Source organism: Pygocentrus nattereri, chromosome 14 (assembly GCF_015220715.1).
Source record: "Pygocentrus nattereri isolate fPygNat1 chromosome 14, fPygNat1.pri, whole genome shotgun sequence".
NCBI lineage: Eukaryota > Metazoa > Chordata > Actinopteri > Characiformes > Serrasalmidae > Pygocentrus > Pygocentrus nattereri.
Genome location: NC_051224.1, coordinates 12276396 through 12348197, shown reverse-complemented (window position 1 = coordinate 12348197; position 71802 = coordinate 12276396). Strand labels below are relative to the sequence as shown.

Here is a 71802-nt window from a genome sequence, read left to right as displayed (position 1 = left end):
CTACATTTCACATCAAAAAACTCTGAATGACAGTGGTGGAACAAATCTTCTAAATAGTCTGAAAGGTTGAAGCATCCCTGAGAGATGTTAAATAAATAATGCTCTCAGTCATATACATTCAGATATGGATCTCAATACAGACTGACCCCTGGTTCTCACCATCACTTTAAAGGAGTCGGTAAAGTCTCTCTACAAACCGCTTGGAACAACTGTGATGAAACCGTTAGACAAAACAGTGAAACTTTCCTAAAAGGTCCAAAAAGTTGAAGCATCCCCAATAGGCTTTAAATAAAAAATGCTCAGTCACACATCCAGGTATAAGGACCTCCTGCTAGAAAAATACAGTATTGACCAGCATAGCGGATCACCAGCAAAACAAGTATACTGTCACTGTCAACCTTTCTCCATTTTTGTTTTTCATTCTTTTGACAAAATTTGAAAAAGCCAGCTGCCCTTTCTTGGAATAAAAACTCACTTCCATTCAAGGAACGTTTTTCACTTCTCCTGTAAAGTTGCTTTTTAGAGATACAAGGTTTTGTTACGACAGGGTGTGTTTTGGATGCTGGTCAACTAACATGGCCAACTAAATCAGGACCAGACCAGCATAACCAGCGTAGATTAGCACTGAATGCGTGTCTGTACTGCTTGTTTGTTTGTTTGTTTGTTTTCAGCAGGGCTGAGGCCCCACGTTCACTCCAGTGGTTCACTTTAAACCGTGTTCTTTCCATTTCTCTGACTCTTGCTGAAAAGCTGGTCAACCTTTGCAGTATTTCTTCTCATTTAAGTAAGACTTAACTGTGCTTTCTAATACTCGCCGTCCGCTGAAGCCATTAAGCGAAAGCAGAGCCCCGTCCGCTCTCTAACGACGAGCAAACTGTGTTCCTTCATTAGCTGCGAAGAGAAGTACTAACCTTTGGGAAGGCGGGAGAGTTTGAAGGCGCGAGCTGCTGCTGCTGCTCGAGCGCGAGCGGCTCCTTGACATTTCTCGTGAGGCTCGGTGACATTTACCAAAGTCGTCAGGCTGACGAGCTAAAAAAGGTGACAAGGCTTGAGAAGGAAGAGCTAAGCAGTGCGTTCTGTTCGAGAACAACTCGTTTCATCCGCTCTTTCCCACAAAACTGAGCGGCGGAGCCTTTATTTATGCGACACGCTAGTCTGTTCTGTAACACGGGTTACTATTTCTGCCGTGCTGGAGGACAGTCTGTCCTGTTCGAGAGGAAGAGAGACATGGCAGGAAAGTGCCTTCATGGCTTTAGATAAAACAAGTTCAGGAATCACTGGAGACTGGAAGCGTATTTTACATCACACTTCTCCACCCTGGTTTCCTTGTCCTGCACATTCATGTGTTTCTCTGTCCTACGCAAGATTTACACCTATCAGCCATAACATTACGACCACCTCGTTTCTACGCTCGTCCATTTTTTCAGCTCCGCTTACCATATAGCAGCACTTTGTAGTTCTACAATTACAGACTGTTTCTCTGCATATTCTGTTAGGCCCTTTCACCTTGTTCTTCAATGGTCAGGACCCCCAGAGGACCACCACAGAGCAGGTATTATTTGGATGGATCATTCCCAGTCCGGCAGTGACACTGAGGTGTTTCAATGTTATGGCTGACTGGTGTGGTTTAATCATCGATATTGGGAGCAGTCAAAACACAAAAAGGTCTGGGCTGCATCAAAAACTGTATACAACTATGCTACAGCCTACTATACAGTGTGTACACTGATGTGCTATTAAGTATAGTAGTTCATGATTTTTGACCCAGGCTGTCTCAGAGGATGGTCTTGTCCCTAGCTTCTTGAATAACATGGCGGGAAAAAAAAGAGTGTGTGACAAATGCAAAAACATTACATTTGTTTATGCCTTTAACTTGTTACTGATCTGCATTTTACTTGCAAATTTGGAAAAAGGAATGATTGATAAAATAAGTTTGCTAGCCATGGTAGCCTCTTGTGGTCTCTTGCTCTATATATCTGTACATTGTGCCACCAAAATGTGGGCTTTGGAGGCAAAAAAAAAACATTGGGCCTAAGGCACTTCTTGTGAAAGGGCTTAAAATGTGCAAACCTGTGAACAGGGCAAGGGAACTCCAGGACCACGGTTAAACCACTGTCCTACACCAAGACCGACTAAACCAGGGTTTCTAACCTCCAGTCCCATAGTGCACCTGCACTTCACAGTTCTCTGTTTTGCTGTTTCTGACTCAGAAAGGATTAGGCTGAACAAGTGCAGGTGCAGCTAGATTGAAGCAAGGTGGGCTTGTGGGCAGGGCTAAACAAGCAGTTACCCAAGGGGCCAAACCCCTGGAGGCACCACTCTGCTGCCACTTTATGATGTGCATTGTCTATATTAAATTATAGCATCCATAGTCGGCCAGCTCAAGACAGGCATTGTACCTCAGGAGAAAGGAGCTTTTTCTCAGATGACACATATGAAGAACTATTTGCAATCAACGTTATAGAACCATCTGAATTGGACAGTTGTGATAACCAGCTTCTACTTCCCATTGCTATAATTTATAGCAGAAGCAAAAGCTAGATGATAAAACTGGTAGCAGTGTGGGACTCAATTTACCAACCCACCCAACCAGCTAGTATAATGCAAGCTATATGCCAAAACCTTATCCCCAATTGCCAGTTTGGTCCATAAAACATTTACATTAGGGTGCTCCTGACTGGACCACTCACACTGGCGTGCTCTTATGTCTACTGAAATCTAGTAAACTTATTTGTGGATTAATCAATAGTCTTTTCTCTTTTGATATATGGTAATGGCTTGGTATACTATCAGATAAAATGGCAGATGAAAACATTTTTCTTGGCTTTGGAAAATGTGTTGAGGGGCAGAATTTATTTTTATGTCTTTTGCCCAGGGCACCCAATTGGCACTGCTGCTACTGCCACAGCAGGAGGCTATAAATCCCATTCAAATACAAGGTGGCCTTCTGCACAGATCCGAGGACCAGACCCTCACAGCTTCTCTAGGGTTTGAGATTGTGCGATTTGTTTACGTTTGAAATGTTCAAAAATTACCTGTAGCCCCCACATGGCATAGAAAAGTAGAATAAGCAAATGGCAGACAGACATTTCTAAATACCTGCAGAAAACCTGAGCTCAGAAAAGAACTTAAAAAGCACAGGATTACTGTTCATTTCAACCACGTCGCATTTACTATGAATCATTTCAATGTAACCTTACCAACCCAGAATAGAAGATGCTAAACTGCACATGACCTATCCAGATAAGACAATGTTTTCAAGGGTGTAGAACTGGCCAGTAGCCAGGACCTGTCAAAGTCCAGGAGCACAGCAGGACAGACGGGAAACGTGAGGAAAGAGGGAAATCTGGCTGCTCATTCAGTCTCTGTGAGCTAAGAATACTACTGTACTTTCACCAGGGACTCCAGGCATTTCTGTACAATTCTGCCTCTTGGAAGACAGCCATTATTGCACCACACTTGGCTCTTTGAAAGGTTACGCTGGTAGGAGCTATGGAGGATGACAGAGCTGGAGCTAATTAGTTTAGAACGATGACTTTTCTGACTCTTACTTTCAGGGACTAGGATAACTACTCACCAGACCATCAGGATGGGTTTTGAGATGTGAGGTAGAGAATGCTTAGTAACCCTCACACACACACACACACACACACACACACACACACACACACAAAAAAACAAACATCCACACAAACACTCACACACACACACACAAGCAAGACCCATGGCCATGATTTTCTCTGTACAAGGGAGATAAGCCTCCTTTATTATGTCGCTGTAGACAACCATAAACAATGAGAAAAAAGAAGAAGTTGTAGCCCAAATAGATTAAAAAAGTGGGACTCAACAATTGAGCAGAGACAAAATTGTGCGGTTTAGCCTCTTTGCTTATGTTGGGCTGGGGGAAGGGACACTGGAGAACAATGTGCGGGTTGCTTCTTTAGTTTGTCTTTGTTTTTCCTCAAGCCTTTGGTCCAGCAGTGTTGCAGGAGGCGTCACTGGATGATGCCGCTTTAGAAGTCGGGCCTGTCCTTCTTCAGTTTGCTGTAGTCCATGTTCACTGCAAAGAACTGAGCACAGAAAAGGACACAATCCCAATCAATCAGAGTTGATTTTTAAGTGACAAACAGGCATGAAATGGAGACTGAGAAACAAAATCAGCAATTTATCAACAACCAACTACTTCAACAAGCTCTTTGGAAAATTCAATAAGTTCGAACCATGTTTAGTGTCTAACCTGGCGCTGTATCAAATTCGCATTAAGGAGACTGCTTGATTAGATTTGTGACTAGTAACGGAGCTTGCATAAAATGAGCTTATGTAAGGCTTAATGAATTAAACTCATTAAGATTGGAGATTAGATTCTGATACGGTCATTCGCTCCTGCCAGAACTCTTAATTTGATCCCCTTAGGCAACACGGCAACAGTGAAAGGCTTAGATAACTACCAACACTTGGGTACTTTTCAGTAATGCTGGGAATACCCCACACAATTTGCCCCTCATCTTTGCCGTCACACACCAGTTTTTATAACGGTAATGAAATCCGTGGCTTAGTTACAAAAACTCAACAGCAAAACCTTGAGGCGTGAGCAAATATTTAAAGCAAGCTTTTAATTGTTCTTGTATCCCCTGCTCAGTGCAGACTGTGCAGCTCATGAGATGTACACATATGTCTACAGATTTGTTTGTTCCACTATTTTCACACACTATAGCAAGGCTTAAAATACAACACCATTACATCCACAAGTCTTAACAGCCTGGCATTATTAACCCACGATCTGCCAAACACATTTTAGCACTGTAATCATTTGTGTTCCTACCTTGTACTGATCGTTGGGCCCCAGTTTGTTCCAGGGCTCGGGGTTGTTCGTTTTGTCCCAGCTGTGAATGAGCGAGTGAATGAGTGAATGAAAAATGAAGGCATGCATGAACAAACAAAGAGGTGCAATGGAGTATCTGAATGCCTTTAACTGCAAGGGGAAACCAATTAAAGTTAAGATCTCCATCTCAACACATTTAGGGAGGCCTGTCAACCTGTTCAATAGCATGTACTAATGAAAGCTCTATACAGTTGCATTTTTAAGTTTCACTTCAGTCCATTTAATTACATGTTTAGTCCCTTAACAATAAGAATAGGATTGCAAGCCTGCACTGTGTATCAGACTTCTCTTACAAAGTAAGAGTAAACATTAAGGTTACTTTCTTAAAATGTAAACTCCCGAGTTAAAAGGCATCATCTTTCAATGTATCTACAAAGAAAGGCTGGATGATTGTGTTGTTGAATCTTACCAGACATCAGGGTTACGGAGGCCCAATCTCGCCAGGTAAGTTAATGACATTGTGCACCCACCTCCAATGAAGATAAAGAGGGGGATCAGCTAAGGAGAGGAAGACAGATGAGTAAAATCGTTCATAAAAGTTGATGTAATTGAGAAGCTGATATCTTCTCTGCACACTTTGAAAAGAAAAAGGTGGCTGAATAACTTAACCAGGCAATGGTCAAGTGCATTGTTGGTGTCAGGCCACATGGAACACTTGGAGACAAATATAAAACGGGCCCTAATGCCTCCCAAGTGTTAATGGTTAATGAGTAAATATTGGCTCATGCAAAAGTAAAAATAATCATGTGATTTACTGTGTGATAAAAATATAAAATCCAGTGATAAAAATATAAACAAGCAAAAAACTGCAAAACCAAAAGCTTTCAAACACCATGCCAAGGCTTCTGAAACCTGTGTAATACCACTTTGAAGAAATAAGCCCTCATAAATGAGCTTTTACTGCTCTGTATTTAAACACTGGTACTACAGGTACATAATATGCATATTTTCAGGCTCTATGCAATTTGATATCAATTGTTTTAAGGAATTCAAATAAATTTTACCTACTTGGCTAAAATGTGCCAAAACAGCATTGATTCTACACAGCCCTAATGATACATACACACACTACAGTTTTGCCTCAGAAAATTCATTCACTAATGCTTTTTTCCTTAAATGAGAAAAGGTCTTAAGAAAAAAGTCATGACATGTTCTTAAACCACGTAATTGTCCACACCTTTGTGCTTGAGTGTGTATAGATTCTGTTAGCCAAGAACAAATCCAAAATAAGAAAATCTTGGTGAAAGTCAGAATCTTTTTTTTTCTTTAAACTAAAATAAATGTATTAAGAACAGCTGGTGAATGAGGCTCTTTATATATATATATATATATATATATATATATATATATATATATTTTTTTTTTTTTTTTTTTTTTTTTTTTTTTTTTTTTACATCAAATATTTCCACTTTGTAAAAGCAGCCTAAAACGCTTATTTGGGTCACTTCCAGAAGACATTACTCCAGACACCCATTTCATTGATCCTAAAGCACACATATTTACTCAGTTTCTTGTATTCAAGTGGCATCTTATTGGATGTATACTTCCCAGAATATTTATACCCCAGAAAAAAATAACAACTCTACTCAAGCAGATTTGTAAGAAAGTATGTCTACTTTTCACTCAGCCTAAGCCTCTGATGTTTTGAATTCTTTAAAACTCAAAGTAAGAAAACTTTAAAAGACTGGTTTGGTTCAGGTAAATACAAATTCTACTTAAACAATTACACAGCAGCATGTCCTTGTGTGAAACTCCAACCTCAAAAAACAGCAGCAGAAATAATCCAAAAACACACAGGATTCAACCAACTGCCTAGTTTAGATCAGAAACAGTGATTTCCATGAAAGATTGCAAAAGAGAGACCACTGGAAGAGACTGAGGGACATACCAGCAGCACAGCTTCACATTTCAATGTCATTTCTCCCAATACCGTATTGAAATCTTCACCCCCCCCCCCCCCCCCCCCCAAACAATGGCCAAATTTAAAGGGAAACTGATCAATTTTTCAAAGTCTTTTCTATAAAATGAAATTGCTGAGACATAAACAAAGCCACTCAGAGCAATTCAACATGAAATACCTTGTTCTAGAGGAACTTGCCGAGGCAGAATTGTTTACAGTGGCGATGACAGGAAACAGACATCTGAAGAGTTTAATGCCACTTATTACATGTAATGGTTAGTTATACACTGCGTGGTGTCTGACGCAGTGTTTTATGATCATTTTGAGATCAAAAGACGTGTGCAAGTTCACTGGTGGATCTGGATGGTAAATACAGTAGATTTTTGTTTGGTTGGTATAGTGTAGTGGGTAACACCTCTGCCTTCCACACTGTAGACTGGGGTTCAATCCCCCACCAGGGCAAACACCCTACACTATACCAATAAGAATCCTTGGACAAGACTCCTAACACCACCTTGGCCTTCCTGTGTAAAATGATCCAACTAAGTTGCTCTGGATAAGAGCGTCTACCAAGTGCCTGTAATGCAATATATTCGTCTTGTAGACACCGTGCGCACTGTCTCCTGTCACCACCACTGTGGAGTTCGCAAGTTTCTCTACAATGAAACATTTTATTGTAGAGAAATTCAGACATTTTGGAAAATCGGTGGAGCTCCCCTTTAACAGCGGAAACATCAGCCGCACAAATTTAGCAGATAAGTAAACCTGTTGCAGACAGGACGGTAAATGCAGACACTTCTATTCTGCGGTGTTAAATAGGAAGAGAAAACTGAGCACAGCTGCACTTGACACTTTGTCCTCGGCTCACACAGCGCGTCCTTCAGGTCCTGAAGTCGTCACGTGACCGGGGGCCTTTTGGGTGGGCCGCCAAGTAGCTAAAGTGGTCCAACGCACGTTAACAGTTGTGTTTTGCTTGCTTTTTGAACGGGGTACCCTTTCATACAAACATGTCGAAAACACCTAAAATCAATTCTAACAGTAACTGCTGTAACACCACGCAGTCACATCACAGCGAGTACTGACCTTTCGTTAGCTTCTGAGGTCGCGTGTGAAAGCGACCTGTTTTTGACGCTTCACACGTCACGTTTGAACGGTTACACCCGTCATGATAAAACACATGAACATTAAATAAAACGGCACGTTTGGGCAAACAATTATTCTCTAACTGTGGTTGGTTTTAAAACATGCGAGGACTGCTCGCCTAACGGCCATACATAAAAAAATAGACAAAGAGACACACGGCCGCTAACCGCTAACGTTAGCTTCCTGCATTCCTTAGCAACGCAGCTAGCTGACAAACTTGAGTTTTCACCGTGAAAAAGCTGAGATTATTCACGAATTCGGTCTTACTTACCGCGGGGTGGTTTCTAAGTTGCCGTCCAACCGTACTCAGCATCGTTGCGGATCGAGATGATTTAAATCTCCCAAATTGTACCCAGCTAACTGGATTAAGTCGCGGCCTCGCCAAGAATCGGACTGGGTATTATAGCAGCAGCGCTTCACCGTCACCAGATAAGGAGAGAAAACAACACAGACACTCAGTCACACCGCCTGTCTCCACAGAGTACCCCCCCTTTGACGGTTTATCGATTCAGCAGCTTTTAGTTGGTATCATTTGCTTTGGGATGTGTTTAATCAACTTTTCAGACATATTATTTAAAGTTAACGTTGATATGTCCGTCATGTAAAAGTTGCCTGAAACGTTTGTTTGGGTTACTTCCAAAAGGCAGTGCTCTGGACAGCCATCTCGGTGAGCGCACATTGACTCGGTTCGTCGTAGATTTGTGGGATTTAGCTTTTAAAATTATGATTTTATTTTCGTTATTATTCTTTTTTTTATCTTGTTTATTCGAATGTATTTCACTTTGTGTTATTTTAGAATATTTTGCTCCTGTTAAGTTACCCATTTATTAGCGACGTGTGTTGTTATTGTTATTAATAATTGCACTAGTAAAATAATTTTCAAATAATACTGTCAGTTCTACTCAAGCATGTTTGTAAGGAAAACAGTCTACTTTTTACACAGTCACATTTTGATCAGCATCTGCACTGCTTTGTGATTGGTCACACCTCTGACTTTATTTTATTTTATATCAAGAGTGCATTAAAATGAAAGCAACAGCACCTGCAACCTTCAGTCCCTGTGAAGACAGAGGCCGGAACTTCTAATAAGGTCCACTGTGGTTATATAAGTTACTCAGTACTTAAACCAGTCTGTAAACCAGGACATCTCGCTCTAGAGGCTGCTGCAGCCCTGCTGTAAGAGGCGAGAAAGCGTGCTCACAACAGGTGTAAGTGAGCAGAGATTTTCCAGTTTTGTCCCGAGTGTCGCTTTCAGACTGAAATCAAACTGGAATATAACGTCAAGTTCAGGCAGAAATCAGAATAACATTTAATTGCACTTGTGCACACCTGCTCCAGCAGCTCAGCTACAGATGATGAACTGAAAACAGGTTCTTTTTGCATCTTAGTTTCTTATAAGTTTCTGTTTTGAGATCCTAAATATGTTGTTCAAGTAATGGCACTTACTGATCTTTCAAGCTCTATATTGTCTCATAAAATGTGATGTTTGCTGACCTTGATATCCTTGATCATAAGACTTTTACACTCAAAGTACAGTTTGCTGAAAACATACATACTTAAAAAAAGATAGTTTATCAGGGTTCTTTAGTAAAGGCAAGCTAGTTACAAGCCTGGCATCGCAACAATAGCAGAACACCTTTTGTTGCGATATAGAAGCATAAAGGTTAAGAACATCAATCCGAACAACTATTTCACCACCAAGGAACAGTTTAAGCATGAAAAGGTTCTATACAGAGCCATTACCTGTATGAAAGGAGTGTGTGGGGTAACGTTCCATTGTTACTGCCACAGATTTCAGCAGTATTATTCAATATCATGCACATTTTAGTATGCACTGCACACAAAGTACAACACAAGCTTTGAAATTGTGTTTTACAACCTGAGCTTGTATCATTTAAGCCTGAGTGAGGAGAAAATGGGGAAGAGAGAGAGAGAGCGAGAGACTGTGAGTTTGAGTGAAGCTGCCCCGAGGGCAGGCTGTTTAAACGCTGAGTTTGGAAATGTAGGGTTTTGCTGCTCTGCCAGTTCTCTTCGGCTCACTCCTTTAATCAGATTGCCTTTCCTGACACCCACTCGTGTTTGTTTCCCTACAATTTCATTTTCTGCTCTCAATTGAGCATTAACCTTTCTCTGCAGAGAGTCCTGGTTGAGCAAACGGAGGCAAACGACGACACTCTGGAGCCATGTCATGAATACGACAGGTGGGCAGAGAAGACTCCCTCCAGGGCCATCTGACCTGCTCTAAACTCCACTCTCTTCTGAAAAAGACCATTTATACAAAGCTGGGATCTCTACAGAAAAGTGCCTGTGCTAATCAGGCTGCATTTCTTATTTTTGCCTGTTACACCACACGTGGTTGGAAAGATATTAGCTGGCTTCTCATACAATTAGTTTTACACTAAACAGCAATGCCAATGCTGATTCACCACTGAAAATCCCTCTCAATCCCGGATTAGGCCTGGACTGGCACTGTGGAATCTTCCCGTCTTGACTGAATTGAGCACAACGTATTTTACACTTCTTTGCAACACACATGTCTCCTGCTTATTTAGCACTACATTCACGTGAGTGAAACGTTATAGACTGAATATGATCAGCGAAGCTAGTCACCCCGACAGCCCCTAAACTGATTATTTGATGACATACACCTTGTGTTTTGTGCTAAAGTCAGAGACCATCCTTCGTTAATTTAATTTGCAGGTGAAATGGCAGTTTTAGCATCAGAAAAAAGGAGGGGAACATATTTAACAGTTACACTGCCTCACCGAAATCAGTATCATTCTTTCAGTAGTTACTGTGTTCACTAGTTGCCTTCTTTACAGCTCTCATTCTCTTCAGGATACTTTCAGTCTCCCAAAGAAATCTGCAGATATATTTTCCCCTCTTTATAAGTTCAGTCTTGTAATTTGCACTTTCTACTTCTCACAATCCAAATACATTTAGTGTTGCTGAGGTCTGGGCTTGGGTGTGGGCAGTCCATTTTTCTGAAAACACCAGCAGTTTCCTTTTTTCAGTAAGGGCTTCTTGACAGCTACACATCCTTTCGGACTCATAGGGTTGAGCTGTCTTCTCACAGAAACACCTGTTCTGTGGATTTTGTTCTGATCTGTTAGAAGAGTGGACCTTGGTTTTCTCCTCTCTCTCAAAGATTAAAGTTTCAAGACTGGTTATCTGATGGGGTCAGTGTTGGTGGTCTACCAGGTCTTGTGTTGTTGTCAGAAGTCCCAAGTTCTCTGTATATTGTAATTGTTTATCTCCAGTTCTGGAAACTGCCATGTTTTCACTCATTCTTGTTTGACTTTCCTCTTCATACATACACTATACATTATAGACTATTATACACTCACTGGCCAATTTATTAGGTTCAATTGCTTGTTAACACAAATAGCTAATCAGCCAATCACATGGCTGTAACTCAATGCATTTAGGCATGTAGAGGTGGTCAAGACAACTTGCTGAAGTGCAAACCGAGCATCAGAATGGGGAAGAAAGGTGATTTAAGAGACTTTGAACGTGGCATGGTTGTTGGTGCCAGACAGGCTGGTCTGAGTATTTCAGAAACTGCTGATCTGCTGGGATTTTCACACACAACCATTTCTAGGGTTTACAGAGAACGGTCAGAAAAAGAGAAAATATCCAGTGGGCAGTAGTTGTGTGGACGAAAATGCCTTGTTGATGTGAGAGGTCAGAGGAGAATGGGCAGACTGGTTTGAGATGATAGAAAGGCAACAGTAACTCAAATAACCAACCAACATCTCTGAGGAAGGTTTCCAACACCTTGTTGAAAGTATGCCATGAAGAATTAAGGCAGGTCTGAAGGCAAAAGGGGGTCCAACCTTTTACTAGTACTAGTACTGTACCTAATAAAGTGGCCGGTGAGTGTATAACTCATCTCAGAATCTTTTGAAAAGCAAATAACTTGGTCTTAATTGCTGTTAGATAAATGGAAATTAAATGCCAAGTGGTTAGTGGTTTCTGACTTTTGCACAGGATTGCATGCATGTTAAAGTATTAATAAGTTTATAAGCAGTATAGAGTTGACCACAGACCAACCTCAAGTCTTTTTATCTTGGCTTTTCCAAGGTGAGCTTAATTGAGAGTAGTTTTGTTAATTGTTGCAATAGTAAATGCTGGGATGTCATATTTTGGAATAGATTATTTAACATCAATAAATACATTTAAATTGGATTTGGTATCAGTTTATTTGGAGCGGTCCTTTGTAGATGATCAACAAACTCTTAACAGATTATCAGTAACACATTAACAACATATCCAACGTATCAGTGAAGTAGCCATAGTGAAGCACCTGAATACACTGAAGCAAATCTCTTGATGTTCTGTTGATGCATTACTTATATTAAGTAGTTAAAATGTTACTTCCATTACACAAAACCTAACCTTACTCAACATTTAACCCTAAGCCTGGCCCTAATGCCAACCCTGACCTTAACCTCAACCCAAAACCTACTCCTAACCTTCATGTTTTTGACATGTTATTGAGAGTCCACCGAGTGTTTCTTCTAAAAGGACCACTCAAAATAAAGTGTCACCTTAGATTTTTGGACAGTTTTATTCTAGTGCACATGTTTATGACATAATGAAATATAACGAATAGACAGTTTTAGACACAATCTTTTGGTTATGTAATGCTGCAGGTATGTGGGAAAAAGATGTACGTATTGAGTTAATTTACGTCCAAGCTCTAATTTTAATGTCATCTTGTGGGGTGTTTCTCTCTCTGGACAGATGGACAGCATGGTGTTACTGGCAGAGTTGAACACAATGTTTGGCGGCCGTTCATTTACAACAGCTGGTCAACAGAAACCCCCACCAGCCTGGCGGAGTCCCTTTTAGTTTAACATCCATTATAGCATTATAAAAAAGGAAAAAGACACATACCAAAACTAATTATTCAAAAGAGTTTTTTTTTTCTCTAAAATGTATGTAGTGGAAAATGACATTTTCCCAGACAGTAAACAAGACACACAACATGAATGCAAATACATGAAAACTCATCTTATATCTCTTACATGAAAGATTCATGGTGCACATTGGAATGATTTTCATGAGGAATATAATCCGGCTGTCCGAGTGTGGCTTGTGTGAACTCGCACAACATACTCACACACTGGACAGACTGCAGGTTTTGAATGGAGTGTGTGCAAACACACAAATACCCAGCCATGCACACTCATGAATGTGAATCAGCATTTTACAGATGTCAAAGCAAAGGCCTTCTTAAACATTCGCTGAGGACACTTGACATGAGCCACAAATGAGGTATCTGACAGAATCCAGAGCAGAATTAAGACCAAAACTGGGATATGTCTGGGTTTAATTTGATATGACTGGTTAATTGTAGGTAATGCACATACATAAATGTGCAATGCATTCTAATATTGGTCATTTTCCTCAGGCTCTGGGGTTCCCTGGGTGGTGTGGTTCAAAGCAGTACAAACCAGCAAGAATACAGTCATATGCAAAAGTTTGACACCCCTGCTCAAATGACACTCTGTTGTTGTTTTTTTTGTTGTTGTTTTAAAGTGAAAATAAAGTTAGCACATATTCTACAGGGAACAAACTTAAATATTGTATCTTCAGCAAATTTTAATGCACAATTTATTTTTATTTGCAGTTTAATATCTTGGATTATATTTATTTCTTTCATCAAATTAATGGTTACTGTGCATTAAGATCTGCAGAACTAAATAAACAAATCAACAAAACGTAATTCAATCAGGCTGCCCAAACCTTTATAATGACTGTTCGTGCAGTTTTCTGACTACTTAACCGCAAGATTTCTCAGTCCCTTTACTTTCAGGTATTTAAAACAAGTTATGGCCACTGTGTTTTGTTGTGGTTGGTATGGTGTAGTGGGTAACATCTCTGCCTTCCACGCTGTAGGCTGGGGTTCAACCCCCGACTGGCCAAACACCCCACACTATACCAATAAGAATCCTTAGGCAAGACTCATTAACACTACCTTTGCCCACCTGTGTAAAAATGATCAAATTGTAAGTCGCTCTGGAGAAGAGTGTCTGGCAAATGTCATAAATGTAAATCCATGAGTGGACAACTGTACTGCCATTAGTGGCCCTCTGTTAAATAAGAGTGATATACAGTATTCAATAGTAATTTATCCATAAAAGAAGTAATAGAAATGTCTAAGATTAGCCACTGATAAAAGTAATGTACCAATAGAAATAGATCATTTCTTCAGTTTACTGTCCATGAGTTCAACAAACTCATGCATTCTCTTTGTGCTCTAGTGTGTTGTCTTCTTGGGTGCCTTTCCAAACTTAGCATCCAGCCCCAAACCTGAAAAACAGACATCACAAGTCATGACATCAATTTACAGATTTCTGCTTGTATTACAGCTTGGCCAAAAAAAGTCTGCACAATATCCCCCAACCCAAACGTTGATGATCAGCTAAGAGATGTTTGGTGCTGGCTTCTTAAGTTTTTCACTGGAACCACAGAGGTTAACGTAGCTAACAAGTAATGGAACCATATACTTGCTAGGGGTGGGTAATACAGCAAAAAATATATTACAATCCCCCTCTCCAAGCCACTTGTCCTACTGGGTTACAGGGGGTGCTTGAACTTATCCCTGCACTCACTGGACTCAGAAAAGACCCTGGTTGCCCAGCTTGGGAACCTAACCCTTCTTGTCGTGAGGTTACAGCATTACCCACTGTGCCACCATGTCACCCTTGTGAAATATGTGACTCAGTAAAACAGGGCTAACTGCTCTCTTTAAAATGACCACACAGACAGTCATTGTTCGACAAGTACCAATGATATCCACAACATACTAAGAAAAGCTTAGTGTGATGGAGTTTATCACAGTAATGCTAACCATTATCATAGACATACTGCCTACTTCTAACAGCCACCAGGTTAGGAAGGTGCAAACTGCATGCCAGTACACACATAAGTAGCAAAGTAGTCTCAAACAGACTTGTGTGGTTTCTGACATACTTACCTATAGAAATGACAAAAGATAGCTATACAACATACTAATGCCCACTTTTGTAGATAAAAAAAAGTGTAAGAAACAACATAAGCAAGTTATTTGAAATTACTTAACAACATTATGCAGTTTGAAGCAAATGTGTGACGAGTAGGGCAGGCGTTTTACACACTGCTATCCTGACGGCTATCAGCTTGCCTTACTTGTTAGCTACATTAGCCTTCTAGCACAAAACTAAAGAAGACAACTTCAAACACGTCTTGGTTGGACACACTGGGGGATATAGTATATATCAGATTTTGTCATTTAAATTTTCGTTTTAAACGATGATCTGCAATCAGCTCCTTCATCCGTTTTCACTCACATTAATTAGTATCATGCAGGCAAAGACTGATCCTAGATTAGCAGCCTTAAAATATGACCCTTCATAAAGCTACTGCACACAATGAAATACAGAACAGACTATACACCTCCGCGTGATAGGATTATGAACAAACCTAAGCCCTTAAACCTGGAGCTTGACAAGAGTGAGAGTGAACAGAAGAGCACAAGAGAGAGCGAGACAGCTCATTACTGAGAAAGAAACAGAGGCACAAATAGGGCCTAATTTAAAAAGCCACTGAAAGATAAAGGAAAGGTGGGAAACCCAGCACTGCCCAAGAAAAAAGAAAAAGAAAAGTTTTTCTTTCTCTCAGAAATGAACCATACAAAAAGAATGAAAGAAAAAAGGTCCATTCACCTAAGAAGACGAGGATGGTTCCAAGCCACTGCATGGGACTGAGAACATTTCCGAATAGCAGCACTGAGCCCAGGATGGTGAAGAACTTCCGCGTCGTTGTGACGATAGAACAGGTCAGAGGGCCAAAATACACAACCGTCATAAAGATGAACGTCTGACAGAGGACAAAGGAAAAGACACAGTTACTGTGATGAAACATTAATACAACATTAGTGGCAACTGCAGTCATATCTCACAAATGAATATGTTAAAATGTGTTGACAGTGCGCCTGATGGCTGTATGAGACAGAGAGAAATAAAAAAGAGGGAAAAAATAATAGAAAGAAATAAAAGGAATAAAAGGCATGGAAAGAGAGAGAAAACATTTTTTAAAAGGCAAAGAAAATACATAGACAGAGAAAGAACAGTCATAAAAGAAGACAAAGAGGAGGGAGAAAAGAAAAGCGAGAGAGACAAAGTAAGTCAGAGAAAAGACAAAGACAGAAATAAGACAGGGAAAAAGAAGACAAAGGGAGAGGGGGCAAACGAGAAATTGAGGGCAGAGAGACAGACAGCATAGAGTTAGAGAAAGAAACAAAAGGAGTCAAATACAGACCAAGCAGAGAGAGAGAGAGAGAGAGAGAGAGAGAGAGAGAGAGAGAGAGAGAGAGAGAGAGAGAGAGAGAGAGAGAGAGAGAGAGAGAGAGAGAGAGAGGGAGAGACAGAGATAGAGTTAAGTACCTGTCCTAGAGCGCTGGTGAAACCAAAGAGCAGGATGTTGTAGATGATGCTGGGGTAGCGATCAGCAAAACTCAAAAACTCCCACACTTCACCTGTCCACAACACAGCTGGAGGAACAGACACAGAGACTATTTACAGGTCTGAGTCTCCACAGCCTACAAATCTGACAGAAACAAGCTTCTCTTATTGTGCTTGGAGGTTTTCATCCGTCAATGAAATCCTGCACCTCTGGGCAGACTCATTAACATTCTATAATCACAGTATCTTCAAATTTCCAGTATCTGATGACATTTGCTTTCCATTTGCATTAATAAAATTAATGAATCACTACACTGCTAAAAGAACGTCAAGTGCTGCTTCTCAAATACAATAAGAAGAAATCAGTTTTCAAATTGCAGTTAACTTATTTTTAGCCAGATTTTTAGTATATATTACTGTTATAAAACTAAAAATAAATGTTGCCCAGTGTCATCAGTACCTGTACAAACAACTCATCGGCACTACAGCTGTCAACAGCTGAAATGTCATGACTGGTATTAAGATGAAAAACGGGTCTTGCAAACAAATTTAGCACTTTTTCAGGATATTGTGTTTTTAGGAGTTGAACAAGCTGCTTCATGTACTTGTGCTCAATCTCTATTATCTTGTACGCTGAAAACTCATTGCGCCCACATGGCTCCAAGTCTCTTTTTAAAAACTTTAATAAACAGGGGCAGTTACACTGAGATTTCCATCTCTTTTTTTTACCCCAGGAGTGTGTGATGAGATTAAAGTGTGAAGAGCTGAAAGATTAAAAAAACGGCATGTGTCTGAACAGATGCTTCTCAGGCCCATCCAAGACAGTCTGACCAGCTGGTCGACACCAGCAGGACTGCTCCCTTTGACACTGCCCTCAACACTACACACCCTCAGCTACTACATGCAGCTACATATAAGCTGGAGCTATGGCTCCCCCTCCTGGGGAGCATAAGCAACAGCAGGCCTGAAGCCAACCCAACATCTGAGGAACAGAGCTGCATGTCAGAGCGCAGGTGCACGTCTTTGATTCTCACACTAAAAATGCAAAGCTACTGCACTTGAAACAAAACAGACTGGTGTGGCGATTCCTCCAAAAATGGTGGGATAGAAACCTATTGGTTTTGGCTTGACCACAGCTCAGTTCTTTGTTGTGGACATGAGCACGGGTGGAGTGTTTGCACATGTCAAAATGAACCGCTTAAAGGAAAAAAAACACAGACAGATGAGCAGGAGCTCCCCTCATGAAACACAAAATCATGAAGGCTTTACTAACGTCTCACCTCCCAGAATTTGACAGGTTCTGTCAATGAGTCTGACTTTGTGCTTTTAGATCCGCAGTCCATGCAGTTTAAGGAGAGTGGGGTTTTTTTTTTTAATGCTAGTGTTTTGAACTCAAAGCATCGCCCCAGTACTTTGAGAAGTGGTGGGTCACATGTCTACGCGCCCCAAGGTTCTGGTTTGAACTGAAATGTAATCACCTGCATTATCTGCATTCTGATTCTGCATTCTACAGCTTTTTCCATTTTCTTATGTAGCTAAGGATTATTTATGTAATTTATTAACATTTGGAAAATAGCTGAATTAATCGAGTAAATCGAACTACCATTTTTTCTTCAATTCCTCTTCACCACAATCAAGTTCCATCTAGCCCAGTCCCATTTGGCGCTATGGTCCTTGTTTGTTCATGCCTGTGCTGACCTCGCGGCCGTAGGGTTTCTCTTTTCTCACTGTGAGATCAGAGAGGTGCTCACAATTATCCTCTAGGCTTCATCTAATTTTTTATTTATTTATTTTTTATTCACGCAAGGACAACTCAGAGTGGATGGGTTTATTTATAGTTGCCTGACCAATAAGATACTGAGGATTAAGTTAAAATGCACTTTTTTCTCAATTTTACTCTTTACTGAGCTGTATTATACATGTAATCTACATTGTACCAATTGTTTATGTAGATGGTACAACAGATAAAAAGAATTTACACACAGAGAGAGAGAGAGAGAGAGAGAGAGAGAGAGAGAGAGAGAGAGAGAGAGAGAGAGAGAGAGTCTGGGGGATATCCTATTAAATTTAGCACCCCTATAGTCTCGTCCTCTACGTTCACACATTATTGACATCAGGAAATTGTGCAGAATGACTGCAGTATGTAGGGCACCTTTTGGAAAAGACTCAATTCTTCTTTCATGTGCAAGAAAAAAAGCCATTTTGCCCCCAAATCTTCTTATAGTTTACTGCAATCTGTCAGAATGACAGCATGTACTACATGAATGTTATAGAATATAATCTCAGAATTACAACGTTTTGTCAAATGAACCGCTGTTTATAGCTTTTGAACTATATATTGAAAATATTTCTAAGAAAATGATGGAAAATTATAGAGCAACAGTAAAATGACCCAGATGATAAAAATCCATGTCAATGTTTCTTTATAATCTATATTCCCAATTAGGTTAGTACGGCAAAACTGAACAAATCTAACACACTTGCACTGTAGGGACATACCCAAGCCCAACACCAGCGTGGACCACAGGTTCACATTCAGCATCATGTGATTTGCTCCTGTTTGGAACCGCCCCCTCATATGATCCTGAGCCACACCCGTCAAACCGTCCAGGGTCAGAGACAGAATCTACGCACACGGAGAACAGAACACGTTTAGTGATGCTCCGAAATGAAAATTCTCTGCCAAAACAGAAAACAAAATTCAGGAAACGCTGGGCCAAAAAATTAAACCAAAAAAGCAGACAATAAAAACAAACAAAAAAACAAATTAAACTTACTAAAATTCTTACAGTATGTAGGTTACAGTATGTGCCACAAAATCATTGAAGCAACGAAGTCCATTATCTTTTAGGCTATTTTTAAACTTAAAATCAAATCTACATGGTCACTGCTGTTGTTTTCATTACAAAATACAGATTGTAATTGTTCTGCTAGCAAGGATTTTTCTTTCTGCTTTCTGATGTTTTGCTGTATTCTGCATAGGGGGCACAACGTTGCTTTTTTAAACAGAATGGGGGTGCTGTGCCCCATCTTGGTGAACAATGATTACAAATCACTTATCAAACATCCCATAATTAAACTGGTAATTACAGTGTTGATCTGCTGCCGCTCAAATTGTTTGAAAATGTCTGTGAAGAATGGCACAAGAAAGCGAGGCTGAAGGTAGTTTTGTATTTGGCAGCTCCGTATTCAAATGTTCTGTTCCACCATAAATAGTGCGGTGGTTTTGTGTCCGCAGGCCCCAGAATATAGCTGCCTCACCGTTTAAAGCAGAACGATAAATAAAATAAGAAGCTGCCACATGCAAGGCCAACTTCATCTCAGTGGAAAGGGAAAGGGTTTTTCACTAGCAATTAAATGATTTGTAAAGTCAGATTTCAACACTTCATTGTACCCATATTTAATGTTAGTGTTTATTTATTTTCTACTTTTTGACCATTTTTGGTGGCTGAATTTTTCTGTGCATACCCACACGTCACACAGCAAAAGGTAAGTAAGTCACAGATAAGTCATGTTAGCTGCAGTCATGATCACTCCTTATTACAGAAACAGTCCACTATATAATGTGGGTTGTCATAAAATGCTAAATCTTTCAGTCTTTTCACTGTAATTCTCCAGTCAGCTCTCTATATAGCACACATTATGTAGCTAACAGGGAATGAGTTTTTTGGGTTTTTTTTTTAAACACACTGTCTTCATATAGTAGCAGGGCTATAATATTTATCATATTTTAGCTGACAATTAATTCTCACATAATTATGAATGACTAATTGCCTTTTCTTGTTGATTGTTTGCAACTATTTAAAAAAGCCTGGATCTGCCAGGATACATACTAAAAACGTTAGAATTTGCCACATAGCTAAATAAGCAAACGTTACCCAGCGCTACCCTCTACACGGCAGAGCACCAAGTCAGAAGTTAGACTGCTCTTGTTTTTATAAGCCCCAAGATGTCTCAATTAATTTATTGCTTTCTTTTATTTAAATTGATTTGCCACTTCACATTCCCTCTGTTGCAGCATAATATAACTGAAACCTAACATTGGTGGAAAATGACAGCAGTCAGCTTAAAGTATTGAGGTCAAAAGAATCCACTTAGGACAGGATCCAGTTCTGCAGCAGGACAAAATTTTTTCAAAGGTTTTCCGGGTTAAAAAGTACACATTTTAATATAAAAATGACCTTGAAAGTCAGGTTGCATGATCACTTCTCGAAAAATGCTTGTACTTGTTACTAAACAAAAGTACTATTTTCATATATGTGTACTTCCGCTGGAACCATTACTACTGTACTACAGTCATGCCCTTTTTCCAGTGTAAAAAATGGCGAATGGAAGCAGTGCAGTAACTAACCAGCAGCATTTCTCCAAAGCCAAAAAAATGCTCATCTGAGGCAGTGGAGCCCTTATTGGGTTTGTAGAGGAAAAGTGCGACACCAGTGACAATCAGAAGCACACACAGATACTTGGCCATGGGGTACTTCTTCCTCAGAATGGTCACCCCCAGGATCATCACTGTGGAAACAAAGACACAGTTCTGAAGTTGTAAACTGAAAGAAAAGGTGAGTACTAAACAGGAGACATTTATGCAAAATGTGTATGTAAAGTACTATTCAAAGTTTTTCTGCACAATGATTTAGACTGCGCTTGAGGAGACATTAAAACAAGCTCCATGTAAAAGCAAATGTACAAATGAAAATCAGTGAAGATTTCAGACTTCAATACATCCAAAGATGCATGTGTAGACCGCAGAGCGGCTTTCTTACCTGGGATAGGTTTACAGGACTTCCCCAACACCTATAAAGAAGAACATGACAGATTCACATTCCACAGTCCTATCATTAAAATATCATTAGCGTTATGTTAGTTTTATGTTCTTTGTTATTAAACATTATAAAGTTATTACTAAGGCTGCATTCACATTTCAATGGCACAAATCTGATTTTTCCAATCTTACTTTTAAAAATTTTGTTTCTTAAAATAATAATTAAATCCAAAAAAAAAAAAAAGATTAAACTTCACTTCTCATGAGAGTATCACGGTCATTATTCAGTGCAGTCAAAGCATCAGTAGTGGCTAACAATAGCAGCTAATTATCATAAAATGTGTGCAGGTGGACCCTTTTCGAGCAGCGGCCTGTTTGTTAGGGTTGAGTGGTGTTCACTTTTTTCATCAAACTCCAAATATCAAGGTATCCAGTATTTTCCAGAGGTAGGGGTGTAAGTCGCTGTGTGTGACTTAAGGGTATTTTTAGTCATTTTTTGGACCATCTCACTTGGTTTATTTAGTCATGTAACAGTAGCAGTAAGGAGTGTAATGGTGAACTGAGACTAAGAGAAAAAGTAAACCAAAAAAGGTTGTCCACAATAATGGAGCTAGACTGAGAGAGAAAAAGAGAGAGAGAGAGAGAACTGACCTGCGTGGGGTAGTTGACATACTGTAAAGCAGAGTTGCTGGACACCATGGCCCCCAGATAGGACAGTGCACACACGCCATAGAGCCAGCTCTGCGTGTGGTCCGGCCTGGAACCCTCAAAAATCTGGATCACTGTTGAGCAGAGGAGAGTGAGAAAGGGAAACGTGAGAATGAGCACAAAAACAGGAAAATGTAGCAAGTGCAGCATGGTGACATGAGAGGCAGACTCACAGATTCGGGCAAAGATAGCATTGATTATGCACTGGATGAAGACGAGAGTAGTGGCATAACGAAACTTCTCCTTTTTCTCCCCCTGGCTGTAATCACCCCGTGTGCTGAAACACAATTGTGCGATGGTTAGACTGATACATATCTAGGACTGGTTTTCCCAACTGTAACCATAAGCAATAAGTTTGGCTTGTTATGCTCTCACAAACACAGAAAAGGGTCAATACCCCCTTTAGGCCAGGCTTAAGAGTTATTGCAAGAATCAGTACTACTCATCTTTAACCTTAGGCAGGGAAACAGCAGACTGAGCTGGGCTTACTCAAAGTGGGATTTATGTCTGCTTATAACATTTGTGTGGCAAAAACAGACAAAATTAAATTTACACCACCATTTTCCAACTTCTCTCCCATAGAATTAAACAGGCTGTTTTTCTTAGTGCGCTTTAAAGACGGATGTATGTAAATGATCTCTGGTCTGGTTGGCTGCCTGTTTTATGTCTCATTTAGGATGTAGCCTGCATCGAAACACTCATTATGTTTGTGTAAATGGGCGGGTGGGGGGGGGGGGCTAGACTGTTGTACGCTAAATAGACAAATACAAGTAAATTTGCCAGAGGTTTTCCGTGACAACGCAAAAATAATGAATTAAAAACAGGCAGCTTAGTTCCCCATATATGGACCAAACAGATTGGCAGTTAGTGGTGAAACTTTATGTTTATTCACTGCATCAAACTCTAAAAACAAACAAGTCTAACAGTAGCTTTCCAGACACCCTCCACAGCATAAGACGCGAAAGATGGACAGCTCCAAAACTGGAGCACAGACATCCACAGCCCACTTGTACAAAGGGCATAGGTAGGCTTTGGAAATAAGATACGACCATGGGAGCAATGCAGATAGATCCATCACATGAGCAGCGCCCCCTTTAGCACATTACAACCACTAGTGATGTCTTTAAAGTGGCTCATCACAGATGTGCTGGAACTTCACCGTACTTTCTGTTGGTTTCAGTTACGTGTCATTTGTCTAAAAGACGGTACCAGAACGTAAGAGAGGCGTGTTAGTTAGTCGTTTAAGGAAGCTCCATTTTAAATTAAGTTACTATAAATTTCTCTTTGGGAGAAACATAACTAAACTATTGAGACGACCATGAAACTAAACGTTCCACTAATTTAACCTACAGTTAAAGCATTATGTTGAAGAAGTTCGCTTTCTTTTGTTGAAATACGTTTTTCGATACAATTTAGTCCATATGGTAGAGCCCCCCGTCACTGTCCCATATTGCTCAACATCTTTTTTGGGAGTTGCGGTCTTCATTCAGAATGACTGCTCATTTCATTAACCATGCCAAATATCACCCAATAATAACAACACCACCACAAACAACAACTTAACTGACCCGAACACTCGACTTACTCACTAGCTAGGTAACAGCTTGACTGCAATTCCTACCATGTTTAAAAACAGTGATGAACCACATGACTATTTTATATATTAAGTAATAACCATTACTGAAGAAAGCGACGTTAACCGAAACGATTTTACCACATCACAGTAACTTAAATAGTGCCAAACCCTCTCAGAAAACAAAGTTAGTGCAGTTAGCCAGCGCCGCTAAGCTGCTTTTTAGCTAACAAGATGCTAGCTTAGCCACTCACATAGTCTCCTGCAGTATTCCGTAGTAAAAGTAACAGACGAAGACGCCGCAGAAGCAGACGGCGAAGCGCACTTTCTCATTCTGCCAGAGCGACCCCTTCACCGCGCCCTTTCCCGCAACCATAGTGTCGTCTAGTAAAGCCGGGAACACCGGGATAGCCACAGCCGCTGATCCGCTCGGGGAAAGCCGTAAGCCCGCGTCTCGCTCCACTCTACCGGCCGTGAGGACGGCGGAAATGGCGCCGCGGTGAGATGAGCTGTTAGCGGGGATGTGGACGGGGCTTTCCCTCTGCCCTCACCGCCTGGACTGATCCCTGACTGGACTGATCCTAACCCTGTGTTAGCGGAACAACTGCATCCAGTACATTAACGGTATCATGTGTCTTGCAGCATCCTGAAACCGCTGCCTGCTGGGATGCTAAAAACAAGAGCGGAGGCTCGGTAAACTTCATTCAGGAGAACATAGTCCGCCGCCTGCAGGTTACCGATCTACCAGAGCTTCATCTGAGGAAAAACCAGCGACCGAGCGAGGAATGTTTTCATCTTTATCTGATGAGAGACGAGGGGAGATGTAGGACCAAAGGTAGTCTGGAGATCCTTCACAGCGTGCCTGCGTGTGGGAGTTTTACAGTAGTTCAGCCACAAAGCGCACAAACATGTAATTATGCTGAAGCTGTGGCATTATTTCAGTTCCAGCACTGCGCCGCTGTAATTCAGCAGTAATGTGGGGTTCTGGTCGTGTTATTTCAGTGCATGTGAAGCTCAGAAACGGCCCGTGTGACTCACTAATTCATTATTCACTCGTTCCAGTAATCAGGCCTACCTAAACAAGTTGTTGCTTCATCTCTTTTTATAGCAGCAGATGACTTTTTGCAATGTTGGGTTTGTCGACTCAGTTAGGCGTTAGGCTGAGGCAGCTACCCAAACACTTAGCGGGCCTTTCCGAATAAAACGCGCGTGGAAGTTTGACGTCTTGGTATGTGGAGGACTGCGATTGGTCCAAATGAGACGAAGCAGGACTGACTCTGACCAACGAGAACGCCGGGATCCGTTCGAAAGCGTGGCCTCGAGTTCCAAAGCAAAACTACACGTGTCAGGCAAAAAACTGCCCCTTCCCTAATAACTGTTTATAACAGGCTGTGCAGATTCACAACCTACTTCTTCTATTCAGTATCAGACACAGATAACTGGACCCAGCATTCATCAACATGTCAACTGTGTCATTCAGCATATGTCAACGCGACTTAGAATAAGTATAAGTGACCATACAGTTTTTAAACCGTTTTATGTCATCCAACAACATAAACAGAGCATAAACAAGAGTTTGACCATTTGCAGCAGTATCATCTAGGCAAAAAGACGTTGGACACTGTTGATCGATAAAATAATAATAAAAAACAAAACAAAGGAAGACTTCACAAATAACCTTTTCAGAGAACAAACAAATAGAAATGTTCAAAGAAAACATTCACAGCCATAAACAGGATGCTGTGATAACATATTTACAATTCTTCCTACCAGGGAACAGAGCCTGCATTTTTTTAAACTGATATTTAATCTAACCAAACCTGGATAAAAATATACATTTATCAAATATTCAGTTTTCTATATGTTTTAGGCACATAATGGGATTCACTCTTGTACTCTGTCTAAAATGTCAGTACAATTGAGGAATATAGCCTTTATCTACTGCTTGTTACTGTAGTGGTCCGCAGCTTTAGCAACAGGGGCTCTTTACTTTCTCTCAAAAGGTTTTTACAAATCAGAGTGAAGATTTCAAATGAGCCATCATACATTTCAAAACTGGTTAAAAAAGAAAGCACAACTAATGACACACACACACACACACACACACACACACACACACACACACACACACACACACACATACACACAGTGAGTAAAAAACACAAACCTGAACTTCAACTGGCTGTATTTAGTGCTATGCTACAAATGCTACACACTAACTGTACAAACGAACAGGGGTTCAGACACTGTCTGTCATATCTAGTAAATATAGATGCAAAATGCAAAAAATATTCACTCTGAATATCAAAAATAAAGCAAAATGCAGCTGTATAGGCATTACATCTATGAGCTTGAACTACCAGAAATCAGTGCTTTTGGATGTAACAATCGCTACGTTTAGTTTGCAGTAGGAAAATGTTCAGTTTTTACTCATGTGAATATTACAAAGAAACCTTTTCATTCCAAATATGTACTTCAGAGTAGCTAATGAGTTTTACAAAAACAGTTCAGGATAAAACAAATGACATCTCAGTCGAGTACACAACTGTGTTATCTTCAATATAATTTAGAAGTCTGTCAACAAAAAGTTCATTGGTCAACTTTTGTCATCTGACCAATTAATCAAATAAAGAAACACAGACTTCGGTCCAAAAAGTCAAGATATGAAACTGTTGTAGTCAAAAGCTATGGATAATAATGATAATAGGTTGTGGATTCTGTGGTGGTAAATGAATAAATGAAATCTTTCATACAAAACCAATTTAGTTGATGAACAAACCCTTACTGGGGTCTAGTCAGTTTGTTAACGTACATTAGAAGTCAGTTTGTTCTGTCATAGCAACATGTCAATTCGTTTATAGTTGAGGTGTTGATAAACATAGGCTTTGGTCTGGAGAACCTAGTATGGCAACAGCAGTTTCTGTATGTTCTCTAAATGTAGGTTTAAAGTCCAGTAAGCCTCTTTAAAAGAGTCACTTCTCAAAGCTGGCATTATTATGCAGTTTTTTTGATAGACATGTGGCACATTCCCATGTCATAAAGGAATAATTCACCTCATGTATATTCATCCATTTGCTAATCTAAAATAGGTTAGCTATCCTATTGTGGGGATCATGTATAGCCAGGCTAAGATGTTCAACTATTCAGAATGAAAAGTCTTGTGTGTTTGTCCTGAGAGTGACAGTGCTTTCTTGTAGTCCTTTGGTGATGGATTGTCGTCCTTCTTCCATCTTTTTGTCCTGATTTCCTCCTTAGCTAAAATGTAAATGCTCATTTTGTGGGTGCCACAACTACTAGTAAACTGGCAAATAGAAAAAAAAAGCTTCAGTCCATCGCTCTTTTGTGCATCAGTTCTGTCATTTCTCCCACCACTTTAAATGGTAGAGGTGTTAGAGTCTGGGAGGTATGTGTTGTTGCCCACTGTATGTGTTATTGTCTGACAGGGGGCAGGGCTTTGGCCTGAGCAGCCAATTACAGGTGAGACTGACAAGCCACGAAACAGCAAGTCCATGGAAGGAAGGAGGGGTTTAAGTAGGCTGACTGGGCAGAAGGCGGAGCCTCCATGAGGAGTAAAGTTAACTTTGTTGGGGTCTGGACAGGATGGCTGAACAGGGCGATCGCTGTGACATGGAGAACTAAAAGGGAGGAGAAAAAGACAACAAAGGACAGATTAGGAGTGTTTTGTGAGAGCAAGCGGCACACCACACGTTAAAAATTAACATGGAAATTTTATGTGCCATAATTCACTTTAACATGACCATGGTAATATTTTTACCTTCCATTTAAAGTGACGTTACAAAACTAGATGTTATTCATCTTACTATACAGAATACAGGGTTTTAAAGCGTTATCATGGTTTTGTTCATGAATGTTCTCTCACTACAATATCCAGCATGAATTACACAAATACATCATAGAACCAATGGGAATCCCTGCGGTGTTCAACTAATCCTGACAGCTAGCCACACTGATCTATGGGTTAATAAATACAAGACTAGCATCAGCGTAATTCTAACCTCAGTCATCAACCAAAATCAAAGAAAATAGCAACTGTCTTTATTCTGTCTTTATTCTGTCCCCCTGAGTCTGTCAACTGAGTAATCCATTCTCTCTATTGTAATGATGATTTGAAGAAAGGTACTAAAGTTATACAGCTGCAATAAAAAACACTTGGCTTCCCATCATTAATGTTGACTTCCCGCCATCATCTGCATTCATTTTCTTAAAAGAAGAATAAAACAGCCCACCCACAAAAGTCCAGCTCAAAGCAGGTGTAGTTTAGTTTGCTGCAGCATGCAGGTTGGCAGGTTTCTAACAGATGTAGTGATGGTTATATTTTACTTTGGCTGCTGTTTCCCTTTAACACAGGCTGACTAAATGGTGGATTCTTAATAAGTTTTGCTCCTGGTGGAGTTCTAGTGCAGCTCTAATAGCATCCACCTAATTCACTCATTCAGATGCTCCTCAACGATTAATTTACTGAATCATGGGGGTTACAGTAGGAGTGTGTAAATAATTACAATTAAAAATGCTTAGTATAAGACACTATTAACAAAGCCCATTAAAGCTTTTCACATACAATATGTTAGAGGAAGAGGACATCACTGCAAAGTAGTTTTGGATATTTTGGAAAAATGTGGTTTGAAAACTGATCTCGTTATAAAATATTTAAACACATATAAACTTAAATTTCTGCTTATTTAAACACTACTGCTTGCTTCCATACATCTGGCCTGGAGTCTACATCCTATATGGGATCTCTCTTTATACTTTGCTTGCATGTATCTGTATATGTTTATATATTGTGAACATCACACTTACAAGGCCTCTTCACATACGCGCACTCTCTCGCAGCCCTCTGGGGGCTCTCTCTGAAAGGCGTAGGTCTTATTGGGGCGGGGGGAAGAGGAAGGTGCGTCAGCCACGTACAGGGGAGGAGAGGGAGAGGGATCCAGTCGCCCACAGACTACCATATCTAAAACACAATAAGAGTGAAAGAGTGTTTATGTTAATACAAAACCTACAGGTTTCTGTACAGGTAAGGGACAGGATCTCCAGCCAATCCAAATCATACATAAACAATGGATGCTTTATGGATGCACTGATGTGAGCAATACATGTCATAACAATACATTTCATTCCATATTCTAACACATTTCTGTGTGAAAAACAGTATCAAGGAGGGTCTTTGAGCTAGCTGAGCGTTTTTTCTAGATGAGAGGTGGGGGTGGAGAGAGGGTGAGAGAGATAAAACATGCTATTACTTCTAGATCCTCTCCTGCTTGCTGGTGCACAATGACAGCCAAAAATAATAGGTAATTTTAGAGAAAAGCAAAAAGTAATTAAACTTAGATCAAAAGATACACTGATGTGAGAATTGCAATCCAATGCCAATATTTCATATTTTACATGTACATATTTGCTGATGCATAAACATTGATGAATTTTAACAATTAGGACAAGATCCACTTGTATCTACTAGTTAGGACTAGCTCCAGTCACACAATACTACCAGAGCTAAAAGGGTTAAGGCTAGTACAGGCTTCCTCTGAGTCACTGCCAGCTCTTTTATATCAGCTAGCATCACATGGAGTGATCGTGAATGAGAGGAAGGGCTAAGGATGACTGTAGCGTCACTGGAAACGGAACACCATGATCTCCTTAAGCAAGGACCAACTATTAGACAGTTGCGTCACTCAGAGCCCCTGATTTTAAACCTACAAAGTGCACCTATATAGTAGATGTATCTGATAAAATGGCCAACGAGTTTGAGATTTTCAGGTAGTGTTTCCATTATTTTATATACTCCCTATATATTTGCTTTTATATCACAAGTGATATAAAAAATAGGAAATATAAAAAAAACTAGAAATTCATGACCTCTGTAACAAAGAAAGCAAAACGTTTTATCAGTATGACGGACATGGTATGGTTTCACTGTGCCTAAGAACAAATGCTAATGCTGCATCTACCATTTATTATATGCATGACCTGAAGGTCAGGCTCCCATAGAGACTCACCAGAATCTGCTATGGGACAGGGGGATTGTGAAGGGGAGAGGAGTCCAGGTGAAGGGTCACTCTGAGAGCCACTGCTGCACCTCTGAGCTGGAACAGGTGCTCTATGACCATCTGGGACATCCAGAATCTACAATCAACACAAAAAGGACAGTACATGCTTGATCGCTGCTTCCTAATAAACCTACTTTATACTCCATGTATAAGAGAATTAAAAACAACAAGGTCTTTTTCCCTATAATCAATCATTCAGTGTCCAAACACTAAGCAACAAAAGTTTCATATGCTATGTTTTTAATTTCTTTTTTCCACTTATAATTGTGGGTTTATGTACCAAAAACAGGCATGATTAATTTTTTATTACACCATTTGCAACTTCTCTTTATTCTTTACAATTAAGCCAGCTGTCCTTGCCTTCAGGACTGTGCCTTTAAGACTGATATGCTAAGGACCTGCACTTTGATTGGCTGTCCTATATTGCGCCTCATTCCAATGGCAGCCTAGGATAACACACTCATTTATGATTTCAACATGAATAGGCAGAGTTGAACTGTATGTGTGCATATATGAAGGGTTTAATTCCAAAATGCTCCATTTCTTAATTCCGTTTATGTTCTACATCAAACTTAGAAACATGAGGAAAGTGTTTTTCCATGTTTAAGCCCTTTAAGCAATGGTCTGTAAACATGCTCATTTTGACACCTACAGCCAAAACAGGGTAACCCAGCAATCGATTAAATAATGCTTCAATTGCAAAAATTGTTAATCATTATTGCGATGCTCAATATGGAAATTAACTTTCCAGCCAATATCAATGTGTCTTCATACATATTTATGTACGTATCCTACAGTCCTAACTAATACATTTGATGGTTGATGCTTAAACAGATGCATACACACACACACACACACACTGACCTTGTGCTGTTCCTCTGGTAATTCAGATACAAAGACCCCCTCCAGCTCCAGGTTAAGTCCCTCTACACTGCGTCGTAATCTGGGAGCCAGCCTGCTGAGTGGCAGCAGAGGTACAGTCTGCATACAGAAAACACACAGTAAGAGAAAGAAAATATGTATGAAAATGATAGACAGATGGAAAATTTAGTTAAATTACCCAACATTAATTCTGTACTAGTTACTAATAACAAATGTAAGGTACTCAGTACACAAATAAAATAAGATGTACTGTTCTCTCAAACAAAAAAATTCTAATTCTAATGTTAACAGTATGTCACATTTTATATGCATTTATTTAACTTTTACACTTTTATTTAATTTCCAGGCAAAAACAATCAACAACAACCAAATACTCCAAGTTATTCATTTTATAGCATGAGGACAACAGAAGCATAGTATAATTTGTTTTATTATTTTAATATTATTTTATGTGCCACTATTTGCCTTTATGACAGCTTCCATTCTTTTCAGAAGACTCTCTTTTAGTTTATCAAACAAATCTGCAATGAAATTGTGTGTGTGTGTGTGTGTGTGTGTGTGTATACAATTTTAATCCCAGTGGCTCAGTGAAGCCCCCTGCATAGACAAGCCAGACTCTATTTAAATCTTTGTTGCTAGTTGAATGTTGAACAGTTACTTTTCTGAACATCATACCATGGAGCACACGCAACTACGCACACCCACACACATTCCCTGTGAACACATCATGCTCTGGAAATAAGCATACACCAGCAAACATGCTTGCACATACACATTAATTTCTCTTCATATACAGAGTTGTGCACATGTCGAAGGGTGTGCATAGCGAATGTGTGAGTTGTTGTGTATTTTTACCTGTGTGGCTCCAGGTGCGTGTATGTGGATGGTCGGTGGGGGCTGATGAGGCCGATCATAGCCAGCAGTAGGAGGTGCATGTCTGGAGCGCTTCTGTAGTGAGTGCCTTAGCTTAGCCACCTGAAACAGAAAATGATGAGATACAATAATTACCACACCTGTTCTAGTTCAACCTGCTATGTTCTCAAGACTTTTCAAGAAGACTACAATAGACTTTCTAAGCAGATATATGTGATAAAAAAATTGAGAACCAAACCTTCAAAAAATTATTTTTAATTTTCATTCTAGTAAATACGCTAAAGTATTCATCAGTCACTGATGAAATCACTATTCTGCTCTGTACTGTGACGCATTCACACAGCTCCATCTACCTTATACCACTTTAGTTATATACTTGTGCTATTTTCACTTTATTCTATTCTTGCTAGCCTATTTTCTGGGATATCCCCCCTCTCATATGTGCAGAACCCCCTTTCCTTTGTTTTCATTCCCCTGCCTGTCAGTGTGCAATCTTATGTAAGAATTTAATTGCATTTAAATGCTCTGTATACTATTTAAATTGGACAATAAATTAGATTTTCCTGAACTTGCTAGATGATGTGATGTGATGTAGAAGCACTGACCTCTCTCAGATGCTCGGCACTCCCCCACGATGCAGAGCGTTTGTGCCCCACTCCACCTCTTCTACCACGGGTCTCTTCAGTCCAAGAACTGGGGGTCTATGGGAAGAGAGCACACATTCAAGGACAGTGCTGATTTTAGGTTCATTTATGCTGCTTCCTCTCCTTATATACAGACAAACAGTAAATGCTTAGCTTTTGGGTTTCCCATTCAAACACAGCTTTGGATTTCACTTTTTAAATAGGTTGACATGTTTGACGACAGCGCAGCTGTCCAGGACAACTCGCCGAACAAGCTACTGTGCAACATGTCTAATCTTGCCAGAACTGTTGATCATTGTGTATCTGCTGCACCAGTTCATGAGGCTTCAACCAGGAAGCTCCACATCATTTTTCTAAAACAGGTATAACTCATTTACCGACAAAGTCACTAACCTCTTTTTACCCCAGTTTTGGATGGAACTGAAAGAGGTTTCCTCACCCTAGTGACTGCATTTGAATACTCTATGAAAAACATGCCACACACACCTGCTGTGAACACCTGTGACACACTCACACAAACAGATGTACTAACACTAGCATGAAGGAAAAATACTGCACTAGTGTAACAGTATATAGCGTAATCAACTGCACCCTCTGTCCCATTTACGCCACAAATGTCAAGAAAACCACTAAAAACCAACTAAAGTTGGGAGATACAACAAAAATATTACCATAATTAGATATTTTCACAATACACAATATGTAACACAATATTTAGTTTTTCAAAGGTTTGCAAACAAGTTGAAATGGGCAAAATGCTCTAGCAAAACTGTGGTGCCATAATTAAAAAAGGCTGTGAAAAACCATGAGCACATTTTTTTTTATTCAACATTCATAATAATACACTGTATTACAGATTCCAAAGTTTACAGACACCTGCTCATCCTATATTTCTTATGTAGTTAAGGGTATTAATAGGGAGTATGTCCCCCCACTTTGCTGCAGTAACAGTCTTGAATCGTCCGAGAAGGCTTTACACTAGATGCTGGAACATTGCTGTAAGCATTTAATCGCATTCAGCCAGAAGATTATTACTGAGGTCAAGTACTGAAGTTGGATAAATAGTTTTGAATCACAAACACCACTCCAACTCATCCCAAAGATAGTTTCCCAGAGAATGCAGTTCTACTGCTCCACAGCCCAATGCTGGAGAACTTCATACCTCTCTAGTCCACACTTGACATTGGGAAAGGTGATCAAAGGCTCATGTGTGCTCCAGAACATCCCATTTTATTGCCAATGCTTTTTTATGGATATTATGCAAGCCACAAATGCCTGTATCAGCAGTCTGTGCACCCTACATGAGCTATATTGAATAATTAGATAGGCTGGATACTTCTGGACATTTACGAGGTAACTGGAGGATGAAATAAACAACTGGTGAATAATAAGATATGATACTGGCATAATGGGTTGATAATCAACTACTCGTTACAGTGACTGTTTACATCTTTACATTTGTATCATTAATAATTGCATATTATTAGTGATAATAGAAATGAACGAGACAATCATGACTTGATTCAGCTTTTTCCCCATCAGAATTATTTGCGGCCAAACTGCTTCTGCATTTAGTAATACTGATTACATGTGTTTTATTCTTGTGTATGAACTGATGAAGAGTTGAAATGAACAGCCAGAAAATAAAGCTTGAAAATGGGGTATTTTCATGTATTTTGTCAATACCATTTGGGAAAGCCTTTGTTTATTTGTGTGTGTGTGTGATTTTTTTTTTTTTTTGACATTATGACCCTTTTTGGCCCCAGCCCTATCAAAATAAACAGTCTAAGCTTAGAAGAACAGATTAATTTTACATCTCTACAAATTGAACATATTTTACTTTTAATTAAGCTGTCACTTCATATTGATTATGTAAACATTCTGGATACCATTAACTTCTGTGACATCAGGTCATGTGCAAATGTGGGTCGTACTGGGTTGAGTAATTGATTCATTTTGCGCTACCGTATGATTTGTTATCAGTTTTACTACATATTATAATTGATCCCAATTTGACTTTTTTCCACATGCAGTTGATACCCATGGTATCCAGAAAAGCATTAGTTAATTCACCACACATACAATCATCATATTGCCTATCCATGAGTGCTAACCATCACAGATCCACTTTTAACTGTGTGGTGATACATTATTATCATCATTAATCCCACTGCCACACACTAGCAAGCATGCATATCCAAACAGACACTCGGGCATACCGCCATGACAGCCCCCTGTGCCTTCGGTTTGTAGCCACAGACCCCGGATGACACACTGGGAGGAAGTGGCTGAGGGTCTGTCACAAAAAAAAACTCAGCCTTTAGCGCAGCAACCGTTTAGCTGCACCGACACGAGCGTGACTCTGCTACAGCTGCATCACACTTCCTCTGCATGTGCAAGTAAGTAAGTGAATATGAAGATGATAGTTACAGCTTCTTCTTCTGAGCCAAAAAAGTTCCCAGCAGGTAATGAGATTCAGTGAGACGCTTCTTCTCGAACAGTTTACTTGTCACAGTTTCCTTTTTAAGGGTTCCACATCTTTGGCCTCAATCCAGACACTTCCTCACCATGGGGTCTTCACTGTAAGACACAGTACAGATCTTCTCTTTCTCCCTTTGGTATCACAGCGTCTTGTAGCAGGAACATCTTACACTGAGGTCAAGACATGTGGTCATCAGTGTGCTATAAATTTAAAGTGCAAGAAATGGGTCACCCCCCTCCAAGGCAGCTTCGTGAGACAGCAAGGCTTCTAACGGTCCTCATAAGTGGGTCTGGAGAGAATCTGGAGGTGGGACATGCAGGGAAATGTCATGTCCCCAACACAGTGCCAATGCAGCACTCACTTTAAATTTAAACTCAACCCCCTTTCTACATCCAGCCAAACGCCTGAGCCAGGACTTAATGAAATAAGGAGACTATGATCATTGGATCAGTGTCTATAAACAGACCAGCAGTATCTGGGGCCGGATGCAGATCTAGATGACTGGGGTAAAGTTTCAGAGGTCCCAATAGAAGCATGAAGGGGTTTGGGGAGGTATAGGGGTTTGAGTGCTAGTGGGTGAAACAATAGAAGCAGCTCTTAAGCTTTTCTGCTGGTCCAGTTGTTGTGTTTTGGATGGTGTCTGTGCTGGGAATTGTGTCAAGGAGAAAAAAGCAGTTCAAAACATGTTCATTCATCAGTGGTGTAAGAAACTATGGGAATATGAAACAACACTGAAAAACTGTTTATGTGTATGTATGCACAAGAGACTTGAGGCCAAGCGAAGACCATGGAGGTCATGACAAACAAAACCTTCTTTTTCTGGTTGGTCAGTCATCAGTAGCCTGCTGAGCAGCACTGCAAGCTTGAACAAACCCCTGTTCACAGGGGGGTAGCATGTGTTTCAACAGCATACAAGAGGCCTGAGAGTGAACAGGCATGTTTAAAATGATGTGAAAGCAGAATGAAGAGCGGCACATCTAGGATAAGTAGCACATTCCAGAAAGCAGCAGGCTGAGCGAAGTGGATAAACATATTATAAAAAATACATGTTGATAAATTGTATATGCATCTCAATGCGGAATTTGAATTGCAGTGAGAATTTCAGTGTAGTTTAATATTAGAATTTGTAAAGGTATTTTTAAAAAAACTTAAAATTAAAAAATTATTTGCAATCTACGCCACCACTGAGCAACTTCCTGTACCACCCAATGTCTAAAAGCTCCACACAGCATCTCTCAATGCACATTTTATCAAATAAAATCTAGAAGAACAGCATACAAAGCCTATGTAGGTGACTCGTGACTTGAAATGAGAAAGGTAACCAATCTAAAGCCAGACAAATGATAATTGTCTTTCACCTCAACTGGAGTTACTAATCTAGTCCCATTGTAATTTGTTTGTCCCATTGTTACTTTGTTTGTGATTTTTGTGGAGTGTTGTTTGATGTTGAAAGTTTTATGCGATCAAATTTGTATGTATAGTGTCTTAAATATCCCTGAGTTTGATGTTTGTTGGAGAATTTCTGCTATAGAGATGTTTACTATTTGTTGTGCAGCACAATACTTCTCTTCCGATGTGTGGTAGCCTTTAGCCGACTGTAGAAATCTTTCTATTTCTTTCTTTGGCCTAAACATTAAATGCAGCTCAACATTGCCTACCTTTGGTGGTAGACTTTAGCCACCTGCAGTAGTCTTTATAGAGAAAAGTTCATCTGCTTAACAATAAATTACGATTTGATTTTTTTACACTTTCATGACTATTTGAAAAATCTGACAGAGGCATATTTTGAACCATCAAAACCTTGCTGTGAGTAATTGGCTACATTTCCCCGCCTTTACTATTTAGCAAGGAATAGACACGTTTTACCTAGTGTTCTGCAGTAGCAATGGATTTAAGTTCAAGTCTTTACTGGGGATGTGCACCGGTATCGAGCACTTAACTGTTTGAGGTGCCAGTATTTAAATACTGAAATCACTATATGGGTATTCAGTGTGTAAAATGATGTGGATTGAAGTTTAACATATTTTACCATCATTCAGGATTCCTGCATGTTTAAGTGACTTTGTCTTTGACAGACAGCTCTCAAGTCCCACTTCATTTTCTTGGCCCTCAAATCACTGCTTAGCGACTATATCTGGCATTCGCTCAATCAAGTCTTCAGTTCAGCAAGCATGCCAGGTTTTGAACATAAAGTGCAGATACGATGATAAAAATGTCCTTGTACCAGAGGGACGGACTGAAAGAGGCAGTTTTCTACGCATTCCCAAAGACAACACAGAAAACACCTCTGGATTAATCTGTGTGGTTAATCTCACCATCAGCTGGACTTGTCAAAGACACGGTCTGCTCAAAAAGTCAGTCGTTTCATTTACTGGTTGGTGGATGTGTTAGTTTGGATGAGCAATAATCAATCTGTAAGTAAATGCAAAAAGTCTTAGGCCTAGCAGACCAGCAGAGCTTGCTGTACATTTTGGATACTACTAGTACGTTTCTGTTACAGCCTGTCTTGTGGTAGCAGGTTTAATTATTTAACATATGAGTTTGTTGTGGTCGTTAGCTTGTTGAGTCACATTTTACTGGCTGCCAGCTGCTATGAGAATCAAGATTAAGCAGAACTACACATTGCTCCTGTATAATTATACACAGTCAGAATTATGCATTGTTCCTGTGAAAGTAATTGTATTTATTTAAAAAAAAAAAAAAGAAGCTTCAATCACCGTTAACTACCAAGATAGCGTGATATTTGTATTTGACAGCAGTGTTATTTACATTACAAGTTTGAATGGTGATCGCAAAATAATTACAATAACATTTTTTTATACCAGCAAGTTATACCAATTAGTGTCAGCTTATCAGGTCATCTTAAGAGCTTCTGTTACTCATCAGACACAAAGCCTGCTGATTTCTCTCAGCTATTTTTAAATAATAAACTTAAAAAAAATGTAACCTCCAGTACTGCAAAAGCAAGCCTACAGACCTATGCTAATTTTGGTTGAAGTCTGTTTGTAAACTTTTACAGATGCTTGCAAATCAAATTTGTCAGAATGCACACCCCTGTTGATTCGGGAATGAGGGACCGAAGGCCATAGTTATTTGAAAAATACATCAAAAGTATACCACTGCTTTAAAAAGTTCATTTTGCTCATTATTAATAGCGTTTTATTGCCCATGCCCAACTTCAACCATCAAAAATTATGCAAAGACTGTCCTCCATAAAAGCATCATAAAAACACAACTTATACCAGTGACCACCGCATACAATGCCCCAAAAACCCCCAAAAAGGGTTCTTAAACCTCTCTGTCAGCTTCACACAGCAGAAATCTGCCAGTCATTTCTGGGTTGCCCACCAAGCCCATGTGGAACCCATTTAGAAAGAACAACATGGCCGTTCTTCCTAGCCGAGCTTTCACAAAAATCCTTCCACAATCAACCCTGGGCTGCTCAGAGGAAAGTGCTCTGCTTTACAACCAGTCTACTTGCTTCATAAAATCAAACAGACTGTCCTCTGGCGATGCCATGAACATTCCTTGTAAAGCAGCACTTGGTGAGATTTGATACAGTGTCTCCAGGGGCCTGGTTTACTCTTTGTTAAATTTCACTGACATGACAAATGATTTGAACATTTCTCTCTTTCTCCAACCAATCATATAATCTCTGGCTGATCTGTTAGCCTAAGACCAGGCTCGCTGAGTATTAATCTCACAAGATTAATTCAACATATTGCTTTAACACTTTTTCCATGTATAGCAAAGGAACCGAAACTCAAAAAAGAACTGTCTGATCTGTGTGGTTTTCTGTTTGAGTAACAGAGTCTGAGTAATTGGGTGCATTACCTGTGTGGCTTTGTCATTGACACAGGTTATGTTCTGACTTTCCGGCTGTTTGGGCCAGTGGCCCTGCAGGTACGGCCCCACCAGCGTGTCCAGAGAAAGAGTCCGTCGCAGGGTCGGCTTCGGAGGACGAGCCTTTGTCTTGCATTCAACTGGAGGAAAAATGGGGGCACACTGATAAAAAACTGCTTAGAAAAGGATGCTAAAAAGAGTCCTATGGTTAATGTAGTAAAGAGAGATATCCTTATGAAAATGAAATAAATAGTCATATGTCATCAAAATGCTACAAATATTCATTTATGGTAGAAATCCGCAACATATTTTTCCACCCCTTCAACGTTCAGCCTTAGTGGCAATGTCTGCTTCTCACAATCCAAATAATCCCTGTAACACATTTAGACTCATCTGTCTATAAAACCTTCCTCCCCATCTCAGACATCCAGTTTCAGTGCTCTAGTGCCAAGTTTCTTCTTTTTTCCATTTCCTTTTCTCAGTAACAGCTTCTTGACAGCTACACATCTGTTCAGACGTATAGTATTGAGTTGTCTTCTCATAGTGGAAGGATGGACAGAAACACCTGTGGATTTTTTCAGATATGAAGCAAAAGTGAAGCTTAATTTTCTCTCAAAGATGAAAGCTTTAAATACTGTTTATCTGATGACAGTTTTGGTGGTCTACCAGGTCTTGCGAGGTTGTTAGATCTCCCATTTTCTCTCTATCTTTTAATAATTTTTTGAACATATTTTTTGACATACTCCTTTCTTATGCAAGTGGATACTTATATTTAACCTGCTCAGAAATTTCTCATTTCACCATTTTAGATATGAGAAAGTATATGAGAAAGGAATTTGCAAGGCAGCTGTGATGGGTAGCTGCTTGTGTGAACATCAGTGGCTCCTTCGAGAACAGCTTTTGTTGGAAGAACATGGAAGTGGCAGTATAGGATGCACAAAGCTAAAGAGTAGAACTTAAATTCTGATAGATTTGATATAATACTTAGTGTTGGAGGATTACTATGTGTTTTGCTTTTTCTTATTCTGCTAAATTAATAAATTGAACTTGTAGCCATTTTGACTGGAAGTGAAATAAACAAGAATTGATTGTTGTAGAGTTATGCACGCTTCATTGTGCTAAATACTCACCTCTTACTTTCAAAGTTGCTGTTTGATACATGTTATTTAAATAGGCAAATTGTTTTCTTCATTTACAAATTTCAAATGCCAGTTATGCCTGTGAAAGAGCAAATAAATGCCATTTATATGTTCATTTTGGCTTATAAAAAGTACTGGAAATGTGCATGTTTTATTGTGTTTAATTAGCCCATGTAGCCTAAATATTTCAAATAAGAGTGCTCATAGTAAGTATCTGATCCTAGATCAAACCTCCTACTCTAAGAGGCTTAATGAAGACAAGCTCAGACCTTAGATCAGTGTTCTCACCCTGAGATGCTTGAGAAATGTGTGCCCTGGTCTGGTTACTAGTGTACAGTGACTGTAAAAGCTAATAAAAAAAGTCTTGAATAACGATTTGTTTCCAGTAGCCACCTGATAGTCTGGCTGTTACAAATTTAGAATTTGGGGTCCAGTAAACATTAAAAATTCAAACCACATTTTTGAACCACACAGTGGCTCCAATATTTCACACAGATGTTGTTTAGGCTTAATGGTATGACACAGAACAACCCAGCTCATGCCCACCCATTTGATATTTAGGCTTTACAACAGCGGCTCTCTTACCAGCCCTTGTGGTTACACTGTGCCTTTATTCATTGTGCTGTTGAAGACATACTGCTAAGAGCTAAAAGCTCAATTGTCACCAGCAGATGTTAAAACTCAAGCGTGTGGTGTTGAGTAGGTTGCAAAACACTGCAAACCCCCCCCCCATGTACTGTTCTGCACAGCACAGCTCAACTTATCCCCATCCCAACCCCCCCAGCTCCATTCCCCACGAGCACAGTGAGCTGGCTACTAAAATAAACACGCGCTGGCACATGGACTTGAGTTACACAGCTTGGGTAAGACCAGAGCAGAAACATAACAGTCAGACGTGCTAATATACACGGCCTCTCATCTAATGGAAAACCAGATGGACCAACAAATTTACTGAAGCTTTATCAATAAACATAATGGTTTTGTGTAACCCTGTCACTTTCTAATCTTGACACAACTGTTGACCCAAAAAAGCTTGACCTAAATAGCCAAATGTGAGTGTTTAGTCCTTACAAGAAAGGCTATAACTCCTTTTAGGGTCAATGTCCCGGACATTATGCCCTCAGTCTAACATGAAAAGCAGCCTATTTTCAATAAAGAAGTTGGTCTTGTAACATTAGCTTGTCAAGAGAAAATGTTCCACAATCTGTTTTGAGACTTTAAGACCCCTTTTATGCAAAAAAAAGAACCTGGGTGTCGTTTTCAGTAACTTGAGGCCCACGTGATGACCCTTCAAACCTAAGGCCTAAAATACTTTTGGAGAAATTAAGCTGCATGCTGTTAGGACGCTCTTTAAAAAGATGGTTCTTCAAAAGTTCTTTGGTAAATACAATGGTTCTATATAGAACTACGAACACTTAGAGAACCCTTTGCATGGTGAATATTTTCTTCAGATTGATGGAGAATATCATGCCAAAATAGGGTTCTTCTATTATTATAAGCCTGACATTGTATCTATAGAACTCTTTTTTTTTGTTGTTAGATAGAACCATTTTCATAAAGGTTTTACATAGAACTATGTACAACACACTCACCATCAACCTGAAGAATGGTTTCACCATGCAAAGAACCATTTAAGCTCACAAAGGGTTCTTTTGAGTGTCATGGTTCGACATAAAAACCACTGTCTTTACCAAAGAACCCTCGCAAAACCTTTGTTTATGTGTGGTCATGACCAAAGCAAAACAACTCTAATGTGAAGGTGAATTTAGCTATAATACAAGAATGGTATAGGAAGCAAAAATACCCCAACATTCCTGCTTGCATTCATAACCAGCAGTTCTTGGCCCTGAGAACTCCATAATAGCACCCAACCCCCAAAGAGCCAACTCTTCAACTCCTGGCTGAGGAGTTCTTGTCTAGGTCCAAGAAACTGGTTAGTATTGTTACATACAAAGCCAAAATCTGCTTAATTCTACACCTAACTGAGCTGGCATGGTGAGGAAACTTCATAATAATCTGAAATTTTGCAGAGATGTATGCACAAATCAGTCTTTATTAAAATGCTGCCACATCAGCCACTTGCTTAAAATGCTGTGTCAACTAAGTGTAATATGAGCACAGTTTTAAGAGAGTAAATTAACATGACTCTTTTTTTTCTGACAGTTGTTACAGGGGTATTCCCAGCCACTAACTTCGAAGCCTTCTGGAGATCTCTAGTACTGCAAGTACCACAGTAGCACTGCTTTCTTTCTGTTTCTCCTTCACAATGTGGGTGAACTTTAAAGGTTACTCGGACAGCTGAAAACTACAAATACTGCTTCTATAGAAATCAAGTCAAAAATGTTAGACTACATTAGTGTTAACTAAGACACTGATGAGCATGAGAACAGCACAGACACTGAAGACAATAAAAAGGATGCTGACACATGTTAACAGCCTGGCTTTAAAAGACCCATCGGCTCTGTCCATACCTGTTAGTGCATCTCTGCAGCAACGTGGTGGGGTTTTATTGTGGAGCTGGAAGGGAACAGTAGCTCTGAGAGGCTGGAGACCCTGGCTGCCCCCCCGGGCCTTTCCACTCCAGCACGACATCCCAAAGCACACGAGTTGGCAGATCTCTCTCGGTTTGGGCTTTCACAAACTTTACGAATCTCCAAAGTTCCCCGCTATTTGTCTCAGGAGCTGCTTCAGCTAGTGGAGGTCTCTCGGTAACTCCATACAAAGAGATGTTTGTGATGTTAACGCTAGCTCACTCGCTAGCAGGCAGCTAATTTCTTTTGTGAAGATAATGATTCACCAAAACTCCTTTAAAAACTTTTTCTAAATGAAAAAAATCCTGTTACTGTATTTTACGGAACAACTGTCTGTAATAGACTCCAAATATGAACACGCCGAGCGTTTAGTGAATGTTAACACGCAGCCTGACCTGAATATGTTATAGTTTGTGGAGCTCGTCTACATTGTTGGTGGCCTGCCAGTTTCTTCACTATCTGACAACAGCCAGCCTACATACTCATGTGGGAGAGGGCGTGTCGAAGCACATGTCCTCAATCTGATTGGCTGCTGCAAAATACTACTTCCATCCTATTGGTCGCTGCAGCTATCGTTCGTGTCAGATTGGGCGTCAAAATGCAGCTGTCCCGCCCACATTGTTAACTCTCATGTTTTGCAGTTTGAAATATGATTGCGGTTCATAAAGTCAGGCGAGATCCTTATAAACATTCCAGCAATTCCAATTTTAGCACATTCTTTAAAAAGACGGTTCTCCAAGGGCTCTTAGGTAAAGATCCTAATACAGAACCATGACCACACAAAGGACCCAGCTTAAATGGATCTTTGCTTGGTGAATTCAGATTCATGGAGAACATGTATATATGGTTCTATGCAGAAGACGTTGTTGTAACAATGTCAGGCCTGTAAAAACAGAGGAGCCCTTCTCGGTGCTATATAGAACCACATTTCAAAAAGGTTCTCGGTAGAACCATATACAACATATTCTACAACAATTTGAAGATTCATATCAAAGCGCAAAGAACCATTCCAGCTTGCAAATGGTTCTTTGAGTTTTCATGGTTCTATATAGAACTCTTGTCTCTACTAAAAAGAACATTTGAAGAAGCATTTTTATATTTTTCCATTTCCTCCAAGGTGGAGTATTTGCAAAAGAAAAGTAGAAGCGGTGTTTAAATAGAAAAACACTGAGCATGTTGTGTTTCAGTGTATTTTCTTATGTTTGGAACTGTGTAGTTCTGCAGTTACAGACTGTAGGCCACCTGTTCCTCTGCATACTTTGTTAACCTCAGCACCCCATTCATCAGTGGTCTGAACTGCATGAGGAGCCTCACTGAGCAGGTGTTGTTTTAGTGGTGAACTGTGTTGACAACTCAGTTTTTAATAAATGATTAATATAATTGTACATTCTTGATTAGTCGGCTTAGAAATTAGGATACAACTTCTAGGCTGAACAGGGTATCCATAGGTCATTATGAAGCCATATTTAGCATATATTATTATTCTCCACTAGGGGGAGCTAACACATGTGCACTACTAAAAGGGGAAACCCACACCAGCAGATCACAAAAAAATCCACAAATGTTTGTTTTAGAAATTACCTGTATATACAATTAAGTGTTTTCCAGTTCGAACTGTACACATATAATGTTAATAGTTTTGGTCTAAGCCTTATCTTTTTCAGAGAAGTATTTTGGAATCTTTGAAAGCCTCTGCATAGTATTTCATTGTTCTCTCTCTCTCTCTCTCTCTCTCTCTCTCTCTCTCTCACTCACTCACTCACTCACATTTACTAAACCGCTTATCCTTCTGGGTTACGGGGTATTTCATTGTTTAGTTAAGGCTATTTTTATTGTTTGGTCTCAAAAAAGAGAATACTCAACTAGTCATCAAAATGTTCACTAAATGACTTGATTATTCATGTAATCGACAGTGACAGCGGTCCTACAGTGATATTGCCATGGTGGCATGTTAATATGTATTATGCTGGTACAAATGGATCAGACACAGCAGTGCTGCTCGAGTTTTTAAAACAGTGTCCAAGTACTGCCCACTCTACCATACATACATATATTAGATTTATTGTTACAATATTAGATATCCTGTTGGTCAAGCTTGTAGATGTAAAATGGTAGTGTCCAGTGAGTGTGCTTCAACATTTACATACAGTTCCCCACTGAACTTAATATAAGACTATATATATTGTTATGGATTACTATTACATTGTCAGAAAGCAGTCTTAAGTTATAGCGGCAATGAAAACTATCAAGTTTGAGAGAGTGAATCATCCTCTTTACAAAACGTACTGTTACTTTCTGACTCTATACAAAAATACTCATCACTTAAAGCATCTAGCATGGAAAATCCCGTTGCTACCAGCTGCTTGATGTCAGTAACAACTACAGGCCACCAGAGGTCACCACCCTCAAGGCAATAAGACTATTTAACTGTCTCTAACAGGACAAGATATAAACTTTAAGAGGTGAAGAAGGGTCAAATTTGCCATTAGACTATTGGGTGGGGGGCTGTAGTGGGCTGGGGTGGGGATTTGGTCATTAAGTTTTTACATTCACTTCACAAAACTTTCAACAAAATGATTTTTGTTTCAGAGAAAAACATCGCAGCAGTCTGTAAAGAAATTGCCACACCAATCTAATACTGATCTGAAACTCGCCATCCGCCTTTTTCAAGAACACTGTCAAAAAGAAAATTACAATCTTGGAATTGTCTAAATTAATGCTACTTGATTTGACATTTTGACAGTACACTTTTATACATTTTTAAACACGGCACAATTGTTCAAATACTTTCTGGGGCCACCATATAAACCATAGCATAGCTGTAAGTTATATTGGGTGTTTCTGTCCAAATCTAACTCATTCATCTAAATTCATCCTTAACACAGCAAAGAAAGATGATAGAATATATGAAGGCAAACTAACTGAGATAACCAAAAGAAGGACCATTTTATTGCCCAAAAAGACAAAAGCACTGCCACTACATAACAAAATATATAATATGTATAAATGAAGCAGCACAACTCTTTAAGCCAATCAAGCTGTACAAACATAACAGAACTATAGAAGGTCTAAGTTTACATTTGCTGCTGCCCACACTCATACACACAATGCCAGGCATAACTGTTGGTGGCACAAGCACATCAGGTCAGTGAAGACATTTACAGTCATTCTGAATGGAGGTCAGTTCTCATGCAGACAAACAAGCACAAATTCATAAATTCATCCTCACCTATTCTCTCTCATCATATGATCATTCTGCATGGTGGAGAATGTAAGAGAGCTTATATGGAAATTACTACAAATTCACTAGGGATCATGGAGGGAGATAACATCACCGTTCACGCTAAAATCCAACACTTTCTCAGCACAGGCAGAGAAAAGCATCCCTGACCAGAGCAGATAGGCTCTTTCCTAATGATGAGAGATGAATGAATTTGAATGAGGATGAAGAGAGTTTGAGAAGGAAGATGCATTTCTAGTCAGATATGGGGCGGAGTCATGTTTCTTTCCACAAGTTAGGCTGAACTCTGACTCCCCTAGCTGGGGGACAGTGCAGGGCTGGGCTCCGTGCTGATGTTGACCAAATACTCGCTGGATTTTAGGCTAGCCAGAGACTTGCAGCTGGGGGAAGAGGCCAAAGACCCACACAGGCCCAGCATAGATGGAGTAGTGTCTTTAGCTGGGAAAAGAGACAGAGGAAAACAAAACAAAACAAAACAATCTTAATCACATGCAAGCAGCACAATTCCTCACCCACAGTGGAACTGGCCGACCTGCAGTCCATCACCTACTCATATTTCACCCACTGAGACAGCAGCCAGCTTACAAACACAAGCTGGGTCTCTGTAGGCCACAAGCTTTTAAATATGCGAGTGCGTGTGTTTACCTGCTGAGGACCAGGCAGACTCTCCATTCTGCTTCTCTTCTGTCTTAACAGAATCTTTTGAGTTCAGACTGACCTCGCTGGAGAAGGTCAAACTGTGAAAACTTCTCCTAAACAAATGCAAACACACACAAAACATGACAACGGTTTCTTACAGATGTATTGTAAGCTCCCCAGACAAAAAATGATTTGCAAGTTTATATTAGTTTTTTGAGACATTTTAGCCCACTTTGTGCTTCATGTGTCTTTTTTTTATACATCTGAGCAAATCACAATTCGATTCTCAAATTCCACGACAGCTGCAGGGCGTCTGTGTGTACCTGGTTCACCAGATGCGACAGAATCCTGAGACAGTTTGACTGATCAGCAAAAATCACCAGATGTCAATCCCAAATTTCAATGCGAAACATAAGGTGAAATGCTGAAGTACGTATCCATAAAGTCTGGCTGAAAAGTTCATCCAGTTTTTGGAAGAAGGGGACAGAAGGGGCAAGAACTAACTAGTGTAATCCTTACCTGTCGGAATTTATGCTGTTAATAAAACCATGTAAATAAGTATTAGAAAATAAATGATGCCTGAAACTATTTATTTGTCCAGAGAGTTTTTTTGCACTGTCCTAATATACACACTTACCGGCGAAATAGCTTTACATCCCCTTGGTTGTTGGCAGCCCGCATTGACGGCCAGTGGTGAACTAAGGAGACAGACTCGTTTTTTGGCAAATGGGCTGATTCACACGGAATGACACCAGTCCTGCAGGACATATTATGCCAATGGAAAACGAATGGAACAGAAAACAGAGAAAAAGAGAGAGAGAGAGAGAGAGAGAGAGAGAGAGAGAGAGAGAGAGAAAAAGAGAGAGAGAGAGAGAGAAAGAGAGTGAGTGAGAGAGAGATAATAAGAATGTGGGGGTAGAAAATTTTATGCATAAGATTCCATTCCACAGTGAGAGATGGTGTTTATATTCTATGTTTTTGCATTGTATGCATTTCTGTGTGAGTATGTGTGACTGGATGCATATGTCTCTTATCGCACGTATGTACCAGGGATGCATCAATCATGAATTTCTATGGAACATTTTATGGAACATTTAGGGAAAATTTGCTGATTCTATGTTTTATGCAAACATTTGCAGGTTATCATCTTGGCTGAATCCAATTATGCATCCCTAGTGAGCACACATGTAGAAGTTCAAAGAGCTTATGTACAGTTGTGCCTGTAGTTCTAGTATAATGGCCTCCAGCTCTTTCTTCTCCTGTTGGCTCTGGACCTGCAGATCCTCCAGTTTAGCATTTAGTCTCTTATTCTCTGTCTCCACATTCTTCAGCTGTGACTCTCGCAACCGAACCAACTCCTCCAGATAACCCTGATGATTTTAATCACAATTAAATATACACCATATGAAATGACATGCACTGTATATGAACATATACACAGCACTGAATAATCACATTACAAAAAAACACAGGACAGTAGAGACAAGATCTGTACTTTTATACATGTACATAAATGCATGTGTCTGTGTATGTTCACCTTCTGAGCATAGACAATCTTAAACCTCTGCTCCATCTTGCGGCACTTGGTGCTCCAGCTCTCCTCGTCAGTAACCAGAGGAATGTAAGGATGCTCAGCTACACTGTCCTCACTTGCACTGCTGTCCACACTGCGCCGGTCCTCTTCATCACTCAGGTAGTCATAGCTACAGAGAGCAACATCATCACTTTCTATATCCTTCCTATATGCATATCTTAAATTTTCACTTCAATGTTTGACACTGTATAATGTATTGTCAGATAATATTTTCATGCTCAATATCTTAGTTTGTCTTTCTGAATATCTGTAAATCAAACTGATTCATTTGTTGATGTCTGATCTGCAAAACTATAGTCTTGCAGGGCAAGACGTAATCTCATGACAAGAACATCAAGGGACATCAATGAGAAATGACTAAATGTGGGTATAGCCCAGTCCTAAATGGCACCCTATAGCACAAGAGACCTTGAAGGTGCTTGATTTCAACGTATACATTTGGATGACTTGTGCAATGTGGAGACTCTGCAGATGCACACCATATCGCTTGTAGTCTTTATTCTTTAATGAGCTGATTTGAGGATCTACAATATCTGAATTGTGATTACAAGAATGCAGTGCAGGCCACTGACAAGTTACATTAATAAACAAATACATTTCCTTACATGTGTAAATCGTACTACCCGCCATGCTGTTTAGGCAGCTGTAAACAAAACCTTCCACTCTGATTGGTCCTCACCTGTATCTCATGGAATTCTGGCTAACAGGCCACTGTGGAGTCTCCACTGATGCAGTCCTCACCAAAGGCTGCATAAAGGCCCATAGAGGGCACTCCTGAGCAACTGAGAAATGAGAAACTGGACACCCTACAATCTCATGGCCCTTGTGCACCAGCAACTGCAGACTGCAGGACAACAACTGTGTCATTTGGGACTGGTCTTTTAACAAGTTGTCCTCAGACATGTATTCTCACTATGAGATCGTGTCTGGCCTTGTGAGACTAACAAAACCACAGCAAGGGTCACCAGGAGTTAGATTACATTATTATGGGACATGTATATGTGTAAATATACTGTATGTATATGTTATGGTATCATAGAGGGAGAAAGAATCCATCAGTGTGTTTGAGTTTAACATGGCAAGCATAGCGCTTTATGCAAGCACCTCTCACCTCTGGGTAAATTTTAGGTACGGTGTGTAATCAATCACAGCTGGTGTCTTTCCATCTAATACCTCTCCTTTCAAGCAGAAACTGAGATAAACAGAGAAAAGAGAGAGAGAAAATAAGATAAATAGAACACTCACATGAGTCTCTGTGGGTCACACCTACTTCAGTGTTTAAACACCATTATTGGTTTCAGGTCACAGATTTGTGGAGTAAAATGTGAATCACATTGCAGTAGTAGACATAGGATGTAATGTTTCTCTCATTCAGTAGAGTATAAAGAGGTAATTCATTGCCTTTCTGCAGGCATACTCACCTGAAATCAATGGCACTGAGGCCAATCAGCATCCCTGTCAGGACTGTAGCTTCCTCTCTAAGCATAATGGCACCATCATCATAAAACCTCCTGCAGGCCACACACATAAACAAGGTTCTGTTGTCATAGCAGGCCAGAGTGGTGTAGGCCCAAAAAGACAAAGTATTCCAAGAATGTGAATTTCTTGAACAGTTACATAAATAGTCTTTTTTAAGAAAGTCATGTCCTGTATTCATAAATGTTTTGTACTTTAAGACCGTTCACTCAACATACTTAGTGTTCTTTGGGCTACAGTTTCTTTTATGTAATGTCTGAATAGCTATAAATAATTCAAGGCTGTTCTAACCTGGTGGTCCGAGTGTCTCTTAAGGCTGTGGCAATGTATTCAGACAGACGCTTCTCCATGAGAGCCATACGGATCCATGCCCGGCCCTAAAATAAGTGGAAGGAGAGAACATCAAAGATAAAAGAAAAGTTGACTTATAGCCAAAAGGTAAAAGTGAACTACAAAGAAGGTCAGAAAAAAGTGAAGCACTCAGAAATGCAGCACTATATCCATCGCATACAGGACTAGACAAAGGCATGAAATTACATATTTCCACATTTAGTGCCAGAATTATGGAATTTATCTTTTTTATTCAGGGTGCTGAGTAAGAAAACAAAGGCAGGGACAGAAGAAGAGTTGAGACCACTAATTATAGTCAGGAGGGCAGAGAAAGTGTTTACTACAGACATATGAAGAGGCAGAGATTCTTGCCTTGGCTCGGGAGGTGCTGATGTTTTCAATGTTCTCGATGCTGCTGATACAGTTGTTATGGACTTTACTGCAGGCCAGACGCACATAATCCCAGAAACTTCTCTGTCCATCTGAACTGAACCAGCCCCCAGGACCTGACACAACACCATAAAACTTGTATAAAAACGAGTCTATGGTCATTTTCACACACATGAAAGCTCAAAATTAAGTTTTTGATAGGGATGCACCGGTCATAATTGGACTTTTTTCAGTTTTTTATTAGCCATTTTTTAAATACCTAATGCTCACACAAATAAATTAATCCATAAAGCGCACTAGTATATTTCCATTATTAATGAAATTAAATAAACCCTATGGCATACTTACATAACAAATAAAATAAACATACATTCTTCTACAGTAGTAAGCAAGAAGCCACTAGCTATTTAGACACAATGAGTCATACATAATTAGGTTACAACATTTTGGTATATGTATTGTAGCTTTGTTCAAATACATCATGAGTCTATTTGCTTGAATTTGTCATATAACTGCAACACAGACCAACCAAAATCAAATTAATCACTCGGCTGATTCCTCTCTTGCTCAATTCTTATCGTGCATCCCTAGAACGTGAATGTGTGGGTGTCTATGGTTTTACCTTTAAAGCGATGACTGAGAATGTGCTCCAAAATAGCAGCAAAGTTAACAAACTCCTCTGATGAGTCATCGATGGGTTCAGCCGTGTACTTCTCCAGTAAGGTCTTTACTGAAAACCTGAAATAGAGGTATAAAAAAGCAAACATAAAAGAGAAACGCTGCACATAGTGATCTCTCTGTCTCTCAGTCACACTCTCACACACACACACACACACACACACACACACACACACACACACACACGTGCACAAACGCCTCAGCTCTCCATTCTGAAGGACCGGGAGCTTTTGGGAGTGGTGCCATGGCAGGCCACTGAGGTCACCCCCAATTGTCCTGTGTGCTACACAATGTGCCTCTTCAGATGTCCTTCCCATTACCACAGCAACAATCACAATCAGAGTCCTTGTAGGGCAACGTTACTGCCGGCATTACGACCTTTGTTCAGTTGCCTGGGTTCCTTTCCAACCTCTGGGTCTGTTTTTTTTTTTTTTTTTTTTTAAAGATCAGCTTCACAGAAAATGACAGAATACCCTAAACACAAACACCCACACACTCGTTCTCTCCACCCACTCACTCTACGAACAGTCGCCTGATCTATTTAGGGCTGCTCTCAGAACTGGTACAGTTTGCCGCTGTGGATCTCCCCCCAATCTCACAAGGCTTCCATACACAAGCCAACCTGCAAGGCTCTGGCATGCAGAAACCGCTCTAGCCTACACAAGCAAAATACAGAAGAAACAGTGGATTGGCAGCATTTTCCAGAGCCAATACCCTTCATGCCTTCATGGGGAACACCAGCATCACTGAGGGGAAGACGGCCCTGTCTCTGGGTGGCTCTTCTATAGCCCGGGGCAAGACATCCATCACCATGGGCAAGTCTTCTATCACCCGCGGGGTCACTACCACCTCTATGGGGGATTCCACCATCACCCGAGGCAAGACCACTATCTCTTTTGGCAGAGCCAGTTTCAGCCGGGGCAAAACCACAACCTCCTTCCGCAAGGCCCTAATGCCCAAGCGCCGAACGACTTAGATGGAAAAGAACTTTGCAAGCATCATGAGGAGCAAGAAGAAACCAAAAGCGAGAGAGGCAACAGAAACACAGCAAGAAACAGTGGGATGGGGCTCAAGGAGATCAGGAAGCATAGCATCCATTTTGATGAGAAAAACCTCCTTCATAAAAGGAAAAACTAAACTGCTAAGAAGCAAGAACGCCATCTCATGGGGAAGGACCGCCGTCTCAAGAAGCAAGACCAAACTGAGGAGGGGAGAAACTGCGTTTGCGGTGGGTACAACCACAGTTACACATGGAGAGACCACTAGCTCCTTAAGTAAGGCCACCTTAAGTCAAGGGAAGAAGTCAATAACTGTAATAAAAACGCTCCTCAAAAGAGGCAAAGAAACTCAATGGAACCTCTACTGGGATTTTCATCTCTGACTGAAACACACAAAACATGAGCACATACACACACAACAGACTTTGGGATAAAGAATGCTCGAGCAGGTTAGTTGTTTTGTGGGACAGAAGTGTTTTGCATGTTTGCTCAGATGATTTTCTAGTGGAAAAGTTTACCGTGCCTTAAATCAGCTTGGAATCTGGTATGAAATTTTCGTTCCTGAGCTGGAATACGATCGATAAGTGCAAGCTGATTTAAAGAAAACTGAATAATTTGTGTGATGGTTATGGAAATGATTCTAATGTCATATGGTAGGTTTGACGCAAGAGCTTGTCTGTCAGTACGCTGGCAGGATTTCAGTCTGAAACAGCTGGTATGGTGTAATGTGCACACACCCAAGAGCCATGTGTCTGAAGAGAACCAATAATACAAGACACTGTTTTCCAGAGGCAGTCTTGTCATGTAAGGCAACAGCACAGATGCTTTACATGACTTGACCAATACATAGTATGTGGAACCATTGAAATACATACAGCATAATATATGTTTGGTGCCTGGCCACATTTTATGTATCAGTCTAATGTAACACTAATATCAACTGGGACACTAAAAATACAGGTTGATAAATTGTACCTCAAAATAGCTAAACATATGGGAATGTGGAATTTTTCTTTATATAGGAAATCCAATATGTGACCATCTCAGTAACTGAAGATATCAGATATGTGGAGCTCACTTTGTATAAAAGAAAAGCAAATGTTGGGATACTCTATGTAATTAAGAATTTTATTAAAACTACTTTTAAATGCATCTTCTTGACATGCTAACAAGGCCACTCAATTGCATGTTCTTATGAATCATGTGAAACCAAATGATAGAATATCCTAAGCTTTCTTATACACATCACAGTTTTAGTAGTACCCATGTACAGTATCAACCAAGACACCACTGGAGAGCAGTTCCACCGGGAGACAATGCCAAGGAACTTTGTGATGTCACCACCGATTGTACCCCTCAACAATGTGTCCTTCAGTGCGTTCCCTGGCCTTGCATTAGCAATGGGACAATGACATCTACTGTCCCCCTGGCCCCCAGATAGTGCTGCGGCCTCCTACGGCAGCCTCTGTCCATTCACGGCACACAGGGGAGGTATGTGGCCCTGTGGAGCCCACGTCGTCCTGCTCAACAAGGGGCTTTATGCTGCTGCATGGGGGCTGCGCTGAACTACGCTTAGCATTTTGGTCCCATCCCAGAACTCGCTGCGTGGATCTTGTCACACCAAGCCAGACACTGTCTGTGCCTGTCGGTGTACTCTGTTACCAGGGAATGTGATGAGCCATCGTCCTGTGAAATCAGGAGGACAGAAGAGAAAAAAGTCCTAAGGCTGAAGAGACATTTAACCCAGACGTGCTCAACATCTTTCACACTGGCTGCCGGAGGAGACCCCCTGCCTCTCCTCCTCCTCAAGTTGGTCCTGCTCCACCATGGGTAACACCAGCATAACAGAGGGCAGGACAGCCCTCAACCTGGGAAGCACGTCCATCAAGAGGGGCAAGACCAAGATCATGATGGGCAACTCCACTATCTCTCGTGGAAAGAGCACCACATCCCTAGGAGGCTCCACTATCACCAGTGGCAAGACCAAGATCTCCCTGGGAGGTGCCTCCTTCAGCAGGGGTACCAAGACCACGTCTTTCCGAAAGGCGCTCATGCCGAAGAGAAAGACTCTTTAATAAGAAGTAGAGCCGAATTGTCTGTGCAAATGTCTGCGGGGAGGGTGATGCATACCAGGGTTGGAAGGTGGGGGGTTTCTCCAGCATGTCAAACACTGAAAATGTCAAAGAAAACTGAAACTATGGCACCATCACAGTGGAATTCTGAGGGGATTGTTTTGGGTATCGACCGACCAGGTTTTGTTTCATTTGTTTATTTTTTTCAACATCAGGAAAATTTGGGATCGAATTTGATGACAAGGTTTTTTCTGTTCCATTACATCCTTTATCCTCTGGATTAAGTCATGGATGCAGGTTAGTGAATCAAGAGTCTTGCTAAATGGGTTTCCAATGCAACAGGTGATGTTCTTTCAGTCAAAGTGAACCATTAGATCTGCTTGGCCCACAACTACACATACAGCAATGAATACTTACTTATTTGTTTACATTGTGTCTGTTTGTATTATCTTATGCTACAGCAATGATTGAATCACTGATATACAAATTGGATTGATTATGGCATCTGACCTTGCTCTATAAATTCATGGAATACAGGGTGATCTAAACATAAGTGCTAATCTGCTTTGTCAGTTATGTTCTCTGAGTTTAGTCAATGGCATTGCATTAAAAGTAAATAAGGCATTTATATGTATCTTGAAAGGTACACAAGGTGAATGCTTTGAAAGAGTGCAAAAATCCAAATACTTAGGGAGGTATGCTGCTGTATATCTGTATCAACTGTGCTCTTTCACAGTGACAATGAAGGGTTCTTTACAGCAAGGAGCCCTTTATTCCACAAAAGAAATCCGTGTAAATGATGGAGGCGTAAAAATGTACGACTCCAAGCTGCAGTGGGCAAATGCAAGGCTAAATCACTGCCTTTCAGAAGAGCAGTTAGTTGAAAGAAGAAGTGGCACGCCTGAAATGCTAATTGGCGAATGTGGCAGCAAGATGCCCTTGGTACGATTTGACACTGAAAAACAAATGTACAGCTCCTTAACAAGTGGCTTTTGTGCTTCTGCTCTCGCCCACCTTGGCCACAGGCCAAAGGAAAGCCATGCTATGGCCCTCTGGAACACACCCTCTGAAAGGCAGGTTATGGGATTTTAATGTACTTTAAGGCAAGTCTGGTCATCTTTTTTACTGCCCCAGCAGCCCTCCACATCTCATGAGTTCGTTGTTTAGCCTCTAATAGCATAAAAGTGCTGATTCTTAGTCTAGACATGCTGTCTACATCTCTTTGTCCGTTTTCCTCTCTTCCTCTAGTACAGTACTGCTTTCATCCTACTTTCCCTCTCTCATATTCCATCTCTCTAATTGATGTCTTATTACCTTTCTCAGTGTCTTTGTGTCTTTTTCAGTCAATATTTCTAAAATTCTTTTTTTCCCCTCCCTCCTTCCCTGCCTCTCAGATGATGTCTCCACTCTTGAAGCTCAGCAGCAGACTTAGGATCAGTATTTAAAACTTTTCTCCAATTCTCCAACATTACAAATCAAGACTGTTCCAGGACCAAGACCCACATGCCAAACACTTCAGAGTAAATGTACTCAAAGCGGGTGGAGAATTCTGCTAATACACCTCAGGGGCCTGCACTTTATTATTTGACTGGCATGAGACCCTGCAGCATTGAGTTTTCAGTTTGCAATTAATGTATGAGGATGTTAAATGGCTATTGCATGTGTTGAGTAAATGGCAGATGTATGTGATTCTGAGGGTCAATGATGGCTGAGTTGCTGAGGATGTGTTTGTTGATGAAAGTCTTCAAACCAGATCATGGTATGTAATTTCTGAAGCACACCTTAAACCTTTAGTACTCATAGAGCTGTGCCAAAGGTAGAGTTGGTGCTGGACGAGTAGGGAGGGTTATAAGTTATAAGAGGCGATTCAGAAAGCAAGCAGTAATGGAATAGTTAGAGATTCTTCATCAAGAAAGAGACAGTTATGCAGAAGGTTTTGTGCACATTAAATGACTCTACATGAAAACTATCAGTCTAACTGCATTGAAACAGGCCCAAATTTCGAAATTCAAAGTAAGGCTGGAATTCAGACCACAATAAAGCCTCCCTGGTGAATGTAATGGATAAAAAACAGTTTCTTTTTGAGAACATCTAAAGATAAAGTTGAAAACAACAAGAACAGTCAAGAAAACTACTTGAAGAAAGGAGCTCACTACATGAGGCATGTTTTCTCCTCAGCAGTCTGTGCTGTTACAGAGGCAGTTGACTCCTTGTTCGTTCAGCCACTCCATCCGTTCTAGAAGATATTCCAAACCTTCCCATCTCCCCCCACTAATTCTCAAATTTTCACTCAGGTATTTTCCTCCTCTTAACCTTCATCACGTTCCATCATTATATTCAGCTAAATGGAGGAAGGTATAGAGAACTGAAAACTGATCATAAATAGAATATTAATGCTCACATTTTATTTTCCTTAGGTTGAACATGCTGCTGGCATCAACTTCTCTCGTCATCAGCCAAAATTAGCTTACAGTACAATACAAAATTTTAGCTTTTCAACAGCCTGTACTTCTGCCTAAAGTCTGCACACCAACAAAACAACAGACCACTACAGATTCATTGGTGCATCCAAAAATCATCAAATTGAATCCAGTGGAAGATGCTCATCTTATAATCATAATGATTTTTAAGGTCATAACAAGTTGTGGACTTTGTAAGTGAGGCTGTGTCATTCGTATTTGCCTTCAGCTCTTGAACACAGAGACTTGCCCAGAGACTTTCTTCAGAACTGCTGGAACTCTGACCTGTCAACATTGACCTGGAATGGAAGTCATCATAGTCCTTCCTCCTTTAATTATTGCTGTCCAAATAAAGACAAGTGCATCTCCAAAATGGTAACTTTACAATTATTCTATCAATTTTCAAACATTTCAATTGGTCCATTTATCATAAACACAGGATAAAAGGCAGCTGCTGAGCTCAAATGATGTAGAAAAATATGGAGAAACTTTTTTTTTGTGACAGTGATGATACACAAAGCCCCTTATGATCTCCCTGTGATGATAATGTACTGTTACACTTGGGTTACTGTACTTATGTTGTGTCTCACATCAGTGCACGTCACAAACACAAAACCACATTCATAAAGTCTCATGCCGATCAGCTCCATATAAGATTGGGATATGAAAGCCAAAACCTGATCCCAGACAGTACACTTGCTTTGAATTTGTTACACAAAGCTTCAGACATACGAAGATCTTCAAAATGTTCTGATGAGCACTGATGTGGATGAAGTTCCCTGAAAAAAAATGTAAACTTGCATAAAAAGTCCCTCCAACACTTGGGGCCAGTTTTCTGGACAGGGATTACACCTAATTATGGACTACATTTACCTTTCCATGGAAAATCGCATTCAAAATCCTGGATTTAAGCCAGAACTAGGCTTAATCCCTGTCTGGGAAACTGGCCCTTGTTTTATTTAGAGGTAAATGTAAATCAAGTTACTGTGTGTAGTTACATTATGTCTGTGAAACAGAAACTTTGTGTGATTTAGGTGAAGTAGGAAAAACTGCACTGTAACTAATGCTTTAGATCATTAGCACTGACAATGGGGGCTTAAGAAGAAAAGAGTGGGGCAATTCTGGCTTACAGTGGGAACCAACTGTGTTTCTGACAGTCAAAAGCTCCATCATGTGTAAACGTCCTCTGCCTCTCCTTCCACTGGATTTAACTCAGCTGGCAGAAGCGCCACACTGCCCACTGGAGGGCTCACAGGAAACTGAACACCTTGTTTTCTGCATCAGCACTGCCTAAGAATACAGGAGAGTGACTGCATCTGGCAGTTTACTGCATCTGGCATCTAGGAATTAGCAGCTTCTGCAATGTTGGGGAAATTGTTAAGTCACAGTTTGAAGTCACTGTTATGGAAAACTTCTCCACCTTGCTGCAAAGGACATTTGCTTAAAATCCCATTGGCTACATGTAAGCAAAGCAAGCAACAATTTGACCAACAGATATGACTGCAGTAGGCGATTTGACGGAGAACGCAGTCTGGTGAGTGGTACACAGCCCAGCACAAACCAGACCCAGAAACATAGAAGGTTTCAGTCAGACAAAGCATAGATTCAAGAACATGATGTATTAAATAATAACTGAGCTAATTTATACGCTTATCTTAAAACATAATGGTCATTCATTGGTCGAGATGTCAAAGCTAGCAATTAATCAAACTTCATATTTTAACTTTTTAATTCATTTCAAGTCCTTGTCTTATGTAGTTTGTCTTCAAATGTTATAGATCAACTGTCTTAATGTGGTCAAGGGTACTGGAGAAAAAGATGGCCACCGTTTTTGTGCTTACCAAAGTTCATTTTTGAAAATCTTTTTCCCTCTTGCCGTGTTAGCATATTATGTGTTTTACCAGCGTTTTGTAGCCACCTGGATGCTACAACTCTGGGAAGTGATGGTTCTGACTGTGGTGCATGTTTAATAAAGTTGCTGACTTTGTCTACTGCCCTAGTATTCTTCACTTTTCTTTGTTAAAAAATCTCATGGTCACAGAACCAACCAAACCTCTCCAATTTCACAGGGAATTAAATTAAACAGATATAATTACGAACAACATACATGCCTCTGAATGTACAAATATGGCTTTTTGACACGATGCCATAAAACAGGGTTCCTCAAAATACAGTCCTAGATGGCACCATTTGGTGATTTCCCTCCTCAAATACACTCGCCAAACCTGTCAATTACCTGATTAATCAAACTAGGTGAGTTTGAACAAGGAAATCACCAAACTGTGGTGGACTTGAGGAACTTTGCCATATAAGAACCACCTTCAGTTTTTTTTTTTTTTTTTTTTTTTTTTTTTTTTTTTATTTAACAGGGACAGTGCACATTAATCAACATCAATGTAAATGTGCCAGAGTTAGCTAAAAAGCTAATTTTCATCCGTAGTCCCTAGGCAGGTTGTTCTGGGCGGCCAGTGTCAACAGCTCAATGACGTTTACAAAACACCACCCCATATACATATATACATACATACACATACATACACATATACAAACACATAAAATATACATAGTTATCAGTGATTACAGATTTGGTTAGCTTTCAACCATGTCTTCAATTTATATTTAAAAATCAGATAATTTGTGCATGTTCGTAGCTCAGTTGGTAGACTATTCCAGTACTGGCTGGCTCTAATGGAAAAGACTGTTTGTCCAAACTTACTCCGTCTATATTGTACAATACAGTCCCCTCTAGTAAATGCTCTTGTTACCATACTACCCCTACTATCTTTTTGTTTTATAAACTGTCTCAATGGTGGAGGAGCAAGCCCATATAAAATCTTAAACATGAGACAGGCATCCAAGAGATGTTTAAAACTATCAAAACTGAGCAAGTTATACTTTTGTACTATATGACAATGATGATAACTATTAGGCTTCCTGTCTAGTATCTTTAGTGCTTGTTTATAAAGAGATTCAATAGGTTTCAAAATTGACAAACTTGTTTGTGACCAGCTTGTGAAACAGTACGTTATATGGGAGACAATCATAGCATGCATAAAAAGTTTGGCTGCCTCTGTTGTTAGATACGGTCTTATGTGCCTGAAATTTGCCAAATTCAATTTAACAGTATTTATCACTTTTTTAACTTGATTTTTAAATGACAAGTTTGAATCTAGAATGATTCCAAGATATTTGGTATCAGATACTAGCTTTAGCTTTTCTCCCCTAACCAGCACATCAGCTTGAATCATTTCTGTCAATTTCTGTGAAAAAAACATGCAAACAGTTTTGTTTATGTTTAAATATAAACATGAATTAGATAGCCAATCAGATATTAAGACCATAGCTGCAGTTAACTCACTTGCAGCTTGCTGTTTGTTTTTAGCATGCACATAAAGAACAGTGTCATCAGCATACATCTGTATATTTACAGATGAGCAAACCGACGGCAGGTCATTAATGTATAAGCTAAATAAAATAGGGCCCAACACTGATCCTTGTGGAACACCAGTATTACAGCTTAAATATGTAGACTGAGTTTTACCAATGCGTACCCTTTGCTTCCTGTTTGATATATATGAGTTCATCCATTTAACAGAGTCAATAGAGAAATTAAAACAAGATAATTTAGACAAGAGTACCTTGTGATTTACAGTGTCAAATGCTCGTTTTAAATCCAAAAATACTGCTCCTATTACTCCACCTTTGTCTAGTTTTGATTTTACGCCTTCGAGAAAATAGCAAATAGCTGTTTCGGTTGAATGGTTAGAACGAAATCCAAACTGCATTGAATGTAGAGGAGTGTAACTCTTATTCAGGTGAGCTGTCAACTGCTGTACCACCCACTTCTCAGCCACCTTGGAAACCGCAGGTAGAATACTAATAGGTCTATAATTTTCTACAACTGTTCGATCACCTGCCTTAAAAATGGGTGTTATGACAGCCGACTTCCATGCACTTGGAAAAATTCCTTGCCTAATTGAGTGATTAATCAATTTAGCAATTGGACTAGCCAGGATACCCTTGTGTAGTTTTAAAAATGTCGTGTCCAAACCATAAACATCCTTTGCTTTAGAGTCTCTTAACGAATTTATAATGTTTAATACTGCAGATTCTGTTGTTTCCATTATTCTAAAAATTGGTATATCATCATCAATGATTGTAGATTTTAAAGAGCCTTTCCATTGATGGTTATTTAAAGGAGCACTCCAGTGTTTCTCAATATCCATTTGCTGCAGCTGTGGTGTTCAGCAGCTTACTACAACGATTGAACGAGTCAAAGTCGAAATGCTGGTAGGTGTGGTAAGGTAATTTACTTGTGTGAGACCAAGTACAATTCCTGTGAAATTACTGGGTGAGGTAATGTGAATAAAAGCAGATACATTACCAGTAAGACAATGATGTGTTGATCACAGCCTGCAACCCTGTCACCAGAGTGGATTTTGGACATGTCCTATTAGCTTACCACTCAAGATCAGCCTCAAAAGCGTTCATGGATGGTACTGCAGCATGATCAGCAAAGCCAAATGTTCCTGTTTGAGCACACGCCACTTCCGTTCAAAATATTCATTTAAATTTTGTCATCCACTTTGTCAAAAGTAAAATATAGCCAATATACTAATGTATCTGTTGTGGAAAAATGCATTTTTCAGACAGGCTGTCTAGACAGTGACAGCAGACTATCTAGCATGTGCAGGAGTGAGCACACTTAAACGTCACCATTTGGAATCGAGTCCAAAGCTTTGGAGTCAACTCTCAATCTCTAAATGCCTAGAATTAGAGAATGGACTCTTTTTGGGATGGACGCCCAGCATTCTGCTCTTTTAAAAAGTTCGCAGTATTCCATCTACTTCAATCCACCGAAGTGTTCTTTCAAGAACCAAAGATGTTTTTCTACAGCATTCTTTACAGATCTCTTGGGACCTTCATTTTTAAGAGTGTAGATATTCAAAAACCATCTGGGTGCCAAGACTGAGCACTTACCATTAGTAAATTAGGGTTCATTCATAGAGCCTTTTTATTCGGAGAGAGGATTAGTGTGAAAGATACCAAAATTGTTTGTCTCATAAAACAATCATGACTGCAGCTTCCAGGACTCCTGGACAATAAGACCCCAGTTCATTCAGAGCTGGTAGTGTTCTCTGTCCATGCAGTGGCCATACAGCGTCCATGCCTAGCTACACCCCCACAAATGGGTTCCTTCTGAAATATGCAATGCCCACTTAACATAAAGCACAAACTTACAGTTTTAACAAACTATGGCAATGCCCCCATGCCTGTAAAATACACAATGCATCAGCTGTTGTGTGATAGAACTTACTGTTCTGCGTGTTTCAAGCGATTCAGCCATGACTCACCAGTGCTTATGTTAGCACCATTCACTAGACAGTAAGCTGAAACACACACACACGCATATTGTATATGTAGGTGTATACAGTCAGCTGGGTAACCTTATCAGTAGCCTGTTCAGCAGCCAAGACATATAAGCATACAGATACATACTCAGTAAAATGGGTCATTAGCTTATGCGCTCCATCTCTATTTATGCACTATCTTGACCTTAAAATGAAGTCTCACTGCTCTGAGAAGCTGAAAGATTTCAAATAAAACTAATGATCTTGACGAGAGTAATTGCCCATTCACAGTTGAAAACAGCTTTTCTTCACACGCTCCCACATTTCTTAATTAGTGCTTCACTTTTTTACAGCTTGGTCCACCTGGGACCCTGGGATTACCGAGAACATCTGCAGTAAATGCAGTAACATTTACAAGTCTCAAATCACTTCAGTAACTGTTTCTCCCTCTGTTTCTGACAAGATGCGGCTGTGATTTCTGTAAATCAAAGACTTCACTTCAAGAAGTCTTGGTGGTGTAACCTACTTGTACATAATTAGCCTTCTACTTTCACTATATTCGAAAGACAAGTAACATCTCCTAAAAAAGATCTCCTACATAGACAAATTTTTCCACATAAAAAGTTTCTATTGAAACAGTATATTGATGAAAAGGTGCTGTGTCCACCTGTGACTGAAAAAATTAAAATTTACATAAAACATGATCTGCAGAATTATCACGATAACCAACAGAATTATGACCCAAGCCCAGTTACAAAGTACAGAGTTTTTCCTTATAGCTTGCATGTAATTACCATAAAATTACCATCTGGACTAGTTTTTAATATTGCTATGCTATATTCTGCACATACGGCATCTAAGACGAAGTCTCATAAAATTACTTGGCTATCTCTGTTTGTCTGAATACCAAACAAAGTGTACAAGCCTTCTAACCTACAGTACCACTGAACACTAGAAAATTCTGTCATGCAATATAAAAATTTCAATATGTACCGCAAGCTGGTAATTTTATGAGCATCAGTCGGCCCAAAAGCACCTTGGTTCTGAAACCTAGACAGGTAACTGGCATGATACTAATATCAGCAGTCTGGTGAGCACAAAGTGAAATTCAAACAGCAGCAGGATCTCTGAACAGCCCCACTACACAGCCTTCAAAATCTGACACTATGGGTACAAAACTGTGACTGGAATAGATTTCTTTGTAACCTGCTTTAAAAAACAGAATTAAAAAGAACAAAAGGAGTATGTGTGTCATCTGTATTTGTACATGCTTCCCTAGTGATATAGAGAAGTATATTATATATACATCTACACACACACACACACACACACACACACACACACACACACACATACATATATATATATATATATATATATATATATATATATATATATATATATATATATATATATATATATATATATATGTGTGTGTGTGTGTGTGTGTGTGTGTGTGTGTGTATATATGTATATATATGTATATATATGTATATACACACACACACATATATATATATATATATATATATATATATATATATATATATATATATATATATATATGTGTGTGTGTGTGTGTGTGTGTGTGTGTGTGTGTGTGTGTGTGTATATATATGTATATTTGCGTGATTAAATAGAGAATGTACAGTAGATGTTCTGTATAGAATCTATTGTAACAAGCATGACATCGTAACAATAGAAGAACCTTTCGGTGCTATATAGAACCCTTTTCCCAACATTTTGAAGAACCTTTATTGTTAAGTGTGTGTATATATATATATGCACACACACACACACACACCTATCTAGAAATTCACATATGTAAATTTCATGATAAATGGACCAATAGAAATGGTTGGTTTCCTTGACTTACATTAAAAGTAAAGTGTGAGAATTTTGTGTCATTTCTAAATTTAAAAACACCAGCTTCGAAGCAAAATCTTTAAAGCGATAAAATATTTCTGAGGAGAGACGTTCCTGTTCCCCAAGCCCCTGTGCTAATCCGCAGTCTCCTGCCCTGCGCTCGGCCTCAGGGCGGCGCTAGACGGACGCAGTGACGCCATGGTTGCTGAGGCAGGCTGAAGTCGCACTGTTTCCGCCAGCATCATCTCTGCTGCCTGCTCGGCTGGCTCTCCTCTCACAGGCCGGAGTTACAGTGACAAGCCTGGTTAGTTTCTGTTTCTGAACACAGCAAAAACAGTGACATTTATTCACCGCCTCCCCGTCTAAGTAGGTATGTTACTCATGACCACACAGGGGACAGGCTGCAGGGGGACGAGGCTGAAGTTGGCTTCTTATTCCAGTTTTCCGTTCCGCCTTAAAAGGTGCAGCAGTTACACTCAGGCGCCTCAGGCTGGAATATGAAGATAACATCAGCTTCGTCACTGTGGCCGAGCTACCGCTGAGCATCACATTAAAGCATTTAAAGGGCACAGCCTGAGATCAGCCAGTCCGTCCTTCTACATCGTGACTGATAAATGCACAGCAGGAGGAGGAGGAGGAGGAGGAGAGCACCTGAAGGTGGAAACTCGCCCTTTATTTTTAGAAGCGTGGCGCTTTCTCTCCTGCTGAGCTTCAGCCGTCAAACGCACCGTTTCCTCAAGAACCGTTTGTGTACGAAGCTGAATTCGGCTCCTTAGGATTTCCCCGTTCCACCTTAAATGGTGCAGCAGTTACGCTCTCAGGCAGCCTCCTCGTTTGTGTACACACTAACGAACATTCCCTCAGTAGCCCGAAGCTCAGGTAGGTCAGACTACCGAGGCTTATTTCAGGCAAACTTCAGTTAAACTCGCCTCACCGGCCGTTTCTTATCCGGGCTGGTGGCCCTTTCTGTATGTAGCCATTGTTCACACATGGAAAGCCACGTTTCCCGGATTAGAAACCAAAATAAAACCGCGTCCTCCTGAGTGAACGTCTACGGAGCGCAGCCGCAGCACAAACGAGCCGCTCAGACGGTGAGATGTGCTGCTTTAACGGGCGCCGCGGCGTCCGGAGTTCGTGCTGTTTTTAAAGAGATCACAAACCTGCACACCGTGATGAGGTTCTTGCGCTCCACGGCGACGTTTCTAGAGGAGGGTTTTTTCGACGTTAGCCCCATAGCCATCGCGGTGTGGGCGCAGACCGGCTCCATATGACGGAGGCTGACCGAAGACCCGAGACCCAAACACGCGCCTCGGTGCGCAGCGCCCCCTGCCTGAGACTCGGGGGAATAGATTATTCTCATCCATCAGCCTGAGTGTTAAAGGGGCCATATGCCGATTTTTCTGCCTGATCCAGTCGTTAATATGCGAAGTCATTCAGAGCGGATTCACAGATTCTGGGACCCCAGGCAAAAGACAGGAACCCACTGGATGTAGATGTACTACAGTAAAAGATATCTTGGCAAGTGAAATCATAGATGGTGAACACATCCAGCATTTGAGATTGTTGTAAGGATATTAAAAGATTTACTTATTCCTAGACATTTTCAACTTATTTTAAATATTTTATTTATATATTTATGTAAATATATATGTATATATTTTATACTAGCAGATCATTTGATTCTTTTTAGAAGTTATAAATATATTAAGTTTAAATGATACTTTTTAAATCCCACAAACGGGGAAATTCCACCTCCGCATTTAACCTATCCGTGAAGTGAAACACCACATACACACACTAGTGAACACACACACACTAGTGAACACACACACACACACACACTAGGGGGCAGTGAGCACACTTGCCCAGAGCGATGGGCAGCCCTATCCATGGCAGGGGGAGCACTTGGGGGTTAGGTGTCTTGCTCAAGGACACCTCAGTCATGAACTGTTGGCACTGGGGATCAAACCAGCAACCTTCCGGTTACAGGGCCAGTTCCCAAACCTCCAGCCCAAGTATATAAATATAAAGTCTGTATTAATAGTTCCTCCACTCATAATGCACTCATTAATTGCACTGAATGCACAATGTTGCTAATCAGTTGTATTCATTTAAATAGTATATTCAATACTTCAATCATACATTCATAATCAAATATAATAATATTCGTATACTTTTTTGGACAAAATTAAATTCTCTTGCTATGGTTATATTGTGTAAATTCCACTACCATGTAAAAAAATCCTTTAATATAGGTAGTTAATAAAACATCCCCAAGTCATGTATATGTATGCAGCACCTTTTTAATAACTTACTTTGTCATCCAAAAATAATCAAATGATAATTCATGATGCTTTGAATCAGTGGTGTATCTAGGATCTTATGGACTCAAAAAAAAAAATCAATGGGCCCCTCTGCCAAAAAGTTGACAATGTAATTTGCTAGTGTACATGGTACTGGAATGTCTTAAAAAAGAATGTACCTCCACCCACTATCATCTAATGTTAACCTAAATGTAAACAAAAAATAAATAAATAAATGTAAACTGAAATCAGTTTCAGAAAAGAAATGGAGATCCATCATTACTATTATTACAGAAATACTGCACACATGATTTCATCACATTAACTATGTGGTTATATTGACTTTATAAACTTTAATCTATATATGTAGTTGATAGTACGTGTATTCCCTTTTTTTGGAGGTTAGGACACTTTAAGATGATTCATTTTCTGAATACAACCACCGTGAGAGCCAATACAGAGTGTTTCTTACCCATCAACTAATGACGTGTACAAGTGATTCTTACCCATCAACTAATGATGTGACTAAACTACAGGTGCAGGTGGACTATAGCACTAGAGTTGTGAAAGAAAGATTTAGAAGGATTTCTTTGCCATTTACTGTTGGTATTTGCACTAAGAGCTGTCTGTGAGTTTTAGGAGGAAAATAAGCCTTGGACAAATCCTAATTCTTTTATGTCTGAGCCTTACTGAATGAAGACCTTTTAACCGAAGGCTTATGTGAGTGCCTGGAGAGCAGTTTTGTAATATTAAAGATTTATTCCTTTTCTCAAGAGCAGTTTCAAAGTTCAGTACCTGCTGAACAGTGTGCACTGTTGTTTTTGTTTTTCCAGTGACGTGTGAATGCTGAGTGCTGCTTCGTCCATGAATAAAATCATGTATTAAAATCACGGTTGCTACATAAACGTTGCTCAAGCGATACTAACTGTAACAGCAGCACCATGAGTCTGACTACAGGGCATGTAAAAGTGTTTTGGACTAAATGAAATAAAAAAACCTAAAAGACAGTGTGATACAGTCACAGATTTAACCTGAAAAACAAGTTCTGTACACTCTTAAAAGAGATTGTTCTTTAAGGGTTCTTCAGTAAAGATTCAAGTTCTATATAGAGCCATGAACATTCAAAGAACCATTGTTTTTTTGTATGGTGAAATGGTTCTTGAGAATGATGGACAATGTGTTGTATATGGTTCTATAAAGCACCAAAAAGGGTTCTTCTATTATTCAGCTTGACATCGTAACAATAGAGGGACCCTCACAATACAAAGAACCCTTTAAGCATGTAAATGGACCTTTGAGTGTTCATGGTTTTATATAGGACTCAAACTAAAGAACCCTTGAAGAATTAGAGTAAAGATACATTTAAAGAAAGAAATTGATGAAGAAATTTAGATACAGATCACTTCACATCTGTGTTTTTGACAGTTCCTTTACAGAAATATATATACATATATATATATATTACACAGAGTACTGTGCGAAAGTCTTAGACACCCAAGACACATTTTAAAAATCTATTTATTTGTTTAGTTGCTCTATATATACAGTTTATATATAGTGTTTATTTGCTGAGAAAAGTGTTAATATTTGAATAAACAAAGTTTAGAGAATATTAATAATGATGAATAATGGATATATATATATATATATAAAACCTCTCCTTGAGGAAGCCCAGTATTATATGTAGTTAAACAGCAGCTCCTGGTTTGACCAATCAGTGCTTCAGTAAATTGTGCTCATGATGTAACTGATGATATTAACAAGTCTGTGGTGGCTGTGAAGGTGTCAAGCAAAAATATGGACCAGAGAAATTCTTGTTACTTTTATTGTTTTGATGTTTATTTGAATTATGAATATGACTTTATTCTAATGTATATTGTGATAAACTCACTGCTGAGGTCAATTGTTTAAAAATTTGCTTATATGCCTAAAACTTTCACACAGTACTGTATATACACACACACACACACATTTTTATATATATATATACACACACACACATATATATAATAAACACACGCACATATATATATATATATATATATATATATATATATATATATATATTAATTATACACACACACACACACACGTTACATGGCCGCAACAATGCATTTAGGCATGTAGAAGTGGAGAAGTGGTCAAGACAACTAGCTGAAGTGCAGACCGAGCATCAGAATGGGGAAGAAAGGTGATTTAAGTGACTTTGAACATGGCGTGGTTGTTGGTGCCAGACGGGCTGGTCTGAGTATTTCAGAAACTGCTGATCTACTGGGATTTTCATGCAGAACCATCTCTAAGGTTGACAAAGAATGGTCCGAAAAAGAGAAAATATCCAGTGAGCGGCAGCTGAGTGGACGAAAATGCCTTGTTGATGTGAGAGGTCAGAGGAGAATGGGCAGACTGGTTCGAGATGATAGAAAGGCAACAGTAACTCAAATAACCAACCAAAATCTCTGAGGAACATTTCCAACACCTTGTTGAAAGTATGCCATGAAGAATTAAGGCAGTTCTGAGGGCAAAAGGGGGTTCAACCTTTTACTAGCAAGGTGTACCTAATAAAGTGGCCTGTGTGTGTGTGTGTGTGTGTGTGTGTGTGTGTGTGTGTGTGTGTGTGTGTGTGTGTGTGTGTGTGTGTGTGTGTGTGTGTGTGTGTGTATATATTTATATATACACGTACACACACACACGGTTGCTGGAAGAAAACCTTATAATTCCAAAATGGTAACTTTACAGGATAAGGGAAAATCTACTTTACTGTTTATGTAAGTCAGTAGAACCAGAATTTTCACCAAGTCATTTTGGGTCATTGCTTTTAGTCCATTCATCATGAAATTTACAAACAATGTAAAGGACAACAGGTATTTTCAAATAAGTTGAAAAACTGAAAAACATCAAAAAGGGAGATACAAGGTTTTCTTCCAACAGCAGCGATATATATGTAGATGTATTTATAATTATACCAATCAAGCTCCACTCTTGCTTCAGATCTGAAGAAATCCACAGGAGTTTCTGTCCATCCTTTTTTCCAATGTGAGAGGACAACTCAACAATATAAGTCTGAAAGGATGTGTAGCTGTCAAGAAACCTTACTGAGGAAAGGAAACTAAGACCATTACTTAGATCATGAGAACTCAGGAGTTCAGGAGGTGTGAAAAAATAACTCTTAATGAACTGAAAAGCAAGTTTCCTTAAAGGAATGGCAGCTGTAAAGAGGCAAAGGGTTTACACAGTAAACTCTGAAACAAAAAGTAAATTAGATTTAGAGAGGAGAGGAATGAAGGTCAGTAGAGACAAGACGGAATACATGTGTGTGAATGAGAGTGAGGCAGGTGGAAAGGTGAAGATGCAAGGAGTAGAGGTCGTAAAGGTGGATGACTTCAAATATCTTGGGTCAACCATCCAGAGCAATGGACAGTGTAGAAAAGAGGTGAAGATGAGGGTGCAGGCAGGATGGAGTGGGTGGAGACGGGTGTCAGGGCTGATGTGTGACAGAAGGATAGCATAGTCTAAAAGACAGGAGGCTGAGCTGGAGGTGGCGGAGATGAAGATGCTGAGATTTTCGTTGGGAGTGACAAGGATGGACAAGATTAGAAATGAGCAGATCAGAGGGACAGTGAAGGTGGAGCAATTTGGAGATAAAGCCAGAGAGGCCAGGTTGAGATGGTTTGGACATGTGTTGAGGAGGAATAGTGGATATATTGGTCAAAGAATGTTGGAGATGGAGCTGCCGGGTAGAAGGAGAAGAGGTAGACCTCAGAGAAGGTTTATGGATGTAGTGAAGGTGGACATGGAGATGGTTGGTGTGAAAGTAGAGGAGGCAGTGGATAGGGCAAGATGGAGGCAGATGATCCGCTGTGGCGACCCCTAAAGGGAGCAGCCAAAAGAAGTAGAAGAAGATGTCCATAAACACCCAGCACTGAAAAAGTGACTTAGCAGATATCTGTTTAATCTTTAGTGTTTTTAAATGTTTGCTGTAGAGTCACAAGTCAAACTGTCTTTAGTACTTTTTATCTGTTTATAATACTGCATTTCAACACTGACTTAGAATAAGTTCAGGTTGTACAAAAAGCATTGTAGGCTAAATCTCCAAGTGGAAACTGCTAAATGTAATTAGAATTTTCTAATTCTTTCTTTCTTTCTTTCTTTCTTTCTTTCAATAAAGCTATTTTAGATAGTTAAAGAAAGCAGGTCATTTAAAGAAATTCTGTGTAATTAAATGGTTAAGATGTAAACAGAGTAATTCTGAGTGGTCTAATGTGAAATGCTCTGTTCTAGAACTGTTCATGGGGTGGAGATAGGAACCAGACGAACAGACAAAGTGCTTAATGTCTATAAAAGCTCGCTCTCAGAAAGTTATTATATGAAATGGTTACAAATATCCTGCCTGATACCCAAGATATTTGTTTCATATTGTTCTTTTGAGCAAAATATTGTTTTAAATGACTTATATATGCAGGTCATTGTAAGGTATAACACGCCTGAGAAGAAAAAAAATCAGCTTTATCACTATTTGACCTTTGTCAACATGTAGGTTTACTGGTCATTTTAACAGTATATAATGTGGCTTTATATGTGTTGTAGATGTTGTGACCCCTGGGCCTGGGGTATTCACAAAGCATCTCAGGAGAGCAGATCTAGGATCTGTTCCTGTCAGTAAGATCATCATAAGTAAGACACCAATCTGATCCTAAATCAGCAATCTACTTTCAGGAGCTTTGTGAAGACGTGCCCTTGTCCCAATCAGCGCCACCACAAAGAAAACTCTGACTGCATATGTCTCTAAAATGCACTATTTCACATCAAAACACCTTTATTATTGTGACCATCTTAACGACTAAATTCTGCAAAATGTTTACAAATTGATGACTTTCCCCTTTAAATATTTCCTCACTGAAAGGAGATACATGGTTTTAATATGACAGGAACAATAAAGGATCAGGGCCCACATGAGTCAGAATGCTGATCTGAGATCAGGTCTCATCAATTCACACAGTTGAATTCAGTGTTGCATAAAAATGCACAGACAGATCCCAGATCAGCATATAGCCCAGCTCTTTACTCTTTATGTAGCTCCAGTACAAAAGAGTGGCTTGAGTGGTTTGTGACGCTTGTAATACAAATGGTAACCAGCAAAGGGCAGCATCTCACACATTCTGCTGAGTTTGGCACTCTCTAGTGGACTGTATTCCTGGGGAGCCCCAACACTGCAGTTAATCTCCACTCATTATCACAAGATGTTCAAGTCCTTCCTGAGCTGAGTCAGGTGTGTTAGAACCCAACACGTTCAACAGTGCAAGAGCCGTCCTGGCTTCCAGTTTGAGGCAGAACAAGACAAGCCAGTTCAGTCTGTGGTTAGTAAAATGGTCAGTGCACTCAAAGCAGAGCATAAAGCTCCTAAACTAAAACCATAATGAGATTAAAATGAAGCACGACACAAATCTTATTTTAATCTCTTTTTTGCCCTACAGGCACAGCTTTGCAGACCCATGTCATACATTTTATTTTCATCTGCATTAATGCTACCACTGAGCGGTAATTATGGAAACTAAGATTTTTCTTTGAGCCGGATTTTCTTATTAGGCATGAGTTGATTAAGAAAGTCATGGCAGCTGCAGATACTGGTACTGTAAACTGACTGTATTTCAGCTATTCAGCAGCTGCATGTGACACTGTAGGCTGAAGTCTTTTTACTTCCATCCACACATAAAAAGATATATAAATAAGCATAATGCTTTGTGATACTGAGCCAGTGAAAGTCATGGGAGTGTTATGGATTTTTCTATCGGCAAAAATGGGCAAAAAAAAAAGAAAGAAAGAAACTCCAGCCAGTAAAATGACCTCTATAATTTGACCCCCATAATTTTCTTAGAATAATTTTCTGGATGTCTTTTTTGATACATAGGTTATTCTCTAAATACTTTGCATGCATCCACCTATAACCATTAAGGTATTCAGAAAGCTGTAGCTGCTCTTGAATAAAAAAAACATACCTCTGATATATTTGTGTATCTCTTTCTGCAAAACAGTCTGTTGCATTTTAAAACATTTCAGATGGCGCTCTGATGTAATGATGTCCGCTTGGCAAGCACTGAAACAAAGTATTTGACGCTGGGTTCAAAATAAAGTGCTACATAGCTGACAATATCAGAGCCGGTTTATGTGGAGTCTGGCCACTTCTTCTTTCCCTCGTTATATCAAAAACATGAGTGACATTATTTATTACAGACATTATAAATATACATGAGACACTTATACTCCTATAGCTCAAGTTTAAAAGTTTAACACAGTGTTAAAAAGTTTTATGCTGTTCCCTGTTCAGGATATTAATGTATTCATTTACATTAAAAATGTTTAGGCATTTATAAACTATGATTTTTCCCAAATGCTCCTTATTAACCCATTCATTTTGGACTTGCTCAGGAGCACCCTCTAGTGTTTGGGAAACCTGGAAAATATCGAGTCGTAATTCTCCTCTCAACAGGTTTTCTGACAATATCCATTAGAATAGTTCCATCACAG

At 39.8% G+C, this 71802-nt stretch overlaps 4 protein-coding genes and 1 long non-coding RNA gene across 6 annotated transcripts; 1 reads left to right on the top strand and 4 right to left on the bottom strand.

Annotated features, from left to right (window-relative positions):
* Positions 1–3734: 3734 nt before the first annotated feature.
* Positions 3735–8373, bottom strand: ndufa4a (NDUFA4 mitochondrial complex associated a). The gene is made up of 4 exons (XM_017685913.2): positions 8197–8373; positions 5292–5380; positions 4823–4883; positions 3735–4070 (listed from the first exon to the last, which is right to left on the bottom strand). Exons 1-4 carry the CDS (start codon positions 8236–8238, stop codon positions 4014–4016), a joined length of 249 nt encoding a protein of 82 aa, XP_017541402.1. The 5' UTR covers positions 8239–8373; the 3' UTR covers positions 3735–4013.
* Positions 8374–12613: 4240 nt separating this feature from the next.
* On the bottom strand, positions 12614–24578 carry slc35b1 (solute carrier family 35 member B1). The gene is made up of 9 exons (XM_017685902.2): positions 23673–24578; positions 22019–22122; positions 21789–21919; positions 21139–21169; positions 20727–20887; positions 18875–19001; positions 16358–16464; positions 15638–15791; positions 12614–14243 (listed from the first exon to the last, which is right to left on the bottom strand). Exons 1-9 carry the CDS (start codon positions 23792–23794, stop codon positions 14191–14193), a joined length of 990 nt encoding a protein of 329 aa, XP_017541391.1. The 5' UTR covers positions 23795–24578; the 3' UTR covers positions 12614–14190.
* Positions 24579–24938: 360 nt separating this feature from the next.
* Positions 24939–42740, bottom strand: fam117aa (family with sequence similarity 117 member Aa). The gene is made up of 8 exons (XM_017685891.2): positions 41824–42740; positions 38205–38353; positions 31850–31945; positions 31227–31346; positions 30354–30470; positions 29439–29565; positions 28240–28393; positions 24939–27053 (listed from the first exon to the last, which is right to left on the bottom strand). Exons 1-8 carry the CDS (start codon positions 41942–41944, stop codon positions 26792–26794), a joined length of 1146 nt encoding a protein of 381 aa, XP_017541380.1. The 5' UTR covers positions 41945–42740; the 3' UTR covers positions 24939–26791.
* A 2065-nt stretch (positions 42741–44805) lies between these two features.
* Positions 44806–64303, bottom strand: rundc3aa (RUN domain containing 3Aa). The gene is made up of 11 exons (XM_017685878.2): positions 64138–64303; positions 50176–50291; positions 49536–49669; positions 49125–49210; positions 48779–48868; positions 48469–48549; positions 47301–47466; positions 46976–47133; positions 46401–46520; positions 45770–45876; positions 44806–45562 (listed from the first exon to the last, which is right to left on the bottom strand). The coding sequence occupies exons 1-11, from the start codon at positions 64242–64244 to the stop codon at positions 45420–45422; spliced, it is 1308 nt and encodes a 435-aa protein (XP_017541367.1). The 5' UTR covers positions 64245–64303; the 3' UTR covers positions 44806–45419.
* On the top strand, positions 51209–57754 carry LOC119265090. Of its 2 annotated transcripts, none has more exons than XR_005131383.1 (2): positions 51209–51678; positions 54696–57754. It is a non-coding gene; the product is annotated as an uncharacterized LOC119265090 (long non-coding RNA). The 2 variants fall into 2 exon arrangements; XR_005131384.1 differs by lacking the exon at positions 51209–51678 and adding an exon at positions 53303–53598.
* Positions 64304–71802: the final 7499 nt, after the last annotated feature.

What these genes read in the sequence shown, in the direction of transcription:
- ndufa4a (XM_017685913.2), bottom strand. Translation starts at nt 8,238, where the DNA reads ATGCTGAGTACGGTTGGACGGCAACTTAGAAACCACCCCGCG. An exon ending in AACTTAGAAACCACCCCGCG is followed by an intron (nt 5,381 to 8,196) that starts GTAAGTAAGACC and finishes TCCTCTCCTTAG; the next exon opens with CTGATCCCCCTCTTTATCTT. An exon ending in GGCCCAACGATCAGTACAAG is followed by an intron (nt 4,071 to 4,822) that starts GTAGGAACACAA and finishes TTCTGTGCTCAG; the next exon opens with TTCTTTGCAGTGAACATGGA.
- slc35b1 (XM_017685902.2), bottom strand. Translation starts at nt 23,794, where the DNA reads ATGGTTGCGGGAAAGGGCGCGGTGAAGGGGTCGCTCTGGCAGAATGAG. An exon ending in GTCCTGTAAACCTATCCCAG is followed by an intron (nt 20,888 to 21,138) that starts GTAAGAAAGCCG and finishes TTGTTTCCACAG; the next exon opens with TGATGATCCTGGGGGTGACC. An exon ending in CACGCTGGTGTTGGGCTTGG is followed by an intron (nt 16,465 to 18,874) that starts GTATGTCCCTAC and finishes CTGTTCCTCCAG; the next exon opens with CTGTGTTGTGGACAGGTGAA.
- fam117aa (XM_017685891.2), bottom strand. Translation starts at nt 41,944, where the DNA reads ATGTCGTGCTGGAGTGGAAAGGCCCGGGGGGGCAGCCAGGGTCTCCAG. An exon ending in TCAATGACAAAGCCACACAG is followed by an intron (nt 31,946 to 38,204) that starts GTAATGCACCCA and finishes CTCTTCCCATAG; the next exon opens with ACCCCCAGTTCTTGGACTGA. An exon ending in CTGTCCCATAGCAGATTCTG is followed by an intron (nt 28,394 to 29,438) that starts GTGAGTCTCTAT and finishes ATTGTGTTTTAG; the next exon opens with ATATGGTAGTCTGTGGGCGA.
- rundc3aa (XM_017685878.2), bottom strand. Translation starts at nt 64,244, where the DNA reads ATGGAGCCGGTCTGCGCCCACACCGCGATGGCTATGGGGCTAACGTCG. An exon ending in TCTCAGTCATCGCTTTAAAG is followed by an intron (nt 49,670 to 50,175) that starts GTAAAACCATAG and finishes GTGTTGTGTCAG; the next exon opens with GTCCTGGGGGCTGGTTCAGT. An exon ending in TCAGCACCTCCCGAGCCAAG is followed by an intron (nt 49,211 to 49,535) that starts GCAAGAATCTCT and finishes CACTTATTTTAG; the next exon opens with GGCCGGGCATGGATCCGTAT.